Source organism: Lissotriton helveticus, chromosome 4_1, assembly GCF_964261635.1.
Source record: "Lissotriton helveticus chromosome 4_1, aLisHel1.1, whole genome shotgun sequence".
Classification (NCBI taxonomy): domain Eukaryota; kingdom Metazoa; phylum Chordata; class Amphibia; order Caudata; family Salamandridae; genus Lissotriton; species Lissotriton helveticus.
In genome coordinates this window covers 73,067,392-73,139,480 of record NC_136063.1, presented here as the reverse complement: position 1 = coordinate 73,139,480, position 72,089 = coordinate 73,067,392, and the positions used below count along the sequence as shown (strand labels likewise).

Genomic DNA, 72,089 nt, shown 5'->3' with positions numbered 1-72,089 from the left:
GTGCCAACTGTTGAGTCTGAGCCCACCACACCTTCACACTTCATCCAGGCCTTTTCCAATGTCAAAGAGGACTTCTGTGCTGCATCTGCCATCTTAGCAGCCATGGTGTATCAAAGAACACTGCCTTCATTTGCCACCTTACTAAGTAGTCCCCCAACCAAGGCAAGTGAACGCTGAGCACTGCGAGGACGCCGCCAATTCCCTGTAAGGGAGCCTGCTCCTGCCGCCACGCTAAACCCTTGTAAGGGAGCCTGCTCCTGCCGCCACGCCTCGCCGGACCCGCTTCGCGGGTCCCGCAGCGCGGCTTGAAGCGGACTCAGGAAATTGACAAGGGGGCTAACTCTACTGACCGGCAGGGCTGCGAGCAATTGCGGGGACTCCGAGGACCAGGAGACCCTGCGCGCCCCTGGACCAGCTGGGCTGCTCTCCCTGCCGGCCCCGCCCACCCGCCCTCAGCGTCAAATAGAGACTTTACCGGGCACACAGCGGATTCCCTTCTAGAACGCTGAGCACTGCGAGGACGCCGCCAAATCCCTGTAAGGGAGCCTGCTCCTGCCGCCACGCTAAACCCTTGTAAGGGAGCCTGCTCCTGCCGCCACGCCTCGCCGGACCCGCTTCGCGGGTCCCGCAGCGCGGCTTGAAGCGGACTCAGGAAATTGACAAGGGGGCTAACTCTACTGACCGGCAGGGCTGCGAGCACTTGCGGGGACTCCGAGGACCAGGAGTCCCTGCGCGCCCCTGGACCTTCTGGGCTGCTCTCCCTGCCGGCCCCGCCCACCCGCCCTCAGCGTCAAATAGAGACTTTACCGGGCACACAGCGGATTCCCTTCTAGAACGCTGAGCACTGCGAGGACGCCGCCAAATCCCTGTAAGGGAGCCTGCTCCTGCCGCCACGCTAAACCCTTGTAAGGGAGCCTGCTCCTGCCGCCACGCCACGCCGGACCCGCTTCGCGGGTCCCGCAGCGCGGCTTGAAGCGGACTCAGGAAATTGACAAGGGGGCTAACTCTACTGACCGGCAGGGCTGCAAGCAATTGCGGGGACTCCGAGGACCAGGAGTCCCTGCGCGCCCCTGGACCAGCTGGGCTGCTCTCCCTGCCGGCCCCGTCCACCCGCTAGTTAATTAGGCAGCTACATAAAGGAAGTATCGTTCCCGCTGCGCGGGAGAAGCCCGGGACAAGGGCGGGACCGTCTGTTGCCGTCAGGGGCCGAAGGAGGCTGGGCTGGGCCCACTCTCTTCCATCTAATTCTTCCTAACTCCTGTTGAACCGAGGAACTGATTACGGCCATGCCCTCACCGGCACAATGTGAAACTCCATCAAGGGCGGGAGGAAGCAACATAGGGACGCTGGATAATTATTTTAAATCAGCCAAAGGAGATGGGGGTAAAGAAAGCTCCCTGGAGAGGCGCAGGGTAGAGCGCCGTCGGTCAATCGAAACTATGAAAAGTAGACCTCTTACTGAAATAATCCCGTATCCCCTTTTTCAAGAGGAAGGCATCTCCACCGATAGCCAAAATCTACCAACCCAAGAGGATTTTCCCCTACTATTACGGGAAAACTCAACTACCCCTGGTACACTGCCTGAAAAGAACACAGTGACCACTCCATCCTTAATATCCAACATGGCAGTTGACTTGGTTACCCAAACCCCCCCGCTGAATAAAAGTAAGCCACAGCAAAGTGTTGTGGTGGACCTGCATCGGCCTCCACCTAGCAAACGTAGAAGGAAAACAAGGGGGGGGCAGGGGAAATCCAAACTATCCCACTTAGATTTTGGGAAAAAACATAAATCCGTACTCCCCCCTGGCAGGGACAGAGATATTGTGCATACTGTTATCTCCCCTAAGGAGTCAAGCGCTATCACTGCTGCTACCAATAGTGACCCAGTGGCCAATTCGCTTAATATAGTCCCCTCTCTTACATCTTCAGGGAATATAGAATTCCTTCTTCGTTCACTTTTGCAGCCCATTAGTGAAAGCTTGAAAAAAGTCGAGATCAGGCTTACCATTCTAGAGGCATCTCTTACTACCTTGAACACCTTAGTGAGTAAGCAATCTAAAAATGTGGGGCCCAATCCTACTATAGGTATTATACCTAACACAGGAGTCTCGCAGGGTACCATCATAGTACCCCCCCTGGGCGTTCTTACTGCCCCCCTCTGCAGCCACTTATGGCTATCCAAGTTCCGGCCCCTCGAAACACCCCAACCAACATGCCTCCATTGCTAATAGACCCTGCCCCCCATAGTATACAGACAGGGACCAACCCTAGGCTCCCCCAAGCTGTCAGTACCTCCTCTCTCTCCCCGGCCCGGCCCGCCCAAAGACTACGGAGACCAGATCTGCCCCCAGAAGCCAACAGACTAACGGTGGTTTTAGCAGGCGCTCCCCAACTACACAGAGGAGAAAACGAAGATTTCCAATCCCTGAAGAAAAAAGTCATTAAATGGCTGAATTGGAATCGACCCCTACCACCACAATTTAATAACGAGATCAGTATGGTCAGAAGGGTGCCTTGGCTGGGGAAGACGAGAAAAACAATAATAGGGGATTGCATTTTGGTAACTTTTAAAGACTCAGGTACTGTATTACATATTTGTGAAGGGGTGAATCGTTCTTTGGATTCTACCATACAAACCCTGCCAGTCTCCTTTTTCTTTCCTCCTATCCGCATGCATTACGACCTGCCGCATGGAGATTGGACAAGGGTGGAACGAAGACACAGACACAAAGACTATGTCCAACGCCCAAATTTTCAGCTACCCGATACACCCTATTTCCATTATAACCGTTTTAACTGCTTGAACGGTCTGGACGGGGTTGACTGACTACCCACTAACAACCCCTTGACTCTGGACAATGGCTCCTGTAGCCCCCCCCGAGCCATCTGGCCTTATTGTTGGCAATGTTCCTGATGCACCGACTGTCCTAACATCTGAAACCGTCTCGTCCCACTCTTCCGGCACGACAATTGACACCTCTGAACACTTGAGATTAATCTGGTGGAATGTTGCCGGACTAGCTAACAAACTGGACGACCATGACTGGGTAAATTACATTGAGACTGGAGACATTTGTATGTTTCAAGAAACCTGGGCAAGAGAAGACTATGGGCACCAAGGTTACCAGTCATTTTTCATCCCAGCTAGGTGGGAGGGCAAAGGTCGCCCGTCAGGCGGGCTCACAACCTGGGTTGCATCTCACCTAGGCTGTGAGGCAACACGGCTACCGGCCACCTCCGATGATATTCTTGTGGTTTTACTATCCTGGCCAAATCAAGCTAAACTTGTCTTAATTAACATCTATTCTAGGCCAGTTGGAATTGCCAAGGAATCACCTACTATAGATGAACTCACGAACTATCTATCTGAGTTATCAAGTGACTTATCCTATGTGGTGGGAGGGGATTTTAACTCTCACTTCGAGCCATTGCCAGGTCTCCTGGAGGGATTCCCAATGGAAGAAGAGGCTAGATGGTCAGTGCCCCCGGTAGAAGCTCCCCCCCCGAAGGCATGGACTCCCCTTGCATTACAAATCACAGCCCTCACTCTAAAGTTTGGAATTAGAGCCTGTAATGGGCGAATGAGATCTGACATACCCAGCAGAACCACCTATAATAGAGTGGGAAGAGAGTCTCGCTTGGATTATGTCTTGGTCCAAATAGTGAAGTGGCCAACCATCCGGGACTTCAGGCTAACGGAAAGGTTAGATAGTGACCATAATGCACTTGAGCTTGATCTTGTTCATCCTGGTCTCCAGACACCCACGATGTCCTTGGAGGGGAGCAAACCTGAACTTTTCCTGGAAAATAGCAGGAGAAGAATCAGGTGGGAGCACCTGGTCGCAAGCAGGGAGAAACTTCCTAGGCTCTATGAAGGGATAATTCCCGTCTTGGAGACTGTGGGGGACTTGGATACCGGGGTGAATAATAAAGACTCTCAGGCTAAATTATACAAGGCTCATGAGGACCTCATAAAAGCTGTTGCCCCTAACCTCTTTAGTAATACACGGTCTCTAAGTAGGGCGGGGCAATGCAAATCCTCATGGGTTTATATAGCACTAGGAATCGACTCCCGGAGGAGTATCTCCACGCTTCGACCGCTGGGGAACCCGTCCTGGCTCACCCTGAGAGATGGTCCCTGATGGGTATCTCTAAGGTGCGACCAAGCATCCCCGGCGGTCTGGGGGGCCGTTGTGAAGATGAGGCAAGCTGATGCCCAGAGTTGCCGAGTGTGGTTTCTGACTAGAGTAGGCACCGAGGCGAGAATTATCGAGTCCGCTGACCCTGGTCCACGACCCTGCCGCGTCGGGAATCGAACCCTGGTCCCGGGCCGTTCTCTGCTTACGGGTCTGCCGCCTCTAACCAGTGAGCCACACTTCTCCACTCTGCTTACGGGTCTGCCGCCTCTAACCAGTGAATGGTACAATACAGCCTGTAGAAGGGCAAAGGGGGAACTCCTTAGATCTATCAAGGAGGGCCTAGGGGGGGGATAAGCTAAGAGAAAGTAGACGGGCCAATAAAAACCTTGTTGCCCATGCTAAAGCTGAATGGGAGGAAAATCAATGGGAAGAACTTACCAAGGCCTTAGCGATTAAAGACCATCGACTGTTTTGGAGGATAGTGAGTGGGGGGTCGGAAAACCTCAAGTCGGCAATTGAGCCAAACATCGCACCAGGGGTGTGGCAGGCACATTTTCAGTCCCTCTTCAGCTCTGAGCCGGGAGAATCTATCACCGAGACTGGGGTTGGTTGGCCAGACTATGAGGGGGATCCAATAACTCTGGGCGAGGTCACTGCAGCTATAGCAGGACTCACCTCGGGAAAGGCGCCAGGATTGGACGGCCTACCCGGAGACCTGTTTAAACAGGAGCCCATTGTTTGGGCCCCCTACCTTGCCGCTCTGTTTAACGGAGTTCTTGGCGGCATGGAAATCCTAGCACTTGGCTGGGGGCGGAGGTGGTGCCCATATTTAAAAAGGGCTCGCCTCTCCTCCTAGCCAACTACAGACCCATCAGTTTAATTGATGTAGCACAGAAACTGTTTGGAAGGGTATTGCTGAATCGGCTCCAGGACTGGGCGGAAGAGGTGGGTGTCCTCAGTCCCTACCAGGCGGGATTTAGGAAGGGAGTTTCCACAGTGGACCAGGTTTTTAGATTGAACATCATCTATTGGAGGGCAGCATTATTCGAGGGCGGCAGTCTCTACACAATTTTTGTGGATTTACGGGCCGCCTTCGACCTGGTGCCCAGAGGGAAACTCTGGAGCGTCCTGGCAGAGATGGGCGTCCCCCCGGACATCCTGCTAATCTTACAGAGACTACACCACAACAACTATGCTCGAGTGAGGTGCGGGAGGTCCGGGGCACTTACGGATAGATTCCCCGTTGACCGAGGGGTAAGGCAGGGCTGTGTGTTGGCACCAACCCTGTTTTGCCTCTTCGTCAACGGGGTAATCGCCCACCTGAATGCCACCGACTATACGGACGCACCCAAACTGAATGGCACCAGGGTGCCTGCAATTATGTTTGCAGATGACACCCTGCTGCTGTCTAAAACCCCTATGGGGATACAGAGGATCCTTGATTCATTTGTGGCCTTCTGCACTGACAGGGGGTTAGAAATTAACGCGGCTAAAACGAAGTTCATGGTTTTGAACCCAAGCCAAAAATTACGGCCGAATCCGCTATTGGGGGCTCGAGAGAGTCTCCACCTTCGAATACCTCGGTGTGACTCTCAATGAAACCATGTCTTGGGGATCTCACCAGAGCAGGGCGAACCTTAAATTGGTACAAACAACAGGGGGCATCGCACGGATGATGAATGGCTCCTCATACCGTCCGCTGGGGTCGCTTATCCAGATTTACAAGGTGCAGGCCAGGGGTGCAACTATGTATGGGGCGGAACTGTGGGGACACACATCCTGTCGTAGTCTGACTTTAACGGAGAACAATTTCATCAGACAGATAGTGGCACTTCCGCCCAGCACCCCGCTCCTCCCCTTGAGGCTGGATCTGGGTCTACGACCAATAGCTGATGAAATAGGTTTGAGACCCATAGCCTTCTGGCGTAGGCTGTGGAGTAGCAACGATCTTGCAGCCTATAGGGCGGAATTGATGGAGCTATTGACCCACCCGAAAGCGATTCGGATCCCCTGGATTAAATACATCCAAAATACTTGTATGGAAATGGGGTTCTCTGACCTATGGACTGATCCTGCTAATGCCGCACTAAACATTTCTAAGAGATCCCTGGCCAATGCATACCATGAACTAAAATTAGCTAGGGCCCTAGATAGTCAGGGTGAAGGGTCACTTTCCTCTGTATTTGCACAAATTAAGGACTTATATAGGTTTGAGGGGGCTTTAGATGCTATTTTCCCTGTGCTGGCCAGGAAGCTGTTTCTCCAATGGAGATATGGCACATTGCCTCTTCGATCTTTCACCAGCTCCTGGTCATCGCCTCCCACCACCAAGCAGTGTCCGGTCTGTGATGCCGCGGAGGAAACTGATTTACATGTGGTCCTCTTTTGCCCAGCTTACAGGGTCGCGAGGAAATACTGGCTCCTTCCATCGATTAGAAATATGGGCTGTAGGGAGTATGCCCCAATGTATGGGATTTTAAAATCTGATATTACAGGTCCAACTGTGTTCGCACTGGCAAAATTTCTTATTAATGTCTGGCACACCCGTAACCGTATTTTAAAGACGCAGGCTCCCTCTCAATCTCAATTTTAAGATTCATAGTTTTTAGACATTTTAGCAACACGTATTTCCAAGGTTTTATTGCTTAAGTGTGCACTGATTGATTATACTTGTTGATTTACTGTGATTGTATATGTTTTACTGTTTATCTTTTATGGCCAAATGGCCGAAATAAAGATTGGAACACAATGTTTCTTTTTTAGAGGACAACTAGTATATAGTTTCAAGGACCGGTAGATTTACAGCAAAAAAGGAAAAGAATGTTACTTCCCAGTTGTTGGCAAAAATGGCCTCTGGGCTCAGCACCAATTCCTACTCCAGGATTAGCTCGCTCTAGCCATGTACACCATGGCTCATAAAATCATACAAAACGGAACTGCGCACAAGATCTAGCTGCAAAAACTGAAGTGCAAACCTCTAAGGGAGCTGCTGTAACTGGTTCTTAAACCAAGATAGAAGCAGATATTTTGGCAGCAATACAATCCACTTTAAAAGGGGAGATGCCTCCAGACAGCTGTTCTTCTACACCCTCACTCAAGATAACCATCTGATATTTACTAAACCCGGAATAAGAGATAGACATATTCCTAATGAGAGTGCTTGGTTACATTTAGTAAGGGCAGCTCAAGAGGAAAAGAAATATGTGCATCAATGCAACATTTGCCATCATACAAAACACTCTACCAGCGCAGACTCCTCTCACCATCTCCGAAATACCCTATGGGGTAATTTTCATCAACCACAGCAGGCCAATCTGGAGTGTAAACCGATATAAATATACATTGGTTGCTGTGGATTCATGCTCCAGATTCTTATGGATTTGGCAACAAAAGACTGCCACAGCTCAAGTTGTCATAAAAGCCCGGCAGTGGCTCACATCCATTAGAGCAGTTCATACCTTTCATTCAGACAGTGGTCTTGAACTTGCTGCAAAGGTGTCCATGGATGATACATCTGCTCTACGAGCACGACTGCTATATATTTGCATACATTCTGTCCCAAAGCTCATGGAATTGTAAGGCCTGCCAATGGTGCCCTGAAACAAGCCTACACTGTTATGGTATTCGATATAGGATTGAGCTGCCTGCATAATCTGTATAATCCAGAGTACTAAATAATCTATATACATATACATATATTTTGATTGCCCCTAGTACCTCTCTTGATCCATGGAACATAGTGTGGGCATTTATCCCTGTTGACCCATGGAACATATCATCGGCATTTAGTGTAGACCTTTATTGCAGTATTATACTTCTACCGGTGGCCTGTGTATTTTTACCTACACCTAATTACCTACACCCATGTGACATATTATCAGCATTTATATGTATCTTATTGTCTGCATTTACCTGTGCTCTTGTATACCTACTCTGTGCACTCCCCCACACTCGCCTTGACGCCATCCCAACATGGAACACTGCGGCAAGCACACGTATAAAATAATCTACCCACCCGCGCTCACAAAAAAAGCCGCAAAACGCTTTAAACACAACTTCCTGAGGTCCCACCCTGAAACACCCTTTGCCGACACCTACTTCTCTCCGGTAAATGGGTCCTTGAACACCGATATCATCTTCCACACCGCTCGCAGAGCTCAATGGAAAAAAGCGTTCTTTACCCTACTCAACGTCTCCACCACCAGGAAATCCGCTCATGGACTAACTCTCTCCATCGCACCATCTAAACTCTTCCCAGGCAGCACAGCCATTACTATTTACAATAACGGGGTTGTTCTAATCCAATCCACAGACAGAAACCTGGAACTACTTGACAACCTGTTCCCCACTTTCAAAGAGCACCTCCCCAATGGTTGGCCCTCCACACATACCCCAATTCAACTGAACCAGAACTCATCACCTCCAACTAACACCGCAGAACGACCCACCGCCTCTGACCCTCACAACCCGACTCTATGCCATCCCAAATGCCCCCTCAATATCACCACCCCCCCACTCCCTACACTCCTGCCGCACCTAGCTCCCCCTCCAACGATGCCCACTCTCCCCCCACTCCCTGCTCCCCCCCTCCGGGCCCCCACTACTCCCTCAATACCTCCCCCCCCACACTCTGCACTCATACAACTCCTGACATACACCCCTCCATCATCACCTCCCCCCCCACTCCATCCACTCCCGCCACTCCTAGCCTTCACTCCTCCCCCAACAGCGCCCCCCCCTTTTGTGGCACTCAACGCAATCCAGATCAACACCCAACACTTCCCCTCCCACCCCATGCACCCCCGTCACTCCTAGCCTCCACTCGTCCCTCAACAGCTCACTCCCCACCCTTAGCTCCCCCTCCACTCCTGGTCCCCACTCCCCCCTCAACATCTCCCCCCCCCACTCTCCCTCCCCAGTACTACAATTGCCCCCCCGCTTCGACCAATTTCCACACGTCTCGCATTTGCCTCACCCTACCTGTTATTGATTACCCTTCCAATAACTCTAACCCCATACCCAACGGCACGCTGGACGCAATCATGACCACCCTCCTCCAAGTGAAAGAAGATCTCCACACACTCACAGAGTCACTCTTCACGCACACCGAGCGTACACCCCTCTCCTTCACGTCTCAACGAATCATCAACTCCCCCCCACATCCTAGGCACCCCATACGTGGGACCTCTATTCCCTCTCGCAATATCTCCAACAGGCCTAAGCGCACCATCAAGTCACATCCTAATCGCTCCTTACATTGGACCTCCATCCCCGCTCGCAATACCACCAACCGCCCCCAGCGCGCAATCAAGACTCTCTCGGACAGCGATATACACACCCTACTCAGCACTTATGCACCGGCAACCCAAAACAGCTTAGCCACCATGCACATGTCCATCCCTACGATTCTCTCCAACGCTATTAGGCACCCCTCGCATAGCAACAGAGGCTCTGTTCCCGACAACCTCACTAAAGTCCCTCTCACTATGGACCCCTCCACCTCCCCGTGCACCCCCAGACTCAAATGCACACTTCTCAACTGTAGATCGGCCCAAAAACACTCGACTGAGGTCGCTGACCTCATCTTGTCCAGGAACATTGACTTGGCCATACTAACTGAGACATGGTTAACTGAATCCTCCAATCCTATCATGGATATCCTAGTCCCCCCCAACTACTGCATCACTAGACTTGACAGGCCCAACGAGACAGGCGGCGGAATCGCATGCATTTACAAGAGCAACCTCTCTATTAACAAAGTCACCGCCCCTTCTCATACCTCATGTGAATACTTATGCCTGGATGTCATCAGTGAGAACAAACCTGTATGTTCACTACACATCATGTACCACCCCCCGGGGGACCTCCTCTTCTCCCAACAACTCATGGACCCAATATCTATCAACGCTGGACGGCAAAACACACAAATTTACCTTGGTGACTACAATCTCCACTGGAATGATAGCAGTGACGCTGTAATTAATAGCCTCAAAAGTTTCCTCATCGCTTCTAACCTCACGCAAATTTGCAACATTCCAACACATGACAAAGGCTCCATCCTCGACCTGGTCATCTCCAAAGAAGGCACCACTCAACTTGAATCAATCCAACCTTGTGACTGGTCAGACCACCATATTATCACATTCCTCATCAAGGAAAAAGTAAAACTCATTCCGGTGCAATATGCCATGCCCAAAGTTTGGAAAAGAGACATGAAGAAACTCAATGCAAACTCTCTACCCCCTAACAGCTGCAATCTCCTACTCCCCCCTACTGACGTTACTGACGTCCAGGACCTGACTGACCACTATCTCAACTCCATGGCCTCAATAATCAATGAGGCCGCTCCAATGCAACTGAAAAGAGCATCCACTAAGACATCCAACCCCTGGTACAACGGGAGTCTCAATGAAGAGAGACGGGCTATGAGAATGGCAGAGCGCACCTGGAGATCAGTCCCCTCGGCACTGCATCTTAAAACCCTGAGGAAAAAGAGAAATGCATACTTCAGGAAAATAAAACGCTCAAAGTCAGAGTTCTTCAGAGTCCAGCTAGACCAATCAAAAAACCGTCCAAGTAAACTGTTCGAGCTAATCCGATCTCAATCTAAAGAACAACCCCCAGCTATCGACATTATGAGCACTACTCCTTCCTGTGAAGATTTCTCATCCTTCTTTAACGAAAAAACTGACAATATAAGGAGAGACCTCCTCAATGACGCAAGCCTTTACTCAATCCCCAATTGCATAACTCACAATAATCTAAAAAACAATGCAACCTGGTCATCCTTTGACACATACTCGGAAGTAGAAATTGACAGAATACTCAGCACCCTAAAACCATCCAATCACCTCACTGACCCTCTCCCTGCTAACGCCGTAAAAGACTTCATTCCTCTGCTACTCCCACTCTGGACTAAAATTATCAATAGCTCACTACTACAAGGAGCCATCCCGGACTCCCTCAAAGTTGGACAAGTTACACCTTTACTGAAGAAACCAACAGCCGACCCCACTGATCTAAACAACTACCGTCCGATTACCAACATTCCCACTCTCGCCAAACTCTTAGAAAAATGCGTCCAATTACAAATGACAAAGCACATAGAACAGTTTGATCTCCTCAACCCACACCAATCAGGCTTCCGAGCTGGGCACAGCACTGAAACCGCTATGACTCACATAATTGACGATGCCATCCAAATCCTAGATCAAAATAATACCTGCCTCCTCATCCTTCTTGATCTCTCGTCAGCATTTGACACAGTGAAACATGAGAACTTACTCGATCTCCTAAAAACAAGAATGGGCTTCTCTGGGACTGTGCTTCGCTGGTTCACTTCCTTCCTACACAACCGGTCTAAAAAATTCAAGAGCAAAAACCTGATGTCTTCCCCAGTACCGGTGTCGTTAGGTGTCCCTCAAGGATCCTGCCTATCCCCTACTTTGTTCAACCTAGTTATGGAGCCTCTCACCACCCTGCTACAAAAATCAAATGTGCACTTTCACATGTACGCCGATGACACTCAAATATATCTCAAGTTACATTCCCCCAATGACATCCTGAGTCTGAACTCAACGATCAGAAGCACCCAATCCTGGCTGGCCGATAACCACCTCAAACTCAATGCTATGAAGACTGAGTTCCTCCTAATCTCACCTCCCTCGAAAATATCCTCCGCTCAAACATGGCTTAAACACCTAACAGCACTCAATGTCCAACCGACCATCGTGGACTCAGCAAAATCCTTAGGCATAACACTTGACACCAACCTCAACATGCAGCAGCATATCAGCAAGGCTACCAAGGGGGCGAACTTCCAAATAAATACCTTGAGGAAACTGAAACCTTTCCTTCCAGCAAAAGACTTCCAAATAGCAGTACAAGCTCTGGTCATTCCTCGCATAGACTACGGCAGCGTGGCCCTCTGCGGCCTCCCCCTAACGACAACTGCACCCCTCAGAGCGTCACTAAATGCGGCAGCGAGACTCATCACTGGATCAAAAAAACACTCGCATATCTCCCCTGACTTTAAATCCTTGAACTGGCTGCCTCTTGAAGCCAGAATACAGCTGAAAATTGCCTGCATGACGCACAAGGCTATACACCTGAAATTACCCAGCTACCTCTCTCATAAGTTGACAATTTCCGGGGGGTCCAGAACTACCAGGAGCTCAAACAATCTTCTGCTGAAACCGCGAAGATTCCGGAAGGAAAAAACTTACAAACGCTCCTTCTCTGGAATGGCGCCCAGGATCTGGAACGCACTCCCTCCTGAAACGAGGCTCATCTCCTCCTCCCTTCTTTTTAAGAAAGAAGTCAAAAGTATCCTTATGGCTAAATACACTTGAACAATGCGTTTGACTTACACTGCGAACAGTACTCCAGTATTTTATTATGATATAGCCTATATATTCCTCTGCACGTGTGTTTTGACCTAGATTAGTCTGAAATGCTTAGATCCTTTTTTCTCCATCTCTGTATAATCACAGCGTTTTTGTTGTCATACGCTCCTACTATGCCTGGCTACCTCATACATGTACTATACGTAATATTTTTGCTATGTACTGGAACGTGGTGATCTTGATGATGATGATTTTGACCTATATTAGTCTGAAATGCTTAGATCCTTTTTTTTCTCCATCTCTGTATAATCGCAGCGTTTTTGTTGTCATACACTCCTACTATGCCTGGCTTCCTCATACCTGTACTATACGAAATATTTTTGCTATGTCCTGGAACGTGATGATCTTGATGATGATTACACCTGCCTCTGTAAAGCGCTCTGTTATCTGCAAAGATCTTGTTCGCGCTATATAAAACTTTCAAAATAAAAAAATAAAATAAATCTGCCGTTGTTCTCCAGTTTTGTTTTTCTGATTTTTAACAACACTTTTGACAGTAGGTTGTGCAATTTTCATTTTTCTTCTAGTATAGAAATAGACATGAATGTCAACTTGAGAAAATATTAATGTAATCAAATTTACAATAAAAAACAAATTTAAATGACTTTATAGTAAAGTAGCATGTTTCTTTAGCGCTACATTAAAAATATATATTAAAATATTTTACATTAACATTTAAGATAAAAATATTTTTTACAAACTTTTCTCAAGTTTAACATTTTATTTTCACTTTTCCGTATACTCTGCCATAGGATTACTCTTCAGTAGAGGGGGAGATTTCCTTATAGTAAAGTATAGGGGAAAGCTAAATTTTACCATGGAAAGATCGCCACCCTTGTAGTGGAGATATCTGCATGGTAAAGGATAGCAAAAAGTTAAAAAGTGAAGAAAACTTTTAAAAAGTTAAAAAAAATATTTGCGTTGAATATAAATGTAACTAAATTTTATATATTTAATTTAAATGTAGAACTAAAGGAAAAAACTACATCACTATTAACTTAATTTTCCTTTAAACATTAAATTTTAATATATTGAATTAAAATTACTTTTTCAAGTTTAAATTAAAAAATAAATTCAAACCTCATGTAAAAAAAGCAATAATGCAATAATTATTAAAAGCGATCTATGGAATTCATTTAAATAAATGTAACTTTTTGATCATGTGTGACAATTTTTCAATTGCATAAAAGATTAAAATATTTTATAATAACAAATATGTACTATTTGTATTTATTTGATTAACATAAAATTATATTTTAACTATATTTTTATTGTGTTTTATTTCTTTCACTGATACAAAACAAGACAGCAGCACTAAGATCAACAGTGATACAAGTACATCTCTCATCACTTTCTTCACCTCCTGCTTTACAGGTGGGCCCTGCCTCCTCCACCTCCCATTTTAACTACTTTAAATAACAAAATAAAATACAAACCCATAGGACATAATGGTAAATCTCTAACTCCATTATGTTCTATGGGAGGGTGTAGCAGTACCAGTGTTTAGCCATGTGTGGCGCTGGAATTACTACTGTACTTTTTTTTAAAGTAACTTGAACTCGTAAATTTGTCTTCACACCCTTTTTAAGGGGAAGGAGCTGTGCAAGTCTACACTTTTGAGTAACTTTACAGTTGGATTTGGTGAATACCCAAAAGTGGTAAATTTGCCCACAAGTGTAAAAGTAAGATATACGTGTAAATTACTCACAACTGTAAATGTACCTTCGTGAACAGCCCCGCCTGTTGATTGGAGAGGAGCAGGTCCCTGTACACAAGGATGAACAGCAAAGTATAGCTAACGGGCTGCTTGAAAGTCACGTCGAGGGAGTGACTGACCAAGGGTCCACAAGTACCTTGTAGCATAGTTGACCTGAGGTGACCTAAAAAGTTTGTACTTTACGCTGACTGAAGAATTTTAAGTACCAGAAGGGTGTTCAGAAACGCCAATGAGATGCCTCCATGTTAATATAGAGCATGACCTCCCTGCACATTTAAGACTACAGAAAAACTCTCTATGTTTCTGGGACTGGCTAAAAAGGATTATGTTACTTACCCTGTAAGCTTCTTTTCTTGGCATGTAGAGCTGTGGATGCACATGCTTTCCATACTCCTGCCATCTACTGTTGGGGCCGGATGTTTGCAAGTTGTTTTTCTTCTAAGAAGTATTTTCTAGTCACGAGGTAAGGTGACTCCTCCTTTCGGTGATAATGCGCAAGGGTATCGACTCCGTTGTTAGATTATTTTCCCGCAAGAGGGTGAGAATGAGTGAGTAAGTGTACTACAGAGATGTCCAAGTGTATGTAACAGGAATAATAAGAACTGCTTTACATATGTCAGCTATCGGAATGTTACCTAAAAAATGTGAGTACAATGTGCTCTAGGAGGTATAAAGTTATTTTTGCTTTAACATAACAAGTTTGAATACATTTAACAACCCATCTAGAAATACCGGATTTAGAGATATGATTTCCACTGAGGTGGAGCAAATGCAATAAAAAGTTGTTTTGCGAAAATCTTTTGTTATATCAATATAGTACAATAGTGCTCTTTTGACATCATATGTGTGTACAGCCCTTTCTGCTACCGAATCAGGGTGAAGTAAGAACACAGGTAACTCAACTAATTGGTCAATATGAAAAGCAGAAACTACTTTTGGAAGGAATTTTAGAGTTGTACAAAGAACCACTATCTTTGTGAAGTTGAAATAAAGGTTCTTCTAAGGTATAATGCCTGTAGCTCACCAACACACCTTAATGAAGTGACAGCAACGAGAAAGGCAACATCCCATGAAAGAAATTGTAATTCACAATTGTGTAATGGCTCAAAAGGTGGACCCATAAGCCTTGTGAGAACAAAGTTAAGGTTCCATACCAGTGCAGGTGGTATTCTAGGTGGTATTCTTTTAAGGCCTTCCATAAAGGCTTTAATTACTGGAACCTTAAATAAGGATAAATGTCTGTTTTGTGGATATGCAGCTATTGCCAAATAGTGTAGTCGAATAGATGTGTAGGCTAAGCCAATTCACTGTAGATGCAAAAGGTAACAAATAAAATTTTGTATAGATGCATCTAATGGGTCAGTTGTATTATTACAATATAAGATTCATCTTTTTCACTTTGCTGCATAACATGCTCTAGTGGTAGGTTTCCTTGCCTCTTTAAGAATTGTCATACAATCTGGTAGTAGGTTTAGGTATCCAAACTCTATGACTTCAGGAGCCAGATCGCTGGGTTGAGCTACTTGGGGTTTGGATGTCTGATTTCTCCTTGGTTCCGCGTGAGAAGGTTGGAAGTGAGGTGCAGCTTTTGGCGTGGAACCACTGACAGTTCTAGAAGTGTGGTGAACCATGGTTGACAGGCCCATGTCGGAGCTACTAGAATCAGTGTGAGAGATGGCTGCCTGAGTTTCCGAACCAGTAATGGAAGGAGAGGAAGAGGCGGAAAAGCGTAAGCAAATATCCCTCACCAGTTCATCCATAGGACATTGCCTGTGGATAGATGGTATGGGAATCTAGAGGTGAAGTTTGGGCATTTTGAGTTCTCTGCTGTGGCAAAGAGATCTATCTGTGGAAACCCCCATTTTTGGAAGTAGGGAAGGAGAACTTGGGGATGAAGCTCCCATTCATGTACTTGTTGCCGCATCCTGCGGAGATTGGCAAATTGGTTGTTCATGCCTGTAAGGTGTTCTGCCAGTAGATCAATTTTGTGATGTATTGCCCAAAGCCAAATGGTCTGAGATAGGCGTGACAATTGTAGAGTGTGTGTGTCCCCCTGTTTTTGTATGTAGTACATAGCAGTCATATTGTCCTTTCGGACTAAGACAACTTTTATTAACAGGTGAGGCGGAAAAGCTTTTAGTGCTAGGCAAACAGCTAGAAGCTCCAGTAATTGATGTGGTTTTTTTGGTTGGCGTCCCATGTACCCTGAATTGTTAATTGCTGAAGATGGGCACCCCAACCTGTGAGAGATGCATCCGTTAGCATGATTTGTGAAATTGGGTCGATGAATAGGTGGATAGGTTTTGTGGGTTCCACCACTGCAGAGAGCGATGAGTGCGGCTGTCTACTAACACTAGATCTGTTAATTGACCCTGCGATTGATTCCACAAATATGCTATGCATTCTTGTAGGGGGCGCACATGTAATCTTGCACGAGGCTCTAATACAATGCATGATGCCATCATCCCTAACGGTTGCATAAAAGTTTTGAATGTTAGGTATTGATTGTTTTGATGGAACCTTTCATCCCTGGAGCGTGAAGGCCCAGAGGTACAAGCTCTTCCAAAGTTGCAGCCCTCTCCTGCACACCCAACACAGCCGTTCTTTCTTGTAAGCCATCAGCAAGACTGGAAGAAATCCTGAAAACATTGTTATTGATAATGTATCACAATTGAGGGCATGTGTGTGCAAGCTAAACTAGACAACCTTGTCTATGATAAGATCATGAGTGGAATTTACATTCGGAGCCCACTTTTATAGAACACTAGTAAAAAAGTTTTTTTAATCAGCAGTTTAGAAGCGAGTCCTTGAGAAAGATCAGCCCTCTAAGATGTGGTACTAGAATGCATAAGTAGGAAATTAATACATAAGTAAGTTACCCAACTCGTGCTTAGCATCCATACTTTTACTCTGTCCACCAGAGTGCCTGTAGCCAGATGTCATGTCCAATGAGGAGGTGACATCAGGCTGCAGGGAATAGTGGCAACATACTACACCCCAAGTGGCAGCCGCAGCTCAGCCATGCTTCACCTCCATTCCCTAGTGTCTGAGGTCCTTCCCAGGACCTATGGCAGCAGGAAAAGGGGATGGCACTAGCTACCACTGAAATCAAAACCAAATTAAGAGGTTACCAAGTGGCATGCTCCAGAAACGTAACACAACAAGAATATTCAGTAGATTGATAGAGGTAAACCTTTCTTGCTATACCAGCTTCTATGGGGTACACTCTACTGTGAGTTGCACAGTAGTTCATTGCTACTAAAAGAGAGCAGAGGCGCGTGGCTCAACCAACAGCATGACCCAGGCATTATCTTTGGGAGCTGGTAATGCCCTTTTCAACAAAGTGTTGCAGCTTCTTGCAAGATGTCTGGCATACAAACAGCACTTTTCAAGTCCTTCACTCAACGCAGTCTTTATTTAGGGAGAGGGTGCAGGAAGGGTCGATTTCACTGTACAGTAAAGGCGGCGCATAAATCCACTAGAGTTCTGTTCAGTCCTCAAACTAGTCAACACATGTCCTACCCTCAAGCCTCTCAGTAGGATGCCCTCCTCATAGACCATCGGGAAGCAGTCTGGAAGAGGCACGGCAGGAACGGAGGGTCTGGATCGAGCAGCACCGGCGAGTACCACATGCCTTTCAAATTGTCCAGATGGGTCCTAAGGCCGGCAGCCCACGATGGCCCAGAAGGTACGAGGCATGGTATGTACAAAAAGATACCATGGGGAAATGATTTATTACAAAAAATGAACAAATAAAACATTAGTTGACTTCAAAGAAACACTCTTTCCATAATTTATAAAACGGATCTGTGTGAACAGCCCTTCGTAACACTATCAAATATATATATATCCTTGATGAGGCTCTGAGGTCCAAAACGGGTGCGGTCTTCCTCTCATTGCTGCAAGAGACAAGACAAGAGGACATGTTACAGCCACCAAACGCATCTGGTAAAACACACAAACTATAGTCACCAATCTAGGTTGCAAAGGTGCACTTTTGTCGTTAAGACTCTAATGATGTTCAGATAGTTTAGTTAAAAGACTGCTTTTTTAGCAAATTGTAATGTTTTACTTGTCTTCATCACTTTTGGTGCAACACTTCATTACTGAGTGACTGCTTTCAATGCTGAAGACAAGTGACTCACTCTCAGCCCAATGCAGTCAATCCCTGGGTCAGAAGGAAAACTTACTTACTTGTTATTTTAGTTCTTCATCGTAAGTAAAGTTACTGTAATTAATTGGCTAATAAAACCATTACCAGGCTCAGCAAAAGGCTCCCACCGCCAGAGGCAAAGTAGCTACCATACCCTGGACAAGAAATGGGCCTTCGAGATATGTGCAAAGTAGGTGTGTGCATGGAGATCCGCCCACCCTTTCACTAGCGACCAAGACTCTTAGGAACTTGTTTGTTTGATAGTTTTCTATTGTCAGTTGTTGGGCTTCACCACCTTGAACTGCAGGGTTTTGGGATATGCCTGCAGTCCAAATGTCTATGACTATCAACTAGGATTCTACAATTCAGAAGGAACAGTTACTTGCAATCCCCATTTATATCTTAAGTATCTTCACTGAACCTAGAAAAAAGCCTGCAACCTTCATGGATTCAACCTCTGCACCATCCAGACTGTGGCTGGTACAACCTACTACACAAGGGATCCATATGAACCGGTTGAACAAATGCCAGTACAACTCATAACGAGACATGGAAGCTGTGGGCACTGTAATGCACCAACGTCTGGTTTTTCAGGGCTGCTACCTTCTTCCTGCATTTCCCCTAATTTGTTGCAGGTTATTTTTTTCCTTTTTACTGGACCGAAAATTTAGAGTTGATGCTGCATTGTGGTTTTAAATATTGTTTTGATGAGGAAATAGACTGCAAAGAATCTGGAAATTAGCAGCAGGTCCTTTCTTCTCCATGAACGTAGGCAGTGCGACCAAAAAAAAGGGCGACTGATAGATTACAACTTAAAAGCACTTTTGTAAAAGAAATAAAGCTAAGGACATACATGTAAAGTACATGCGGATTACAAGAATTTGCAAACTACCCCATTAAAAGAGTCTGATGTCAAATCCCTGGTATGAGGCAGTCCAATCTTGTACAATACACAATTTGAAGACATTTCCTAAATTGATATTTCAAAAAAGTCAAGAACCAACATCTCTGGGTTTTTTTGCCCAAAAATCAAGGCTGGTGCTAGAGCATTGACACAACCCCTTTGTTCTAACAAAGGAATAAACAAAGTATGTGGCAAACATATACACATTCACTGTAAGAAGACCCTTCGCTATATGAATACTTATATGGCCACCCAACTATCCGGGCTCTTCCCCCAGCTACTAAAGTGGTGCTGACAATAAGGCGACAGTCCCTTTGCCGTATAGGCTGGCAGAAAAAGGGGAGGGAGGGATAAGCGCCATCTGCTGTTCCTGGGTTTTACCCTCGCCAAACATGACCTAACCCGCTCCTGGAAAGCAGAATTCCCACCCTTGCTAGGCGTTAGGAAGAGGGGGCTGGATTTTTGTATGGGCTTGGAGAAGCCAGTGCTTCAGACACTGGGTTGCCCCCAAAAACATGCATGTATATGTCAGCGCAGGGCCGATTACCGCAGTATCGTCCTGACACCATCGACATCAAAAGCTGCAGCATCAGACTTGGAGGTACTGCTTCATGGCTAACATTCAGAACATACTCTCTGCCTATCGACTGGCGACTGAGATTGTTCACCGGGGACGCGACAGAGGGGCACAGACAGCTCTCCCTGATCCTAGTCCTTTTATTTCCATCGCAGCATGTTTATGTTACAAAATACTATATCGTTCAAATGTGCCAATTCTAAATTTATGCTCTTATGTGTATAATATGGCTCAATAAGCACGACGTTGGCCAAAACAAATAAAATAGGATATTAAAAAATCCAAAAAAAACACATACACATTCGTAGCAGAGGGGCAAAAGTCATCCCCACAGGATGCAAATAACCAAAACAAGCATAGAAGTTTGGAAAGTTTAAGACACAGAGCAATGTCATCAAACTATAATTTTAACGGGCCTGCTGACTAAGTTAATAGTGGGATTACACCTAAAGACCCGCTTTTGGGGGAAGAAACCAAGACTTCTAGGGTAGAGGCAGAGGGTTCCCTAGGGTGTTCAGAGATGCACGTCGGCTGTGGTGCAAAAGTGCAAAGCCTTCATTTAGGGCCAATCAAGTGACCCACCGAGTGTACATCGATGAACCGGCCATCTCAGAGGAGATTTAATGCATGACCACAGGGTAGGCTTTGTGCACTCAGCCTACTTTTTAACTGAAATGATCAACCATCTGCCACCCAAGGGTGGCGTTGTGTGCCTGGCAGATAGAGGGTGGTATTCACTATGCCCAGCCTCCTCCATCTCACCCCTTGCAGGCACTACAGATAGCACCTTTACAGGGAAGAGCTGATTATTCTCTTTCATTTCCTAACTGCACAGACTTTGTCTTCATCTGGATGACTGGGTGACTAACAGTGCAGTGAAAGAAAGCCCAGGAACTGACAGAAGCCCATCGCCTGCTTCATCAGAGGGAGACAGTGAAAAATACCAACTTTTTCAGCTTATGACAGTCAGCATGGCATACAGTAGTGAAGCGGACTGCAGATCTGTAAAGTGGCACTAATCAAGGAGGAGGAGGATATGAGAGTGTCAAGAGTCCGCATTGTAGAGAAGTGGATGTTAATGCTCACTTTTGCCTTGTTCTGCACCGGGAGGTAAAGCTTGAATTCTGCGGGGAGTTCATCTTCGGAGTACAGGCGATCTGAGAAATACACCCTTCGAATGCGACAGTTGGCATGGATCTAGAGAGGATAAAAACCAAAAATTAGAGTTCCTTAACCAGGCTGGGTTCATCGCATCTGGAACTATAACTCGTGCAGCCAAGGTACAAGCCTCACCTGTACACGCAGCGTCTCTATGTAGTTGGTGCCATACGCTCGCCGGGTAAAGTCGGACAGGTTGAACTGAATTTGGTTCCAGCCATCATCCAGCCGCATTGGCATTGTACAGATGAACGGTTTTACTCGTGTTGTGCTCTGGTAGTTACTTGCACGGAATCGCCGGCGCACATTCTTATCATCCAAGACCTAGAAGAAGGAGAAGGCAGACAGATCAGTGTACAGTCAGATTAAGGTCAGAGTATAAGCAGAATCATCATCCACCAGCCACAAGAACAATAGCAGACAGGACAGAAGTCACAGTACACACACAGACTTACTGTCAAGGCCTTATGAGGTGAAGGACAGGCAAGAACAAAGAATCACCAAAAATTTAACGGATATACTGCCAGAGACTGTTCAGGCAGGAACAGGGCACAAAGGGGCTACTAGGCCAAGACTGAGGTAGCGGAGATTATTTGCCACTGGTGTCCTGGGGGTCTGTCCTTCTATGGCTCTGCATACAGGGCCAAATACACCCTTTCCACACTTGACTCTCTGGATAGCAAGCAGAGCCATCACAGGCTCAACAGCCAACCAACAGACACACTATTGTCCAGACCTGTGCTAGTCTTTTAAGTAACAGCAACAACTTTAGTCACAGAGCATAGCTAGTTACTACACATTCTGAAGGTGGTTCAACCCCTATGGGATCTAATAACATACAGATATCCCCATGGTGAATGGCTGAAACCTCGAAGATTCCGGAAGGAAAAAACATACAAGCGCTCCTTCTCAGGAATGGCACCTAGGATCTGGAACTCACTCCCTCCCGAAACCAGGCTTATCTCCTCCACTACACTCTTTAAAAAGCTATCCTCATGGCTAAATACACTTGAACTACTATCTCGAACCCTATTAACATCCTGCACCGATCTGTATTACATGTTTGACCCCTTATTTGTATGAGTTGTCTTATCATTCACATGATTGGCTTTGTAGTCACTTAGTTGTACTATTTGTACTGTGATTTATTGATTTACTTGTTTGACCATGTTCCCCCATGCACCCTTCTATGTAAAGCTTGATTTACTTGTTTGACTATGTTCCCTCATGTACCCTTCTATGTAAAGTGCTCTGATATCTGCGAAGATCTTGTTCGCGCTATATAAAACTGTTAAAATAAATAAATAAAATAAATGGTGCCCGCTTTCTCTATCCTTCTTTTGTGCGTCATTCAGGCAAAAATAAGGGTGCAGGTCACTAGGGATTACCAAAATTATTGGCCCGTAGGTCAATCCAATTGTATTTTGGACCAACTAATCCATGTGGTTAGCATTAGCAGCAACAGTTTTCCTCTGCTCCCATTCAAGCACAGTCTCTCAGATTGTGCAGACGCACTACCGTGTAATCTGCATAGTGAACCTAGGGAGTCCCAGGTAGATAAACTGCTCAGTGAGGCTAAGGAATCACAGACGCAGGCGGGCGTTATCAGCGCCTTCACACTCTTTTGCACTAGCACAAGAAATGTCACAGAGCAGTCTTGCTCTCTTCAGGATTACAGGCATTGAGGAATGCACACAGCTTGCTTGCAGGTGGTCGTGGCCTTTGGGCCAACGCAGACCGGCATTCATCATCTGCATTTGTGGCCAGTGCCAGGGGATGCTTGAATTTAGCAGCTGCAGCTTTGGAGTCTCATACAGGCAGCCACTTGTCAGGCGGCCAATGCAGCACCTTAGGTGGCAGGGCGGGACTAAGCCCTCAGGGTTGATGGAGGGAATGTTAGGCAGCACACAGTCAAGTTGGAGAATACAGCTATATGCAGCTCAATGTGGGAGCTGCCAAGGAAGACCAAGAGCACCCAAGACTTTAGATCACTACTGGTTTTGCGCCCTCTCAGCAGTCAGTTGCTTCTGGGCGCCACATACCAACGGAACACGCGCTGTACAGTCTCTGCTCCTGCAAGGCCATGCACTCTCATTCCCTCTCTGAGCAGGCAGGCTTCTTGGAGCTCAGGCACAACTCAGCTTCTCCAGCGGGTTGCAGACTTCAGGCGAGGTGTCTTCATCTCTGGGAGACACCAGCCCGAGTCACACAGTCTTAGCACGCTCTTTCTTGGTCATGAAGAACTTGGAGCTGGTACAAAGGGGATGATTTAGATCCCACTTTTATACACATTTTCCAGACACACTGGAGCAAAAAGCAGAGCAGCTGCGAAAGCACCTCAAGGACTGCACTGCCACAGGGACAAATGGGATCCGGCAGCAGAGGGGAAAAAGTACTTTGGCAAATCTCTGCAAGGCAGATGTTTAACCCAAAGGGTCATAAACTTTTCAATCCGTTCACAGTCTTGGCACAACAACAACGGAAGAAGGGTGAGTTTATATCATGTAAATATTTCCAACCTTATCCCCAACCAAGTGCTTCTCTTTACAACATCTACGGGGAGTTATGACACAGCTCAGTTTAACTGGAGCATTTCCAATCATTGCTTGAAAAAGACAGGCATGTCGCTCAGCATTCAGATTAAGTACACCTGGGATAGTATTAGAGAAAGTGACCTAGGGGCTCAATGGGCATGTGTGCCCATCTTGTGTGCCCAAGGAACACTTTGGTATTCCTGAAGGGGCCGGAGACGCTTGTGCAGCTCCTTCTGTAATACCGATAGCGCTGCTGTACATGTAGCGCCAACTATCTAGCGAGGAAATCTCTTTGCCACTGCACCCGGGCTGTACTACGGAAGTTAGCGCTAAGGGGAAGAAACTGTCGGGAGGAGCACTGAAAGTGTGCAACAATAAAAGGTGGCACACTGTCAGTGCGCCTCCTGATGGCAGACCTCAGGAGGGGGGAAAAGAGTTCCCATGGCCACCCAGACATTCCCTTGCAGGTTGGTGCAGTCACTTACAGCACTCGTCTGCAAAGGGATCTCTAATCCCTCCACAGAGTGCAGGTGGGTTGCCCCTTGCACAGTGAAACACTGAGCGTCTTTGAAGCAGCCACTCCGTATTTCACTTGAACGTGCTGCTCCCAAGTCAGCATGAGTTTGCAGATTCCGAGGGCAGCACATTCTATGTAATAGGGTACATTTTCCTTGCTTGCGCACGGCGCACCTATTTAAAGATGTGCAGTGGCGCAAACAGGAAAAGCGCTGCCTATCTGTAATAAGGGCAGAAATTATCAATCACGGGGCATTAGTCTAATACGCAGCTGTTTTAAGTAAGATAAAGGATAACTGGTTTAGGACGGCTTGCTTCACTGTTCAGAGCAGACATGTCCTTTCAATTTAGGATAGACTGTTCCTACTGGAACCGAAATACGACTAGTTTGAATAAGGTTGGATCCCTGTCTGGAAATGCACAAACAACGGTGGGATGTAATGAAGCCTGAGTAACTACCAGAGGCAAAGACAAATTCAAGCATTCAACCATCACCATTAGGTCGAGACATCACAGCGGTTTGGTTGTGAAAGACATATTGTGGGCTTACCAAGAATATACAGGGGCTTGGAGCCTGCCCATTGTTTACCATTGGTTGGCTGGCTTTCCCATCACTCATTTGCTTGATTTTTATTAGTGTCCCAGCTTGTCAGTCCTGTGTTTGCCTCTCCCACGGAGCATAGCATCTTTACCATCATTCGATTGTTTCGCTTCTGTGCTTCCATTGCTTGCTTTTCAAGAACTACTTTTTTTTTCTCTTGGGCTGATCACTTTATGAGAGTTCATGTGTTTTCCAGCTTCTCTCTCATGCCCTTCTTTCCCCCTGCACTCTGTGTTGCTTTGTCGCCCGTGTCCTTCCCCCAGCCCCTCCAACTTGCGCTCGCTTTTGTGTACTATCCTCTGTTCCTTTCTTGCCCTATTATTTCTCCCCGATTGCCTCACATTTCTTTCATCCCATTGCTTCTCCTCCGCACCCCTTGCCTCATGTCCCTCCCTTAACAGTGCCCTTATCTACTCTCTTGCACTAATCTTCTCCTTCCAACCCTGACCTCCGTGTTGCTTTCCTCTACACCCTTCTTATCGTCTGTTGCTTCTACTCCTTACTCCCACCCTCTGTGTTGCTTACCCCACATATGCCCTTCTTTTCTCCACTCCCACCATCTGTTTCTTCTGTTACCCCCTGCTCTAAAAAAAAAAAGAAAAAAAGAAAAAAAAAAAAGTTTTGTGCTAGTTATTCATTTGATTAATTTACTGATCAATCTCAGTAAATTAAAAAAACAAAAAACCTTCTTGTGTGATTTTGTAGACATGCACATGCGAGGACCTACAAAATTATGTGACAGCTGCAACATAGCATCTTTTTTTCTTCTTTTCTTCAGGCATGCTGCACAGCAGGAGTACAAACCGTTGGCAAAGCAATAGGCCTAAAAGGTTTGTTTTTCACTGACACAGACTTAAGACACTGGCTTTGGACATGGTAAACTAGGAACTTTTCCATTTAAACAAAACCCAGTGGATGCCTTTAATTAGAGTCTAAGCAGGCTGTAATCCACTTCAGAACAGAATAAAGAATACAGAATGTCCTTCGCAAAAAAGAATAACGTTTTACTTACCTTCAAAAACTAGGATAGTATATATATATATTTTTAAAAAATCTTTTTATTGGTATTTACAAGGTACAAACGCATACATACAACATGTACTGGCTGACTTTCGATTAGTATTCGTCGCCGTTTAAAACAGAAAACATAATAACGTAACCCGTCTGGTGGAAGATGGTTAGACAGAGATGAGACCAGTTCATGTTGAGGATCAGAGGACATTTTTTGTTGTAGGTAGGGGTGTGAATATGGTGGTTTGAGGGAGTCCATGTGCATGTCCAGTTTGTTCCACATCGCCCTATTGTGAAATCTGCCTGGCGTGTTTCTGAGGGTGCCTGCACCTCTTAGGAAGGTCACCCAGTTAAGCCAGCCCTTGAAGGTGGCCTTGGAGGTGTCCTTCCAGTTTGTTAGTATTAATTTAGTTGCTGCGGAGAGGAGAAAGCAGTCAGCCGTTTTTCCATCAGTAAGCATGAGATGTGGCTGGACGGAGCAGTTTGTACAGACATGAGACTTGGTGACCTATCTTGTCTATGCTCTCTAATAGTTGGAATATAGAGGGTGTATGTCTGTGTAGTTTTGCTTTCGTTAGGGCTGTTTTAATGGCTAAGAAGTTATAGAGTTCTATGCTTGGTAGGTTGTGTTCTTTCCCCAGGTTGTTGAACGTGTGTGGTGTTCCTTCTAGTTTGAGTTGTATTGGGAATTGAATTCCGCGTCTTTTCCATTCTAACCGCTTGAAATACCTTTAATTATCATGAAAACCCCATGTAACCGAGGAGAAGAGCATTTTATTATGAAGCTATGGCCAATCGTGTGCTCTAGCAGCAAGTGTTACTGAACTACTAAACCAGTGTTAGTATGAGATCAGACTGGTCTGAAAGGCATCACGGTGAACAAGACAGTTTTCAGCTGACACAAGGCCTCACCAACTCCTCCAATCTTGCCAGGTTCAGTGACCTCGAACGGTGTTCGACTAAGTAGGTGCTATGATACAAGAATCACTCCAAGAGAGATGCAACCGAGCCAATAATTCACGTACTCAAATTCAACATAATGCATACTAAGCATACTAAAAGAGAACGGAGAGCGCTACCCTTACCTGCACTTCAAACGTGAAGTATTTCTTGAGGTTCTTGATGATCATCACGAGGAAGGGGAGTTTAATGCCCAGAGTTTTCTTTGGATCGGCCGGACACGTGATGTAGGTGGTACTAAAAAACACAACACAAGAGGGTCATCTTGAGCTGCTCTGCAAGAACGCATCCAGAAAATCAGGGAAATCAACAATCCAGACCTACTACTGCAGTCACACGGCTGAAAGGAACCTTAAAATAAATTCCCAGTAACTCTGTGTGACCCACGAATGAACTATATCTGTAGAGAGAGGAAGTTGGCAATCGAATAACTAAGGTTGAGGGACAAAGTGAAGATTACTGTTCGCACAAAGCAAAGGCTGGTTCAATGTTCGTACTCGTTACAAAGAGTGCAAGGCCAATCACAAGCCATAGTGGATGGTAGCCTAAGAGGACAACCCAAAGACAGTCACAGGCAGCAAGGTATGTACTGTGTATTCCATAAGGTTGACTATAACCTATTTTTGAAGGCTGAACATTACCCGCCTATGGCCCTCATTGCTCCCACCGCAGGTTTGTAATATCAGTCACACCCAATGGGAAAACTGACCATGAACGAGAGCTGCAGTTGTGTGCTGTGGCTACATGGCCACGGATTCTCACCAAGCACAACTGGGTACGCTGTACCTGCAGACTAAAGAGCCTACATGGCTATATGTTTTTATGCAACTCATTCAATACAGAGCTGACTTTTATGGTGCTACACAGATTCTTGCTAGCAAGATACATTAAACTGCTAACATTTCTAATGTGTTGATAATCAGATCATTCCAACAACTGCAAACTCACTGACAACTGTCACTATTTTAGCAATAGACCACAATTACACACCACTCCCAGCTGCTTAAAACAACTGACTATTTCAAGCTCCTTAGTAGCCGCCCTGACATTGTTCTAGGCAATCCACCTGAGCATTCAAATGCTTCCTCAACCGATAAGCACCATGTGTGCTGGTAGTTTCAAACATTCACACACAGAAATAAAAATAAACAAAACTCGTAGTGGTCATGTTACTTCTAACAGCAGAATTCTATAAACTGCACATGCTCCGTCTCTTACTCTTTTCGAACCCCACCCAAGACAGGATAAGAGCACCACACTTGTCAGTCATGCACAGCGCCCAATCACTTCCCATATAAACTGCACTACAAACGCCACATCCTTGCACCCAACTACTCCCCCATGGAGTAGCTTGCTACCTGTCCATAAATGCCTTTCGCCGTCTTGCTGGGGGTATGGAGTATGTAGATTGTGTCTGTCCTCACACAGAACCATGCAGCATCTCTTACCTAACATTGGTTCCTTCCACCTCCAGCACCAGAGATTGGATGTCATTGTCTGTAATTCGTTTTATGTGTCCATTTCTGACCTGTGGGTGAGAAAGTAAGGAGTGAGATAAAACATGCTTCCATTGAGCCAAACACGTCGGCTGGGCTTCCAGCAGAGGTCTGGGCAGAATATAACTGGTTGGCTGTTGGCAAAATACTCGTGGAAAGACTTAGATGTAAAAAAAAAATGGGGCGGTAGAAACGAGAGGAGGTCGCAAGTCCCACTCTTGATGTTCAAGAATTTCTCATCACCACCACTATCAACACTTCTAGATCACTGTCCAGACATATGGATCTTATGGAGCTGTAGTCTGCTTAAGGGGGTATTGGGTTCAAAAGCCAGTCAAGCAATGACAGACAAACCCTTTCTACAGCTGTACGGAAGGGGCAACCCATGACCAGCAAGGACGTGCCACATCTCATGACCAGCCAGGACTACCAAGAACCACCATCCCACACTCCCTTGAGAAGTCATAAAGACACAATCCCCCTATGTTCTCCAATGGTCCAGCCTACCTTAACAGCCAGCACTGCATTCACAGCACTCAGATAGCCAAGAGGGCCCAACACGAGAGCGCTATCACACCCAACCCAGCCAAACCAGGGGACACTGATGGGGGTGTGGGGACATTTTTCATAACAGAAATTGCAGTGGAATATTCCCTAACTAGTTAGAGGCCTATGGACATAATTTCCAATTGGGCAAGAGGACTACCTCACCAGTCCAGCCAAAAAGTATTAGTCAAGTGGAGTCCACAATGCGTATGCATCCGCGCCCACAGAGTCACTACGCGTGAGCTGCCCAAGAAAGCTTTCAGGAGATAAGTAGTTCACAATGCCACCACAGACCCGATCACTAACCAGAGGCAGCAGCAAACTCCAACTACTCGAGACACAGAAATGTCTCAAACATTTTATGCAAGGTTGACAAATCATGTGTTGAACAGCCAGCTTCATGAAAGCTTTCCCATCAATGTACAATAGGTAGGTTCTCTTAGCAGCACGCTTTGAGGAAGGTTAATGTTTACAGGGCGAATCACAGAAGGACACACTAAGATATATATCACCTTACTACTCCGAAAACAGAACGAGTGATTGGAGAGGTGTCCAAATGGCCCTCCAACCGGTGATAACCCTGCCCCCCGAATCCTGCCCATAAGTGGTTGTTTTGGAAAGGGGAGTGTGGGATTGTGAATTTTAGATCGGCCCTGCTAGTGCAGAGTTTACTCTACAGGCACCCATGTCACCAAAAGGGCAAGAGTATTATTACACTGCTACCTTTAAGTTATTTTTTCTATGCGTCCGGCAAGTAACTGGGGCCAGTTAGGGGTTCCCAAGACATCAGCACCTACCCCTCGTAGTTCCATCAGCACAGGTGCTATCGGTTTCCCAGGTATCCTGACATCTAACCACTTTGAAGCCCTGGCAGAAATGGGTGCTTGTTCAGAGAGAGTTCTGACAAGTTGATTTCCTGTAATGTGACAGGGCTACACCCAAAGTTTGTCTGCCCAGAGTGGTGCGCTTATATTAACACCTAATGTGTGTCTTTTCCAAGAAACCTGGTAAATGACACCTTTGTATCGGGTAGGATTAACCACACAATCCCGGGAAGCTGCTACTTCTGGAAAAGGTAGACCATCGGGAGATATCACAATTTGGACTAAAACCACCATATTATGTAGGATCAAGGTAAACAAGTTAGGCTCACAAGACTTGATGGGCGTTAGCACGGGTCTTCCGCATAATAGTGTTTGTAATATCCATAATGTTTACTTTAGATCTGTAGGCAACAAAGCAGAGGTAATTGAGGTGTTGTCCCCGCACCTAGCAGTACTCCTAGTTGAGGTTTTAAAAATCGTGGGAGCAGACCTCAATTGTCAATTTGAACCGCTTGATGCTAGTATGAACCACCACACAACTGAGGGAGATCTCCTATGGTCTACTCCTGAGTTAGCGACCCCCCCTCTTGAAAAAAAAAATGGTCCCCACTGGCTAGACAACTCAACGCATTCATGCTGAACCAGGGCCTGCGATGGCAGATCTAAATCGGATACGGAGAGAACTATATGTTTAATCGCCTGCAGAGCACAAGCCTCATAGATTATTTCTTGGTTGGTGTACGGCTTTGGCCGAAATTAATTGATATGGTCATTATACCCCGGCAAGACAGTGACCACAATGCTCTAGCCCTTGCTATGAGATCATTGGTCCCTGTTGCTCTGGCTACTCATGATGAGCCCTTTTAGAGAATGTTAACAATGACCACCAGTAGGCGCAGGGTCAAATGGTGTGCTTTGTCTCAATCAAAGAAATCAGTTGAAGAACTAAATCGATTTGTTGCCGATAATATGGGGGGGGTTGATGCCACTACTAGAACTTCCATTAGAGAAGGGGGAGGTCCTGACCAACATTAGTACCCTTCAAACCCATTTTTAGGTCGAGCGACCTATCTCAATGCGCATGCGCATTGAGCGGGAGCGAGATATAAAGGGGCTTAAACAGAGGTTTAACTAGCTGGCGAATTGGTGCTGTGCCCGTGCGCTTTTAGGTCAATGCGCAAGCGCATTGACCTAAAATGCGCGGGCACAGCATCAAATCGTCAGCCATCTGTTGCCCAGCTTGGTGCCGCTCCACCCCCTGCGGCATCAAAGGCTTTCACGGCCGGCTGGCCGTGTTTTCAGTTTGCCGCTCCACCCCCCTGCGGCATCAAAGGCTTTCACAGCCGGCCTCCGGCCGTGTAAGATAATTATTTTGTTTAGCGCTTTAACTTTCAAATTATGCCCTATAATTTTGGTTTCAGAGGATTAAACTTACCTTGTCAGTTATAAAAAGTGTGTGCTTTCTCCGAGACTCTGGTTATTGTTTATTTTTTAAACTTTACCATACGTTTTAACATTTTTCTTTTGGCTACCTTGTTGACAACGCTGCTGGTTTATAACGGACTATATCCGCAGAACTTCCTCAGTACTCTTGCTGTTCAGAAATCCAAGGAAAGTAATTCGGTTAGTCAGTGCTTCATCGACCCACATTTTTAACTCTTTTGATCTACTTACTTGGGGCCTTGCTCTTAGAGTAGCATTGGTTTGGAGCACAAACAGGCATGCATGTTTCTTGTACCTCGGCCGACAGATAAGTGGAGAGCACTGCAATCGGTGGCTTATTCATTTATTCTTCAGCTTTGATCGAGAATGCCTTCCACTTCCCTACCCATTCCCTGTACACAACAGGGTTGTAACAATTACTGTTCCTCCTAAAATGTATTCTGAACTGAAGAAGACTCCACTGAATTAAAGTTCAGGACTGAAAAGTCTTTTCTATAATATCCATGCTCCTTTTGCCTAATCTTATCATGGATTAGTTTAATGAGAACATTATTTTTATAACCAAGCTTATCTAAACATACAGTGATGTATTTTTGTCACAAATTGATCCATTTTAATCGTTTCACCTTTTTTGAGTTGCACTGCATCACTTTTAGCCTAGTGTGCCCTTGATCCTTGGGTATCACTGCACCTAGTACAGTTTGAAAGCACTCCTCAACTAAAATCTGAATTTAATGCATAGTTTGCTATAACTTTTCTCTCATTTCTTATCTTCCTCTGATATAGAAGTCCTGCCATTACTCTGCGAAAAATATTTTGAATATCTGAGTAGTATTCACACATGATATTGTTTCATGTAGAATACCCAGCTGTGTATAACGGCCAACTCTGTGACAAAACTTTAATTATTTAAAATCATTACAGTTAAGAAACACTTTGTGGTGAATAACATTAAAAAAATGAGCCGTTGATACAAAAGTTAAAAACTATGATATTACACAATTATATTGAGGCAGGGAATCCCAAAATTAAGTTGACATGATTTTCCAACGACATACATTTTCTGAAAAAGGATGTGTGCTGGGGGGTACAAAAACTTCATTATTGAAAAAGGGCACGGTTCCATTAAAACACTTTGGGAAAAAAAGGCTTCCAAAGCAACTTAGTCAACCCCACTCCCTCCATCCCCCCGTCACTGGCACTGCCACCGCATCCACCACCACCACCGCATCCACCATCACCACATCCACCGCATCCACCACCACCACATCCACCGCATCCACCACCACCACATCCACCACCACCTCCACCATCACCACCACCTCCACCACGACATCCACCACGACATCCACCACCACCACATCCACCACCACCACATCCACCGCATCCACCGCATCCACCACCACATCCACCACCACATCCACCATCACCTCCACATCCACCATGACATCCACTGCCACATCCACCACCACATCCACCACATGCACCACCACCGCATCCACCACCACATCCACCACCACCACATCCACCACCACCACATCCACCACCACCACATCCACCACCACTTCCACCACCACCGCATGCACCACCACCACCGCATGCACCACCACATCCACCACCACCACCACATCCACCACCACCACATCCACCACATCCACCACACCCACCACCATCACATCCACCACCACATCCACCACTTTCACCACATCCACCATCACTACATCCACCACCACCACATCCACCACATCCACCACCTCTACCACATCCACCACCACCTTCACCACATCCACCACATCCACCACCACCACATCCACCACCACCACATCCACCACCACCATATCCCCCAGATCCACCACCACATCTATATGTGTGTGTGGCTCTGTGTGTGTGTAGGTGCAAATGCAATGTTCTTGGATTTTCGTCACAATAAAATACACTGAACATAATCTTCACAAAATTTATTTACAAACGTTTAAGCTATTGCCATTATAAATTACAATAAATTTTATTTAAGTATTAATTATTTACAAAATTAAAAGCCATTGTTATTTGTAATACCAATACATGTAAGTCACGTAAATACAACACACATTACATTACAAATGCTATAGGTGTCACATTTGCAAAAGTTAAAACTATTGACATTGTAACTGACAAAGTTATTAATTTTGCTATTTTCAAAACCAACACAACTAAAAAAAAGTGTCATTTACAATACCAATCGCTCAAACTTTCCTAATGCGAGACCTATTGCATTTCCAATGCTTGTTTTCTATGTGGAAATTACAAGAAATAGTCAATGACACTGCAGCCACTGACTTTTGAAAAAACACTACGTGAATAAGAAAAATCCTGCAATACAGGTTTCTTGCATATCCTAAGCATGTGCAAAATGGGAGGACCCTGGTGCCAAGCTGCATGTGTAATATGTGGGAAATCTGTACCAAGGCTCATGTGTAAGACATGTCTAACCTGTATCAAGGTGCATGTGTGAGATACTCTTTGCCTGATTTGACAACCTTACTCTTTCAGAGCCTAAACAGAGCCTCTACTTACTCAGAGCTGACTGAGGATGTCACACTGTAGTCACATCATACAAGGCTCCCACTTACTAAAGGCTGAACTTAAACATCAAACAGCATGTGCATAAATATTTTAAATTAAGGACACCACCTGTTGTTAACAAGCACTCATTCATTCAAGGAACACATTGAGGCGGTTATCTAGACCGGGGTGGGGGAGCATTTGAGTACCGGCCAGAGTTCCAGGTCTGGGAGAAATATATAAGCAAACCCTAACTTACTAAAGACCAAATTAGAACCTCTCTGAGTACTTCCAGAAATATCTGGAATTATAGCACACACTGAAGCTGTTGTCCAGACAGGAGGATTAGGGTACCAGCAGATTGAAATGAAATGAAATTTGTACTTGTAAAGTGCACTTATACCCCAACTGGGGTGTCCTGGCGCTGTACGCATACCGCTGTGGAACCCTTCCTGGCTTTTCCCTGTGAAATGTCCACTCCTGGGGACCCCCAAGGTGAAGCCAGGCATCCCAGTGCTGTTGGGGCCGTTGTGGAGATTAAGCACAGAGTTGCAGAGTGGGACCCATGATTAGAATAGGCACCAAGGCGAAAACTATCAGGTCTGAATAAATTGAGCCCAAGACCCGCCGAGGCGGGAATTGAACCCTGGTCCCGGGCCAGACCTCTGCATCAGGGTCTGCCGCTCTAACCATTGACAAACAATGGGTCCCCTCTCTTTTATTAGAGGCTCTAACCATTGAGCCACACTTCTCCTAACTAGCTGTTGTTGGCCATATGATCTCCTCTGCCCCTCAGCGCCAAGAAACTATGTGCACTCTACATATACTGTATCACATAACTCACAGAAGGGTGAATGAGAACATCCCTGAGTACTTCCACAATCATCTGGAATTAAAGCATATACTGAAGTGGTTATCTGGATTGGGGTACCATCAGAGTCCCCTAGAGCTGTAGGTCTGGAGTGGTAGATAAAGGGTGGATTTAAAGAATACAAGCAGTGAGGCCAACGTGGGGGATCTAGAGGACGAGGATTAGATTGAGGCCCCGGGGGCACCTAGGTCGGTGGCCTTTGTGGCTAGACTGGGGCTGATCCAGTTTAAATACCTCCACAGGGTCGATTTCACATGCCACCGACTACGGCGGATGGGGGCGATTGCCTCCCTGGCATGTCTTTGATGCAGCGCGGAGGATGGAATATTATTTTTTTATATTCAAAAAGATAATTTATTGTATTTTCTGCCATATAGATGGAACATTCTTACACACGGTATGGCGTTGCACTGCATTCGACCGGGTCTGATGCAGGGTGACATCTTGCCTGGGCAGGGTCATGACCTGGTCAGTTCCAATGTACCCGAAACTTGCTCTCCTCCATATCACTCAGAAACACATTGGGCAGTAACAGATAGAAGCTGTCACTATCTTATCTGGGTCAGATTCTAGCAAAACGAGATATAGGGAGAGAGTGGAAGACCACGCCGCCCTGTCCATGGCAGTGTGGGATAAAAAGGGATGAACCACTGTATGGGCTTGGGGGTGGCGGTGTGCAAGAATCGAGGCTCTCCACAGAAACATAGCAAGATACGGCAGGTGTGGGCGGATTACAGGGGCATCGAGTTAGAAACTGTATGGTCTATGCAACAAATGTTGAATGATGAAATTCGGTTGTTTATGGGATGAGAATGGATTGGGAGGGATGGAACACGTGGTCTAGTTCCTAGAATTGTTGTGCATCCTACTGCTAGAATATGGGTAGAGGCTGGGGTGGGGCTGAACGTACAGGTGTTTGCTCATGTCTTTTTCTTTTTGTATGTCGGCCTTCCAAGACGTGTTTAGAATTCATAATCAAGAAAATTGGTTTAAAAAAAAAATCGCTCTCCCTCTGAATCTGCTGGTGGTACCCTGGGCAGGCTATGATGAATGAACGGCCTTTGAACAGAGGCGGTTACAATACAGGTCAGAGATACAGGATTGTCTTTTGTGATATTAACAGACCCCGGCAGAGGACGAGGAGACGCTACTATCGCCTGGCAATGGAAGATACCAGTGTCTCCCAGTAAACTGGACGGTGTGTCTCACAGAATGTAGGTTGTATGTACAATAAGCCAACAAGGATCCAGGAGAGGTGCTATGTGCCCGTAATGTATGGCAAGCAGAGAGCCCCACGACTGTGATGCTTCGATAGACGCTTAGATACAAGGTCTAGAGAGCGGAGAAGCACCCTACAAGGGTAGCACAGCCACTGGGAGTCATAAGAGAACAAAGTAAAGTGACCAACACAGGCAAAGAAGCTGATCCTGTACTCTTACTCCGCATGTGCAGCACAGCCACTAGGAGGCATGAGGGTCCCACTAGGAGGCATGAGTGACCAATGTAAAGTCACAGACACAGGAACAGCAGGAGATCCCTCACTATTAATCAGTGTGTGTAGCACGGCCACTAGGAGGCACAAGCAAACAAACTAAAGCCACAAAGAAACAGATCCCTCGCCCATACTCTGCATGTGTAGCACGGCCACTAGGAGGCACGAGCGAACAAAGTAAAGTCACAGGCAAAGCAGTAGATCCCTTACTCTTCGAGCCTAGATTAGTGATCTCTTGGTCAGTAACTGGGGCAAGATTGAGCCCAAGGTCACTGGGCCCCATTTAAGGAACTTTAAGTGCTCCTAGCTGTTACACATAGTTTACACACTGCAGCACTGGGGGCATTTTCTAAGTTGTTGAAATGCCTGCTCTTCATGTCACTCCTAGCAACTGCAACAACAACAAGGTGATGGATGGAATGCGTGAACTGATCTCACCCACTGGCAATCGCTGGGCCACATCCCAATCCATTGTTTTTCGCCCACCACGCCACCTCAGTTTGGACACCGCTATAAAAGGGGACGGTCCAGCCCGAACTGCCAGGCCAGGTCCTCCCTGAACCGAAACACAAGCAACCCAGGACTAGCTTTGCCTTTATTATGGGCCCTTCAGTCAGGTACGGCTTCATCCCAGTGGCTGATGAACCCATAACTAGGGTGAAAACGGTCCTGGGTTGCTTGTGTTCTGGTTCAGAGAGGACCTGGCTTGGTAGTTCCTATTGGAGCAGGATCAAGACAGATTTACATATAGCTGGGTCCAAACTGAGGTGACATGGTGTACAAAATAACAATGGATTGGGATGCCGTCCCGAGTGAGTACTAGTGGCTGGGATTAATTCAAGCATGCCAGCCATCAGTTTTTTGTATACTTTAGTTTGTCTCCCTAAGTGGGATGGGTATCCCCAGATGTGGGTCCCGTGCACACTGCGCACTGAAACAAAGCTGTACCCGGCTGCTGAGCCCATAACTAGGGCGAAACAGGTCCTGGCTCGCTTGTGCTCTAGTTCAGAGAGGATCAGGCTTGGCAATTCAGGCTGGACTGTTCCTATTGGAGCAGGATCAAGACTGATTTGCATATGGCTAGGTCCAAACTGTGGTGGCATGGTGTGCAAAATGACGATGTATTGGGATGCGGTTCCCATGGGATTATCAGTGGCTGAAATTAATTCAAGCATTCCATCCAGCATAGTTTTGTGTAGTTACTGTGTCCCCTTAAGTGGGACCGTTATGCCCAGACATGGGAACCGTGCACACTGAGTCACTGGAACCAATCTCTACCTGGCTGATGAGCCCATAACTAGGGTGAAACTGGTCCTGGGTTGCTTGTGTTCCGGTTCAGAGAGGACCTGGCTTGGCAGTTCGGGCTGGACCGTTTCTATTGGAGCAGGGTCAAGACTGATTTTGGATATGGCTGGGCCAAACTGAGGTGGCATGGTGTGCAAAATAACTATGGATTGTGATGCGGTGCCGAGGGATTACCAGTGGCTGAGATTAATCCAAGCATTGCACCCATCACTGTTTTGTGTACTTATTGTGTCACTCTTAGCAACTGGGCATGCTTCTCAAAGGGCACCTACTAGAGAACCAGCTCCCAGTCAAGTAGACTTGCCACACAAGCTGTTGCTAGGATCCTGTCCTTGGGATGTTGCCACGAAGGCATCGTTTGTGTACGAGGAAAGTGTGGGGGGGGGCGGGGGGGAGGTTGAAGCAGAAACTACCTTTACACTCATGAGACGCAGAGCAAGTGTCAGCACTAGGAGAAGACAGCACAAGCCTACATTACATCTGCCTGGGCCTCCAAGTGGCAATACAGAGGACCGAATCTACACCGATAAGTAACTATGCTTTACCAAAAATAAAGACAAACATTATAGACAGCAGGATTTCAGATCTGCTACGTTATTAAATTAGAAACAACAAGATTGTCTTGGACAACAGGGAACAAACAAGCACGGCACACATCAGAAAGATGCAGTTTTACTAAACCTGAAGTGTGTAGCAACATCAAACCCGCAGGACCTCATATGCCTCATTCAGCTGTGTTTTTTGAAAAGGGACAAATGGGTACAAGTCATTCATACTAGGCTTATCTCACAAACACCCAGTGACAGCAGGCAATGACCCAACATGCACAGGGCGGGTTCCCTGAGAGGCTGGCCACCATGGAGCAGCAACACCTTACAATCAGCTGGCTGTAACACCAGTGACGTTCACAGGGGGCTTGGAACAGGTTACTCTGCGAATAGCGCCTGGCGCAGAACCATCTTTCCTCAGGAGCAGACATACAACACTGTTCAGAAACAACGCTTCTGCAGCTATCCTGACTCTAGTCATTTTGTACTTCTCTTTTTTTGGAACAGAACAAGTGCCCTGAAGCTGTCATTAGATGGTACTTGGCACTACACAAACCTTCCTGATGAATTTATCAATGAAAGGTTTCTGAAAAGGCTCAAGTGAGAATTGACTGTGCCACCATCCAGCATTACTAGGAAGATTACGGAGCACGGCTCAGCCAAACAAAGCTAAACAGTAGTCCACGCAAACAGCAACACACACCGTAACTATGTCAGCACCATGGTACCCAGGACACTGGAGTCCTGGACACAGCGGAGGTGGCTAATCTGGGCGAGCGTGACCAGGCAAGCACTGACCTGAGGGCTGAACCGGTAAGTTAGTGGGATTCGAGATCGTTAGATGTGTGTCTGAGCGCACACGGTCCTGGGGTCCGAAATACTGAGGGGCTGGGGTCCGAAAGACTGAGGGACCGGGGTCCCAAAGACCGAGGGACCGGGGTCCCAAAGACCGAGGGACCGGGGTCCCAAAGACCGAGGGACAGGGGTCCCAAAGACCGAGGGACAGGGGTCCCAAAGACCGAGGGACAGGGGTCCCAAAGACCGAGGGACAGGGGTCCCAAAGACTGAGGGACAGGGGTCCCAAAGACTGAGGGACAGGGGTCCCAAAGACTGAGGGACCTAGGTGTGTGTCCAAGCATGCATGGTGCTGATGTCTGAAAGACTGGTCTGAAAGAGTGAGTGACTGGGGTCTGAGGACCTTAAGTGTGTGTGTTCTTGGGCACACACTGACCGGAGGGCTGAACAGGCAAGTAACTGGGCTCTGAAGGCCCTAGGCGTGTGTCTGGGCATGCACAGTCCTGATGTCAGAAAGACTGAGGTCTGAAAGAGTGAGTGACTGGGGTCTGAGGACCTTAAGTGTGTGTGTTCTTGGGAACACACTGACCGGAGGGCTGAACCGGCAAGTAACGGGACTCTGAAGGCCTTAGGTGTGTGACTAGGCATGCACAGTCCTGATGTCAGAAAGACTGAGGTCTGAAAACAGTGAGTGGCTGGGGTTTGAGAACCTTAAGTAAGTGTGTTCCTGGGCACATACTGACACATGGTCTCAACCTGCTGGGCTCTGTAGGCCCCAGTTGTGTGTCTGGGTATGCACGGTCCTGATGTCTGAAAGACTTGAGGGACTGGGGTTTGAAAGAGTGACTGGGGTTGGAGGACCTCAAGTCTGTGTGTGTGTTATGTTTGCTCTCCCTGGGCTCGACGAAGCACTTGGTGAAGTGGTTCTATAGCTCGCTGTCTAAGATGACTCCAACCTTTGTCAAGGCTGCGACGGCAGTGGGAGGAGTATTGGATCGGGAAATCTCGGACTGGAATAGAGTTCTGGCTTACCCCAAGACAGTCTCAAGAAACACGAGATTAAAGTACGCACAGTTCAACTATTTACACATGATCTACATGACACCCCACAAAATCCAGGTTTCCTATGGTTGCGAACTACCCTGTTGCACGTGGTGCGATTATAGTGATGCAGATTTCATACATGTGACCTGGGCATGTATCGTGTTATGCCAGCTTAGGGACGCGGTGCTGTATTGGTGGCAGTGGGTGCCGCATTGGGACGTACACTTGACTCCATTGTTGAGATTTGCCTGCTAGGACTTTTCCCTCGACCACCCAAGCGGAAGATTTGGAATAGGTTTATTGATCTTGCCTTGGTCCTAGCCAGAAGGAGGATAGCAATGGCCTGGATGTCTATTGGTGGGCCCGCGGTGGGAGCCTCGGTGAGAGATATACCTCAGTGGGCTGGGGCAGAGGGACGAGTCCTATTTAGAGAGGAATCACGGGGGATAAGACGTTGCCCCATAGCGGAACAATGGAGGGAGGTCTTTCATACCTGGGAACGCACTGACCGCGATCCACTTGACGATACCCAAAGCCAGGGTGAGATACAAGCAGGTGAGGGCTCACCCCCGTGGATGGGACGACTCGTGGGGAGGGGGGGCTGCTGTGCTGTGATCCCGAGACTGGGTGGGACACTACAGGAGGAGTCTAGCACAACTTTCAATTGGAATGGGATATGGAAGATGCCTGCTCTGTCCCCCCCCCCCATCCCTTGGCCCCCCTCAGCACACAAACATGACCAGACTGGGAAAGATTTCAGAAAGAGTGAGTGACCGGGGTCAGAGGACTTTAAGAGTGTCTTCCTGGGCACACACTGACCTGGGGGCTGACCCGACGAGTGATTGTGCCCTGAGAATAATCGAATTCTCATCAGGCACATGATTCGTCCACTCCGTGCTTACCCTTCATGGGGGTTCACACTTGCATTGGTCTGTATAATTCTCCTGCTCCCCACAGGTTTACCCCCCACTGCCATGTGTCTTTCATTACCGACTCGCATCCCCCGTTCATGCACAATCCACGCTCTGACAGCCATACCTTTCTTCTGCCCCTCCCGCATCTTTATTTCCAGGCCTCGTGTATCCTTAGTTCCATCACCAAGCTTCATTTACTCCTTCACAACTTCAATCAAATTCTGGAGCATCATGAAAGCTGAAACTACCACACCCATGAACGAATTCAAGTCCCGAACGTAACATTTTTTTGCGGTATTTTTTTTTATACCACAGGAATGTGCCCAAGGGCTTTAGAGCACTTTACAAGAGCATCGAATTATAATACACAAGATCGGAGTCACTTTTTTTAAGGCACAGGGAGATTAAGTGATTTGCCCAGGATCACAAGATGTTGAGCCAACACCAGGAGTCTACCTGGTTGCCCCATCGGTTCCCACATCGACAGCGGGGCTGTGTAAGTTCAGGACACGGCACATCTTGTGCTAGCTGTAATTACCTCATTCTCACTAAAGCACTACTGTGTAACACACAAACAAACTTAAAAACCACAGATAACTAACTACATTATCTTCAGAAAACTACTCAGAAGTTGGCTGATCCCGCATAACCACCATACTCAAACATAAATATACAGCATATCTCTCTGTATATAAGCATTTATTTGGACTATAGAGGAGTACCCACATATGGGAATTGCTTTGTATAAACGTGTATAATAATTATGTTTAATTAGAAATAGATATTCGTTAGTTCAGCTTAACAAATGTATATATTACTTATGGTTATATTATTCTGTTTAACATGTATGTCACTACATAAATAAGTATTTTTTTTTAGCAGAACTCTTTATCTATGATTGCTTCACTAATAAATTACAAAACTAATAAATTAAATTACAGCAACACTAGAAAGTCTGAGTTTTATTATATACAACTTAAATCTACATAAATTACTATATCTACACTATATATATATATATATATACACATATATATATATATATATATATATATATATATATATATATACACACATACATACACTTAAAGCTGGACAGGTTACCCCATACCTAAAAAAAACGTGGGCAGATCAAGACGACATTAAGAATTTCTGCCCAATCTCCAACATTTCGACCTTGGCCAAGCTCATTGAGAAATGTGTCCACCTTCAGCTTTGCAATCACATAGAACTCTTCTAACTACTAGACCAATTCCAATTTGGCTTCCGTCACGGTAATGGTACAGAATCCGCCATCATCCACATTGTTGCTGATGCACTCAAAATGCTGGATCAGAACAACGTCTAATCCTCCTCACCCTATCGTCAGCTGTTGACACAGTCAAACATAACTGCTTACTCGACCTAATAGAACATAGGATGGGGTTTTCAGGGCCCTTCCTTAATTGGTTTGCATCTTTTCTCCACAATAGAACTCAAAGATTCAAGGTCAACTAATCTATTTCTAACCCTTTCTCAGTCAATCTCGGGGTTCCGCAAGGGTCATCACTTTCTCCAACTCTCATCAATCTGTTCATGGAGCCTCTAACTGAAATTTTAAAACTATCCAATATCCACTATCATATGTACGCTGACGCTACCCAACTGTACCTGAAAGTCTCCTCCCCATATGATATCAGCACCCTCAACACTACCCTACTGAGAGCCCAAAACTGGTTAACTCTAATTCATCTCAAACTTAATGTTCTGAAAACGGAATTTCTTTTAAGCCCCACCCACACATTCTCCTGTTATCTTTGAATGGATGAATCCGCTAACAGCTCTTAACTGCATACCATGTATCATTGACTCCACAAGTTCCTTGGGCATAATACTCGACAAGAGCCTGAACATTCAAAAGCATATTACGGCCCTCACAAAGGGAGCCAATTTCTAAATGAGCATCCTAAGGAAAACTAAACCTTCCCCCCCCCCCCCCCCCCCCCCCAAGACTTCAAATCAGAGGTGCAATCGCTGGTGATCTCCAAGTTGGACTACAGTAGTGCAACCCTCTGTGAACTCCCAAGATCCAAGATGGGAACACTCAGGGCCTCTCTTGACTCTACTGCTAGACTCATCACCAACTCAAAAAGATACCACCATATTACACCGGAGCTTAAAACCCTAAATTGGCTCCTTTATGAAGCAAGGATACAACTACAAATTGCTTACATGACTCAAAGCATTACACTGCAACAACCCACCATACCTCGTACAAAAACTTGTACTATCGGGTGGCACCAGGACCTCCAGAAGTACCCTTCTACTGAAGCCGCGAAAATTCCGTAAATCAAAAACTTATAATCGAGCCTTCTCAGGTATCACTCCGAGAATTTGGAACTCCCTGCCTCTAGAAATCAGGACGATCCCTTCAACTATTGACTTCAAAAAGGAAGTTGAGGCGCTTCTTATAAACAAATTTTTGCCCTGAATCCCCGTGCCTTATACGCACTCAAAGACTTGGTCTCCTCTCCGGTTTTACAAGTCTTTACTTTTACTGTATTGTCTTGCATCATCTCATACCTCTTTTACTATTCAGATCTCCCAAAGAAGCTTTTCTAAACTCTTCCCTGACTATTTCCCACCCCCTCCCCTCTACTCATCCCCACCCTCCTCCTACTGCTATGAGCTCCAAAAAAAAAAATCCAACAGACCAACATGGCCACCACTTAAATTAATGTCATATTTCCCTATACTAATTCACCACTAATCCTGTTTGGGTTACGGAGTAGCGTGCTACCCGCCAATAAGTGCTTCAACACCCTCATAAGGGGTAGCAAGCACTATATAAATGCAAACCCGTCCCTCTTCTATCTCTCTTCTATCCTTTTTCAATCCAAATAAACTCCCATGTCCAACGCTCAAATTAATTTCATATCTCCCTATACTAATGCACCACTAATCCTTTTTGAGTTCCGGAGTACCATGCTACTCGCCTAAAAGGGCTGTGCAGACCACTGGTGCAGCGGGGTCGTGTATGTCCAGGACACAGCAGACCAATGGCGCTGAAGGGCTCTGTATGTTCAGGACACACACAGCAGACCAGTGGCGCAGTGGAGATGTGTACGTCCAGGACACGGCAGACCTCCGATACAGCCCAGCTGCGCACGTCCAGGACATGGCAGACCTCTGGCGAAGCTGGGCTGTGTACATCCAGGACACGGCAGACCTTTGGCGCAGCTGAGCTGTGTACATTTTTTTTTTGCATATTTATATAGCGCGAACTCGACACAAAGGTTTTGGAGCGCTTTACATGAGCACCGTATTTACATTACACAATTAGGCATGGGGAGACTAAGTGATTTGCCCAGAATCACAGGATGTGGACGCGACCCCGAGGCTTGAACCCTGGTTTCCAGCACCAAAGTCGGCAGTCTAGCCGACGGACCACAACCTCTCCCCAACCAGGACACGGCAGACTGCTGGTGCAGCTGGGCTGTGTGCGTCCAGGACACAGCGGACCGCTGACGCAGCGGGCTGTGTACGTCCAGGACACGGCAGACCGCTGGCGCAGCGGGGCTGTGTACGTCCAGGACACAGCAGACCGCTGGCGCAGCGGGGCTGTGTACGTCCAGGACACGGTACACCACTGGCGCAGCGGGCCGTGTGCGTCCAGGACGTGGCAGACCACTGGTGCAGCGGGCCGTGTGCTCCAAGGATGCGGCAGACTACTGGGGCCGTGGAGCCATGCAGACCGCTTGCATTGCGGGCCGTGTACATCCAGGACACAGCAGACCACTGGCACAGCGGGGCTATGTATGTTCAGGACACAACACACCACTGGCGCAGCGGGGCTATGTATGTTCAGGATATGGCAGACCAAGGGCGCAGCAGAGCAAATGTACGTCCACGACACAGCAGACCACAGGTGCTGTGGGCTGTGTTGTCCATACATATACTAGTGAGATACACCGCTCCCGCTTTTGTTACAGGGGGCTGATATTGCAGCACAGCTGCAAAACCAGCCCCCAGTAACAAAACCCGCCCCCACCCATCCAGCCCACCAGGGAAACGCCCAGGGCCACTACGGCCAGTCTGGCCGAGACCACTGGTGCAGCGGGCCGTGAACGTCCAGGATACAATAGGCCCCTGGAGCAGCGGGCCTTGTACGTCTAGTACATGGCAGACCACTAGCGCATCGGGCCATTGTACGTCCAGGACACAGCAACCAGTGGGGCCATTTGCGTCCAGGACACAGCAGACCACGGGCGCAGCGGGCCGTGTATCTCCAGGGCATGGCAGACCACTGGTGCAGTGGGGTCATGCGCATCCAGGGCACGCCAGACCACTGGTGCAGCGGGGCTGTGCACGTTCAGGACATGACAGACCGCTGACAGAGCACTGGCGCAGCAGGCACAGAGTACGTCAATCATTTAATTAAGCTGGGGTCATGCATTCACCTCCATACACACACTACATCAACACATGGAAAGCTCCCATGCCTTCTGACAGCTACTGGACTATTTTCAGTATTTCATAGTACTTTGTGCCTCACTGAATTAAAAAAAAAAATTTTTTTAAAACATTCTACAAATCTAAAAAGACTAATTGGAAGGTTAGTGATCAGCTAAAAACATTTCTATATCTTCATTTTCTTGTTGAAGCAGATTGCCTGTGTTAATTTTAGGAAGATCAGAAAGTGCTAGAAGGCCCAGAATTATTGTCATCGTTTCCCTTCGGAATCAGGGCTCCTCGTTGACCAGAGTAAAATGGCCAGTGGATTGGGATGTTACTCGTATTGTTTAGAGGCGGGTTCTACTGGCCGGCAGGTCGGAAGTAGATTAATGAGCAGTGACTGGCAAGGAGTTACGGTTCTGTGCATGAGGACCCTGCTGTGTGTTCGGGTCTGCTGTCTAATTCTTCAGTGCTCAGCTTCAAGCGCTTGTCATGTTTGGAGGCACCTGTCCTAATTATGACACCCTGTTGCCATTCTACAAACCACTGTGTGGATGTAGGTGAACGGATGTACCACAGAGGTGGCAAAGGCTTAGCCACCCCGACAGAGGAGACGTGTTATGCACAAAGAACATGCCTAAATGGGAGTTTACTGTGGGAGGCTGTTAAAGTGTGGTGTGCTGTTGGGATCCCATTCCAGCCATGTAAGGCACATCTGGGCTGTGTGGGTGCCTTTGTTATGCTGTGTGTAGTAAGCGTATGGTTGGGTTCACCCAACAGGTGGAATGTCCTCCATACAGTTACAATAAGTTCTGGTCTTACTCTCTGTCGCTCAAGGGCATATTATCATAGAAATACAGTGAATAGAGGACCCTAACAACCTACACTCCTAGGCACGACTCCATGCAGATCTGCTAAAACAGGATCAAGACAGTTTCATATCACCGAACAAGCCACTGCTTCAAGCACTGATCCATTCGAGACCGACCACCATCCAAGTGTGAGTGATAGCCACATAGACGAGCCCTAAACGTCCGTAACATACTGACACCCACGTACAATCATAGGTCAACTTGATGTTACGTGTCGATCTTTCCTGCCCATCTCAAAAAACAATTTCAAAAAGTGGCATTTCCTCTCTCAACATCGAGAGTATCTCATTTATAAGTCCAGCGATTATCCCTTAGCCCCCTCTTTGGAAATGTTGGTATGGGACTGAGCCAAGCAAATTTCCCTTCTAGCAAGAAGCAACAGATAAAACAGGAGGGACCACTGTGCTACGTCTAACTTATAGCAGGTTTGCAATGTCTCTCCCAAATAAGACCAGTATGGAATTGATCGCAATAGCAGCTCGGAAAATCCCGGCAAGGACCATGCTCGCATCTTCCCAGAACATCATAAGCGAAGGACAGAAAAAGAACATATGTTCATCGTTTTCCTCGAGGTGACCACATCTTCTACACCCCGAAACTTGTTTTTTTGTGAATCTCACCACCTTGAGACCAGAAAACCCTATTAAGTGTAAATTTTAAAAAAAATTAAATTTGCTGGTCTAACAACTTGACATAGGAGCCTGAGAGATGATTGCCACAAATGTTGTAAATCCATCCCTGGCATCCTACCTATCCCTAGCCAGACACTTACTATCCTTGGCATCCTACAACATCCAATAGAACATGGATATCTCCTCCTTTTTAGAATGTGTGTCCTGTAGCCTACTTTTGACCTCCCGGAGGCCTCCAATTTCTTGCTTCTCGCCATATACCAAGAAAGTAGCTGCACATATTTGAACCTTGAAAGCCGGCCCATGGTCTCGCTAAACACTACCTCCCAAGGCACCAGGCCCTGCACCAGGCCCTGCACAGTGAAGATATCCCGCCCACAGTACTATTCCGGGGTCCCGCAAAGGAAGACTCCAGCTTTCTTGCAGACATTCAGGCGTGCACGGGTAGTCCTAGATAGGGGAGAAATCCGAGTAGTATTTTATGCCCAGGGCCTTCCTGATTGTATACCAAAGCCTGATGGCTGCATTTACACCCTTTAGCCTGACTTTTTTTTATATTTTGGGTCACCAAACTTGTAAAGCAGACCACAAGTCCCCAGACTCCACAGGTCTTTGTCATAGCCGTTAGCAACCGACCTCAAGTAGTAGAATCTGGGGTCACCCAAATAACATTCTATAGTTCTTGATCTGAAAAGCATAACATGCTTTTCTGATTAGGATTAAGACAGTTTGTCCTACCTGGAGCTGTAAGTACACACCATGCCTTCTTATGAGGATTTGTGAAGAGCTTTCAGGCATTATTATGGCACACAGAGGCTCTGGTAATCGGAGCACCCTTATGTGTGACTGGTGTTTAGGGGGTTACAGAGATGGGTCAATGCTAAATGGTAGCCGGTGGCCACCCATTTTTGGGGAGAGGCCTATTATGTATGGCTCCATGACTCATTTACCCACCTCTGCCCCCCAATAGCTGCTGCACAGGAGAAGCATAGGAGTTACGCAGGTAGAGTAGGAGTTTCCACAACACAAACTGCAGAAGGGGAGGTATGAAGACAGAGACATTTCCACCTTGCAGTTCCAAGTGATATTATAGTCAACCTGAACTTCGCTCGTGCAAGATGTGACTGGGCACCAGTAAGTGGAAAACAACTGTAAATACTTAGTCGTCTACAATTCTTTACTGAACATATTATGGGTGGGTACCAGAGAGGATATACAACAAACAGATTTTTTATTATTCTACATTTTATTGACCTTGGCTTTGAGATTTGCCGCAAATTTAAATGGGATCTCCCTGTGCCTCCCCCACTTACTCCTATCTCTCACTGCGTGGTTACAGTCAATAAGAGCACGTACCCTAAATATGAATGAGTTGATAAGGGCCCCACTTCTAACCAGTGACTCTAAAGTAGCAGAGCTAACACATTCTATTAAGGCTTTTAACTAAAAAATTCTATATTTTCAAAACATTTCCAATTCCTCAACTAAGAAAACATGTTTACACTGCTCAAAATATAGGCGGATCTTATTTGTGTATAAAATGTCTACATTTAAACCTCTACACTCCGATGATCTGGGATTTGAACTGTAGCATGCTTTATTTTCTTCATGGGGAGAAGAATATAAATGTTTGATCAAATAAAAGGATAATTGAATTCAATGATGCTGAACAGTCGAGTGTCAGTGAATGCCAGGCAGCCTATCATGAAGGCATTCAAACTAGCAGGGAATGGCATTTGCTTGTAGAGTTCGGAGTTGTCCGCACATTGGTAGATGAAGACACAAAGGAACGGGCATGCAAGAATGGGTGTGCCGGGATCTGTTTAAGCCGGATGATATGTTGTACAAATATTTCAGTGCTGGGGACAGACTTGATGGAGAGGGCTGAAAGCTGGCACCAAAACGTATGTTATCACGAGGTCAGAGTACAACATTTCCTCCTCCCCAGTCTGTATAAACCCTGTGTCGCTGGTTCCAAAGTCTCTCCCAGGGATGCAACTTATATGCCCCCCATGTGTCACAATAATGACCCCCCCTCTACCACAAATGATTCCTATATCTGCCCTTAGGTGTCACAGTAATGACCTCCCACCCCCAGGAAGGCACCTTATGTCTGCCACCCTAGTGTGACTGTGACGCCATTCCTCTCCCAGGTATGCACCTTATATATGCACCCCCATGTGGCACAGTAATGCCCCCCTCCTCTTCCAGGGGTGCACCTTATATATGCACCCCCAGGTGTCACAGTAATGCCCCTCCTCTGCCTGGGGTGCACCTTATATATGCACCCCCAGGTGTCACAGTTAATGCGTACATATACTAGGAGTCAAGAGGGAAATACAGGACTAGGTCGCCCTCCACTCAGTCAATCAATAATCACAAAAAGACCTGGTCCTAAGGGCAATTTGTCTTATGGAACTGTGAACATCTATGGATTGCCAAAAGATCATTCCATCCACACCTCTAATTCTAGAGATTATTACCGTGTTCCAGTCTATTGCCAAGATAAAAGATAGCCATTCTCTGATAAACAACACAGGACATACATCCACTAGAAGGACAACATTTGAAAAAAATGTGTGAATAGCTATATGACACCTCACGGGCGCACCACCAATGGGACCCCTGGTTGGTACTCACCAGGATGGCCCTGTTCTCATCATCGGTGTCACCTAGCTTAACGCCCCTGCTCTCTCCCAGGGATGCACCTTTTAGCTGCCCCTAGGTGTCACAGTTAATGCCCATGCTCACTCTCAGGGGTGTACTTTATATCTCACCCTAGGTGTCACAGTTAACGCCCCTGCTCGCTCCCATGGATGCACATTATATCTGACCCTAGGTGTCACAGTCAATGCCCCTGCTCTCTCTCATGGGTGCACCTTATATCTGACCCTGGGTGTCACAGTTAATGACCCTGCTCTCTCCCAGGGGTGCACCTTATATCTGACCCTAGGTGTCACAGTTAATGACCCTGCTCTCACCCAGGGGTGCACCTTATATCTGACCCTAGGTGTCACAGTTAATGACCATGCTCACTCTCATGGATGCACATTATATCTGACCCTAGGTGTCACAGTCAATGCCCCTGCTCTCTCTCATGGGTGCACCTTATATCTGACCCTGGGTGTCACAGTTAATGACCCTGCTCTCTCCCAGGGGTGCACCTTATATCTGACCCTAGGTGTCACAGTTAATGACCCTGCTCTCACCCAGGGGTGCACCTTATATCTGACCCTAGGTGTCACAGTTAATGACCATGCTCTCTCTCATGGGTGCACCTTATATCTATCTGCCCCTAGGCGTCACAGTTAATGCCCCTTCTCTCTCCCAGGGGTGCACCTTTTAGCTGCCCCTAGGTGTCACAGTTAATGCCCATGCTCACTCGCAGGGGTGCACTTTATATCTCACCCTAGGTGTCACAGTTAACGACCCTGCTCTCTCCCATGGATGCACATTATATCTGACCCTAGGTGTCACAGTTAACGACCCTGCTCTCTCCCATGGGTGCACCTTACATCTGACCCTAGGTGTCACAGTTAATGTCCCTTCTCTCTCCCAGGGGTGCACCTTATATCTGACCCTAGGTGTCACAGTTAATGCCCATGCTCACTCTCAGGGGTGCACTTTATATCTCACCCTAGGTGTCACAGTTAACGACCCTGCTCTCTCCCATGGATGCACATTATATCTGACCCTAGGTGTCACAGTCAATGCCCCTGCTCTCTCTCATGGGTGCACCTTATATCTGACCCTGGGTGTCACAGTTAATGACCCTGCTCTCTCTCATGGGTGCACCTTATATCTGACCCTGGGTGTCACAGTTAATGACCCTGCTCTCTCCCAGGGGTGCACCTTATATCTGACCCTAGGTGTCACAGTTAATGACCCTGCTCTCACCCAGGGGTGCACCTTATATCTGACCCTAGGTGTCACAGTTAATGTCCCTTCTCTCTCCCAGGGGTGCACCTTATATCTGACCCTAGGTGTCACAGTTAATGCCCATGCTCACTCTCAGGGGTGCACTTTATATCTCACCCTAGGTGTCACAGTTAACGACCCTGCTCTCTCCCATGGATGCACCTTATATCTGACCCTAGGTGTCACAGTCAATGCCCCTGCTCTCTCCCAGGGGTGCACCTTATATCTGACCCTAGGTGTCACAGTTAATGCCCCTGCTCTCTCTCATGGGTGCACCTTATATCTGACCCTGGGTGTCACAGTTAATGACCCTGCTCTCACCCAGGGGTGCACCTTATATCTGACCCTAGGTGTCACAGTTAATGACCATGCTCTCTCTCATGGGTGCACCTTATATCAATCTGCCCCTAGGTGTCACAGTTAATGCCCCTGCTCTCTCCCAGGGGTGCACCTTCTAACCTGCCCTCTGGTGTCACTAGTTGCACGTATGTCCTTCCCCAGGTGTCACGGTACTCCCCCTCCCAGGTATGCACCTTCTATGCACCCTCTGGTATCACAGTAATGCCCCTTGTCTCCCTTTCATCCTATAATCGGCCCCGAAGGTATCACAGCACTGCCCCCTCCAAGGGATGCGCCCCCTGGAGTCACAGTAATGCCCCTTGTCTCCCAGAGGTTCACCTTATATCTGCCCCTGGGTGTCACAGTTAATGCCCCTGCTCTCTCCCAGGGGTGCACCTTCTAACCTGCCCTCTGGTGTTACTAGTTGCGCTTATGACCTGCCCCCAGGTGCCACGGCACAGCCCCCTCCCAGGGATGCGCCCCTTGTATCCCAGTAATGCCCCTTGTCTCCCTTTCCACTTATAATCTGCCCCAAAGGTATCACGCCCCTGCCCTCTCCCAGAGATGCATCTGCACCCCAGGGATCACAGCAATGTCCCTCCACTCCCAAGATTCGCCTTGCCCCTCAGGTGTCAGGGTGATGCCCCTACTCTCCCACAGATCAACCCCCCCCCCTCCTCCCGCCCCCCCGGGGTGTCATGGCATAGCCTGCTCTCCCTGGGTGAACCTTATATCTGCCCCTTTGTGTCACAGAAATGTCCCCGCCCCTCTCCCAGGGATGCATCTTATTTACATCCCCTGGTGTCATGGTGATGCCCCTTCTGTCCCACAGATTCACCTCCTACCCCACCTCACCCCCTCTCATGGTGTCACGATAGTCTCCTCCTGTCCCACAAGTATACAGTATACCCCCCCCCCCTGACAGGGGACCCCTCCCTCGGGCACCCCCAGGTCCCACAGCGCTCCCTGCCCCCGGGGGCCCCCGCCCAGCCCGCCCCCCGGGCCCACCTTCTTGTCCCAGATCTGCAGCGGCTTGCTGCCGATGCTGTAGAGGATGGAGAGGAAGCCGCTCTGGAAGGTGTTCTTGAACATGGCGGCGGCGGGCGGGTGTCTGCGGCTGGCTCGCGCTGGGCTCTCCTGCTCCCCGGATGTAGCCTGCCGCGGCGCGTGCTGCCTCCTCTCGCTGGCCTGCCCCTCGCGCTCTGACTCCGACTGCGCTCGCTCCGCGCCTCGCGCCTCCCCCCAGTTGCTATGGCTCCGGCGCGAGTCCCTGGCTGCGGCCTTGTGTTTACACACACCGGCCTCCCGCGCGCCGTCACCTGGGCGACAGAACGCAGTGGAACCGGAGAGAGGGGGGCGTGGACCACACTGACAAGCGCCTTCAGGAGACACAAAGGAGGGACTATTGCAGATCGACCATAGACATAAAAGAGAGACGTGCGCTCAAACTGCTAGTTGTAGTGCTGTACTTTAGCTCGGTGTCAATCCATTACATTGACACAAAGAAGGGACTAGACCGGCTTAAACACAAAGGACGGACTATTGTAACTATGTTGACTAGGGGTATTCCTAGTTTTTATTGCCCTGAGCTGTGCCTTCAGGGCAACACTCTCTCCGAATTCAAAATTACTACTTTTCAACCCGCCCTAAATAAACTTGGGGCATTTAAACTTTCCCCAAAATATTCCAGGACTGGAGTTACATTAGTAAATAACCCTTCTGGAATATGTGGGGGAAAGTTCAATTTCCCCCAAATAAAACCAAGCACTTAAGACCATGGAAAGCGATAAATATCAGAAATGACAGCCTTTTAACTAATAATAAGCTCCCAAAGGACTAGGAAGCTGCTGCAAAAGCCCTGGGGCAGATTTACAAGCCCCTTACGTCACTTTTACGATGCCGTTGCGTCACGTTGTAAAGCACTGCGCCACATGAAACCTGCGTCAATTTTCATGTGGGCATTCCGTCGCAGTGTGGGCGTTCCGTCGGAGGAAAGCCTCAGAAAAGTGACGCAGTGAAATCTACAAGGTTCCATTCACTCAGTCACTTTTCCGACACCGCTGTGTCAAAACCTTGTGCATACTTGAAGCAGGCGTAAGGCGTGACACAGCATGTTGCAGATCGGCTGGGTTGGAACAGTGCTGGAGTTGCGTCGCGCCCGCGACACGACTCTTGCACTGCGCCAACCTTACGTCGGCAGATAGGTCACACATCTACCTAACCGTGAGCCACAGCACGACGCATTGTAAATGTGGCACATCCATGGTGGCGAACGGGTAGTTTTGCGTGACGCATCTTTCTTGGCGCATCCCTGCTGATTTGCAAAAATGCGCCAGAAGTTGTAAGTCTGCCCCCATGAAATTTAAAATCACTAGCCTACTGTCCCCTCCTAATATTATTGTAACAGGAAGAGGATCTGAGCGGTACCATTTTATTTTTCATGCCAGCAAAAGGCTTGTCTTTTCAAACTGCATAGAAATGGAAATTGCCACCCAGAAGATCATTCATCGTACATACGGCATACTATTTAGAATCATTCAATGTGAACTGTAAGGTTCAAGTGTAATTATTGTTCAGGGACCTTTTCTCCCCTTTCTGTTTTCATACTGCTTTTCTAAAAAGGTTTTTATTTTTGGCATTCATGAAACAGAAGAGTTCTCTGCAAAACAACAATAAACTCATGGGTAATATTAGACTATGATGAGCAGAGTAAGGTGCCTGTGGGGCATACTTAGTCTGCCAAGATCATGGAATCATACTAGTTTATAGTTGCCAACTGTCCCAATTTTGCAGGGACAGTCACGGCAATTTGGAGACTGTCCTGTATAATATTGTTTCAGAAACTGTTCCTCTTTATTACACACAGGTATGCAAACTAGAACTTTCTATCTGCAGCAGCCCTGTGATGCAAGGTGTCCCTTGATTTTGTTTTTCCGAGTTTTGGCAACTATGCTTTTGCACTAGCCACACTGTGTTTTAGAGAAGAACCAGTGCTTTCCTAGGTGTCAATAAAAAGATAACAAGCAGATTACATAGTAATTAACTAAGTCAGTGCTGGACTCACTCACCTGACTGTGTGTCTACAAGTGCATCCCCTAAGAGTGCCTGACACAAGCTGAGTGAAGCAGCAGAGGAGTTTTTGGTACAGCTGATCACTTTAATGTAATAACAAAACTATTGAATGGCGCTACCAAACACATGCATGCTGCATTTGTCAAGAATCTCTGATGGGCGTGCGATATTATAAAATGCACAGGGTCAAGTGTTTTTGAAAAGTCAAGGTTGGAGTTAATATGAATTATACCTGTTACATAGATAATACAGAATGCAGCACAGGATGATAATCCTCCGCAGCTGGAAAAAAGATTCACAGACCCTGCACCCCTGCATGTGAACATTTTGGTCTGTGCACTTGGCATGCAGTGGTTCAGCCTGGCACAGTGACCTCGACATCCTGCTCCCTGGCAGGAGACCCTCCTCTGCAGAAAGGACACTAGTGTGATACGTAAGGAAAGTAATATTTTTTGTGGCCGGGAAGCCGGTGTGTGCCTGCGAAGGAGCCCCGAAGCTGTGCAGGGTGGTGCACAATGCATGGGATGTACAGTTCGGTGCAACTAAGGCATTTCAACACAATGCAAGACTTACCTAAGAATCCTAGAGCCTGCTACCCATCAGCAAAATACTTCATGGGCAGTAAGTGCTAGTGCTATTTTAATTGCCAAGGAATACCATACCTCAGGCACAACATAAAACACTTCCTGCATTGGCATTGCACAGAACACTAAAATCGCAGTGGGCGAAAAACTATCTCCATAATTACAAACAAATAGAAAATGCAGATTGATGTTGACTCCTCGCTGTTGGTGGCTACTGAAGGATAGGTCAATCCTACAGTGCTAGTTGTGGAGAACAGCAAAGCATGTAAACTAACCGCCCACGTTGTGGCCCCGGCTCGAAGAAGATTCGGGTGGTTAACAAGTTGGGAGGTACGAGGTCTGGGCTGTTGGCAGGGATTGACAAGAACTGCTGGCACTTTTGCCTTCAACACCGGATCTCAGGGAGAGGAACTCAGTAGCCCTTGCTCTGTGGATCTTTTTGCCACATGTCTTAATCAGCAGATTTCCCTCTTTTGCAGTTGGAGGCCGGATCCGGAGCCAATATGGACCCATGGTTTCTAACAGGACTGATCTCCCCATCTAGGGTATGCGTTTCCTCCTTTCAACATGATCCCCAGGGACCTGTCTCAGGTGCGTCATCAGAAAGCAAAGATCATTCTGGTTACTCCATTCTGGAGGGTGCAGCCGTGGTTCCCTATGGCACTGGCGTTGTCGTGCGCCACTCCTCTCTCGATTCCAGTTCACTGGAACCTATTGCTGGGCACAGGGGGACAGCAGCATCCATTGATCCTCTCCTGGCAACTACGATTGGTAGCCTGGAGGGTTTCTGGGGCAAATGGCAAGCGCCAGGCATTTCTCCACAAGCTTCCTTCGACATCAAGTCAGGCATGGGCTTCAAGTACCCACATGCGTTATGCTTCGGCATGGCGATGATGGCCTCATTAGTGTGACAAATGGAATTCCGATCCCACTTCGGCAGATGTCAGCATAGTGATTAACTTCCATTCTTCTTTGGTGGCTTCTCACCTGTCTTATAAGTCCATTAACAATTTATAGGTCTGCCATATCTGTGGGGCATCTCCCCATTGCGGGGAAACCTGTTGGAGAACACCTAGTGGTGTGTAAGCTCATGAGAGGCATACGCTTGTGTAATCCACCTGAGGCCAAATACTCTTCGCTTTGGGATGTTAATGTGGTCTTAAATTTTTTGGTGAGGTGGCCGAAGAAGAAATACCTTTCTCTCAAGCAGCTCTCTGCCAAACGTAATATGCTGCGGCTTTGTTTAATATCATATGAGAGAGTATTTGATGTCTGTGCTCTGGATCTCTCTACCAGGGTTTTTCTTTTCCATTTCTAGATAGAGTGTAATACTAGGACAGTCTCTTACCTGGCTTTCCCTAATAACGCAAATTTGTGTGTGTTGCTGTTAGACGGGGACCTGGAGGGTCGGCCGAGCACAGTGATCGCACAGACAGGTAACTTCCCCCCCACAGATGGACACCACACAAAGATTAGGGTAACACCTTTTATAGGCACTTCTGGTAGTAGAGTGGTACGATACAAGGCGGTCAGGACACGATGATCCTCTCAATTCTAGTCTCTAGTAAGGGAAGGGGGTAGCGGGACAGTCTTGGTACCCACGGGTACGGGTGTGTAACGGTGATAGCTCACAATCCTCGAGCTCGGTGTTCGGAGGGGTCAGACCGCGGCAGCGCCGGCAGGTCCCGAAGAGGTCGTAGGTGGCAACGGGCCGCGGCAGCGCCAGCAGGTCCCAACGAGGATGAAGGTTACAACGGGCCGCGGCAGCGCCAGCAGGTCCCACGAGAATGCAGGTTGCAACAGGCCGCGGCAGCGCCAGCAGGTCCCACGAGGATGAAGGTTACAACGGGCCGCGGCAGCGCCAGCAGGTCCCACGAGGATGAAGGTTGCAGAGGGCCGCGGCAGCGCCAGCAGGCCGGACAATAGTTCACAAGGCAGGGCTGTGGCAGCGCCAACAGTCCGTCAAGGATGAGTTCGTCGCGGTGTCTCTCGACTCCAGGATACAACCGCCCTCCTGCCCCGGGGCTGCCCCAGCCATAGGTCTGGCGCCCTTTGATGTCCGGACCCTCGCTCCTGGAGGTCGGGAGGTCTGGGATGAGGGAGTCCAGACACCCAGCAGGGGGGTGGAGCCAGCGCCCGAGGAGGCTGGGGGTGCTCGGCACCCGGCGGGGGAGAGCCATCGACACTTCGTACTCCCATTGACCTGCCAAGTGGGCCGTTCACCCCCTGGGTGGAGGGTGGCGCCGGGATGTCGGGGCCTGGCCAGGCCCAGGGTTGGGGTCGGGCCGAGGCCGCGCGGCCGCGTGGTGCCGTGTCCAAGATGGCGGCCGGGCCGGGCAATGGTGCTGACGGTGGCCCGGGCCCTGTCCTGCGGGGAGGGAGCGAGCCCTTCATGGGGCCTGTCCAACATGCGTCCCCCCCAGCTGAAGGCGGGGAGAGTCACCCATCTTCTTGGGGACTTTCCTCGTCGAGGCGGAAAAAGCGGGACAGGCCATCCGCGTTGGCGTGGTCTTGGCCGGGTCGATGTTCCACAGTGAAGTCCATCCCCTGCAGGGAGATGGACCAACGTAGTAGTTTCGGGTTTTCCCCCCGCATCTGCATGAGCCATTGCAGGGGTCGATGATCGGTCTGGACCCGGAAGTGGGTGCCGAAGAGATAAGGCCGGAGCTTTTTGAGGGCCCACACCACGGCGAAGGCCTCCCTCTCGATGGTGCTCCAGCGTCGTTCTCGGGCCAGGAGCCGTCTGCTGATGAAAGCCACTGGCTGGTCAAGTCCTTCGGGGTTTAGCTGGGAAAGGACTGCCCCAACGCCATGGTCGGAGGCATCTGTTTGGACGATAAATTCCCGACTGTAGTCGGGGGCCTGGAGCACCGGGGCGGAGCACATGGCGGCCTTCAGCTTCTCGAAGGCCGCTTGACAGTCTGGGGTCCAGTTGACCTTCTTTGGTTGGTTTTTGGAGGTGAGTTCCGTGAGGGGCCCTACGATGCTGCCATAGTCCCTCACGAACCGTCGGTAGTAGCCTGTGAGTCCCAAGAAGGCGCGGACCTCGGTCTGGGTGATGGGGGACTGCCACGACTGGATGGCAGCGATCTTGAGTTGCAGAGGGGCCACCAGACCGCTTCCCACCTGGTGCCCGAGATAGGTCACGGACCCCTGGCCAATTTGGCATTTGCTGGCCTTGATCGTGAGGCCAGCTCGTTGGAGGGCCTGTAGCACCTCTCGGAGGTGGTGGAGGTGGTCGGACCAGTGGTGGCTGTACACAGCGATATCGTCCAGGTAGGCGGCGCTGAATCCTTCGAGTCCTGTCAGGACCTGGTTTACTAGCCGCTGAAATGTTGCTGGGGCATTCTTCATGCCGAATGGCATGACCTTGAAGTGATAGTGGCCATCAGGGGTAGAGAATGCAGATCGTTCTTGGGCCCGGGGTGTGAGACCGATCTGCCAGTAGCCCGCTGTCAGGTCGAAGATGCTGAGGTAGCGGGCAGCTCCCATGCGGTCGATTAGTTCATCTGCTCGGGGGATGGGGTGTGCGTCTGTTCTGGTGACCGCATTCAAGCCCCGGTAGTCGACGCAGAACCGGAGCTCCGGCGTGGCGCCGGGGGCGGCCGCTTTGGGGACCAGTACCACTGGGCTGGCCCAGGGGCTGTCTGAGGGCTCGATGATCCCGAGTGTGAGCATCTTGGCCACCTCCTCTTGGATGCAGGCCCGTACCCGGTCTGGTACGCGGTAGGCCCGATGGCGGATAGGGGGACTGTCTCCAGTGTCCACGTCGTGTAAGCACCAGGGGGTGACCCCTGGGGTGAGGGAGAACAGGGTGGAGAACTGTAGCAGGAGGACTCGGCAGCCTTGGCGCTGTTCCAGGGTGAGGGCCTCCGAGAGTCGGACCCCGTCCACGGAGCCGTCCTTCTCCCGTGACCGTAGGAGGTCAGGGAGGGGTTCGGAGTCCTCCTCGGTTCCATTGTCGGTTGCCATCAGGAGGCTGAGTTCGGAGCGTACAAAGTGGGGTTTCAGTCTATTAGCGTGGAGGACCCGGAGAGGGTTTCGGGAAGATTCCATATCGATGAGATAGGTGACAGGGCTCTTGCGCTCGATTACTTTGAAGGGCCCCGTCCATTTGTCTTGCAGGGCGCATGGTTCGGTGGGAGACATTACCCACACTTGTTGGCCGGGTTCAAATTCGATGGAGGATGCATTTTGATCGTACCACCTTTTCATGTCCTCCTGACTGGCCTCCAGGTTTGCTTTTGCCATCTCTCTGAACCTTCTGGTCTGGTTGCGGAGGGTTAGGAGGTACTTGAAAACATCTGGAGGGTTCTTTAGAGGGGGCATTTCCCAGCCTTCTTTGACTAGGCTGAGCGGGCCTCGCACCGGGTGTCCATACAAGAGTTCGAAAGGGCTGAAGCCGAGGGACTTCTGGGGGACTTCTCGGTAGGCAAAGAGAAGGCACGGTAGTAGCACATCCCACTGGCGACGGAGGGGCTCTTCCAACCCCCCAATCATCCCTTTGAGCGTGCGGTTGAACCGCTCAACCAGTCCGTTCCCTTGAGGGTGATAGGGGGTCGTGAATCGGTAGGTGACCCCACACTGTTGCCAGAGGGACTTCATGTATTTTGAGATAAAGTTCGTACCCCTGTCGCTGACGACTTCCCGGGGGAAGCCCACTCGAGAGAAGATCCCCATCAAGGCTCGACCCACTACTGGGGCTGTTATCGTACGAAGGGGGACCGCCTCAGGATAGCGGGTAGCGTGATCCACCAGGACCAGGATGAAGCGATGTCCCTGTGCTGTTCGGGGGTCCAGGGGCCCCACAATGTCTATTCCCACCCTTTCAAACGGGGTGGTCACCACGGGGAATGGTTGTAGGGGTGCCTTGAGTTTGCGGCCGCTCTTCCCACTGGCCTGGCAGGTCGGGCAGGACCGGCAATGGTTGGATACGTCATTCCTCATTTTGGGCCAAAAAAAGTGAGTCACCAGGCGGTGGTAGGTCTTGTCTTGGCCCAGGTGCCCGGCCAGGGGGACATCATGGGCTAGGTTCAACAGGAAGTCTCTGAAGTGGAGAGGCACCACCAGCACTCGCCCGGCCCCCAGTTCTGCGATTTTCTGTTCGCTGTACAAGAGATCATTGTCCCAATAAACCCAGTGGGCCCCGGTGGTGTCTCCTTGGCTCTGGGCGAGCGCTTGCTGTCGCAATCCCTCGAGGGAGGGGCAGGTCTTTTGCTCCTGCCGGAATTGTTCCTGGGTGGGCCCCCCTTCTTGACGCCACTGAGCCAGGTCGGGAAGCTCGGGGGGCTGTGTGGACACCTCTGGGGTGGGGTCCGGGTGGTCGGTCTGGAGGAAGTCTTCTTCTGGAGTGATCGAGGGCGGAGGTGTTGCCCATTCTGGTTCTTCTGGTCTAGGGATGGTGCGGGTGGCCATGGACCGGGTGGTTACGCATGCCCAGTCCGGGAGACCCAACATCCCCAGATGCTCTCTTCTTTCCACAGCGGCCCACGGGGAGCTCTCGAGATCGTTCCCCAGGAGGCAGTCTACGGGGGCATCGTCACGGACAGTTACTTTCAGCATGCCGGACACTCCTCCCCATTCGAAGGGGACGCAGGCCATCCGACACAGGCTCTCCGAGTTATCTGCCGATCGGACGGGGCAAAGTACGTTTGGTAGGATTTGTTCTGGGGTCACCAGGTGACAGCGGACGGCTGTCACACTGGCCCCGGTGTCACGCAGGGCCTCGGCCTTGCGCCCATTGATGCTCACCCATTGGCTGTACTTCCGAGTGTTGGCGGGCAGGGGAGTCCGCGGGACCATGTCTCTTCCTCCCAGGCATGCCAGGGTCATGGCGGCGGGTTCCCACTCGAACTGCTCCGACTCATAGGTTTCCGTGTCTTCGGAGACTTGTTCTTCTCCCAGGGCGGCGGCCGCCATCTGGCGGGGCCCGGGGGCCTGGTTCTTCGGGCAGGTCGGGTCACTGGCATAGTGGCCGACTCGCTGGCATCGATGACACGTCACGTTAGCTCGGAACCCCGGGCGCATCGGGGGGGTTTCCCCGGCCTGCTGGGGCCGGGGTGGCGTTAGTGGGTGCGGCCGGGGCGGCGTCTCTGCCCCGGCCCGGGCCTCCTCCTCCTCCTCGGGGACGATGGTGACCTTGGTTGGTTCTGTTCTGCTCATTCGGCCCACTCCGGGCCACTCGGGTGCTCTCCCACCGGTCAGCCTCGGTGGCGAGCTGCCGGGGTTCAGTCAATTTACTGTCGAGGAGGTGCTGCCTGAGCTCGACAAAGCAGTTGTTGGAGAGGTGCTCCCACACAATGAGATTGAAGAGTTGTTCGTAAGTGGTTACGTTGTTACCCTTGATCCACCCCTCGCAGGCTCGGCTGAAATAGTTCACGTATTCCACCCACGTCGTACCTGGGATCCGGGTGCAGTTGCGGAACCTCTGGCGGTACATTTCGGGTGTAAGTCCATATCGACTGAGGAGGGCGGCCTTCATGTGGTCATAGGACGTCATTTGATGGTCCGGAAGCTGCAGCAGGGCATCACGACCCTCGTTGACGAATCTCCCCCATAGACCGGCTCCCCAGTCACTTCGAGCGACCCGGTGGGCGGTCATGGCAATCTCATAGGCCTTGAACCACTGCTGTATGTCGTCGTTCCGGTGATATTCTCGGACCACATCCTTGGGGATGTGGACCTTCTGCTCGGTAGGACCCGGGGAGTGCGGTTGCTCGGGCACCCCTGGGTTTTTGTTCAGTTTGCGTATTTCTATCTCCGCTAGTTTGCACTCGTGCTCGTATGCCAGTCTTTTTTCTTCGAGGTCTCTCTGTCTCTGTTTTTCCTCTCGCTCTTCTCTGAGCCGTAAGTGTTCTAAGTTTATTTTTTGTTCCGCCAGTTTCAATTCTCCGTCTAATCTGAGTCGTGCCAAGTCTAACTCGTGTAATCTATTTTTTTCCCGCTCCTGGATCTCTTCATGGGAGGGGCCTATTCTCCGTTCCTCCGTCCGGGTGGTGTTGACTTCCGGGGCTGCGGGGTCCCGGGGGGTTGCGGTATTTGTCTCTGTCCAGGCCTCTAGGGCGTTTTTGAAGTCTTCTTTTGTGCTTAGCCCGGTGGTAGCAATGCCTAAGTCCATGCAAAATTGTTTGAGCTCTCGGTGGTTGTATTCTTCCAGCTTTTCCATCTGGAACTTCTCCGCCGATCCGCTCTCTTTGGTCGTCATTGTGGTTTTAGTCGTAGGGTGAGTTACTGTCTGTACGGTACGCGTTGGTTCGGATCGCGCCGCTAGCCACCAATGTTAGACGGGGACCTGGAGGGTCGGCCGAGCACAGTGATCGCACAGACAGGTAACTTCCCCCCCACAGATGGACACCACACAAAGATTAGGGTAACACCTTTTATAGGCACTTCTGGTAGTAGAGTGGTACGATACAAGGCGGTCAGGACACGATGATCCTCTCAATTCTAGTCTCTAGTATGGGAAGGGGGTAGCGGGACAGTCTTGGTACCCACGGGTACGGGTGTGTAACGGTGATAGCTCACAATCCTCGAGCTCGGTGTTCGGAGGGGTCAGACCGCGGCAGCGCCGGCAGGTCCCGAAGAGGTCGTAGGTGGCAACGGGCCGCGGCAGCGCCAGCAGGTCCCAACGAGGATGAAGGTTACAACGGGCCGCGGCAGCGCCAGCAGGTCCCACGAGAATGCAGGTTGCAACGGGCCGCGGCAGCGCCAGCAGGTCCCACGAGGATGAAGGTTACAACGGGCCGCGGCAGCGCCAGCAGGTCCCACGAGGATGAAGGTTGCAGAGGGCCGCGGCAGCGCCAGCAGGCCGGACAATAGTTTACAAGGCAGGGCTGTGGCAGCGCCAACAGTCCGTCAAGGATGAGTTCGTCGCGGTGTCTCTCGACTCCAGGATACAACCGCCCTCCTGCCCCGGGGCTGCCCCAGCCATAGGTCTGGCGCCCTTTGATGTCCGGACCCTCGCTCCTGGAGGTCGGGAGGTCTGGGATGAGGGAGTCCAGACACCCAGCAGGGGGGTGGAGCCAGCGCCCGAGGAGGCTGGGGGTGCTCGGCACCCGGCGGGGGAGAGCCATCGACACTTCGTACTCCCATTGACCTGCCAAGTGGGCCGTTCACCCCCTGGGTGGAGGGTGGCGCCGGGATGTCGGGGCCTGGCCAGGCCCAGGGTTGGGGTCGGGCCGAGGCCGCGCGGCCGCGTGGTGCCGTGTCCAAGATGGCGGCCGGGCCGGGCAATGGTGCTGACGGTGGCCCGGGCCCTGTCCTGCGGGGAGGGAGCGAGCCCTTCATGGGGCCTGTCCAACAGTTGCAATGTCTGAAAGCTTACGAGGCTGCTACCAGTGAGTTTCGGCTCACCACCTTTGAGTTTCGGGTAGATCCTGAGGGGCAAGTGCTCATTGCTTTGCAGAAAACTTTCAAGTCCATGGCAGCTGCTATGTTGGCAAAGGGGATACGTTGGTTATTTTCCGAGGCTGATATTGAGGTTTCCGTTTTTGGCATGCACTCAGCCAAGGAGCTATGGTCTCTAAGTTCTTTGCTTTGGTTTCACGTTTAGAAGATATATTGAAGGGAGCGGATTGCTCCTCTAAGTCAACCTTCAAGTCTTTTTATTATAAGCTGATTGTGGATGTTGCTTCAGTGGTGGTGGCACAGCTTCGAACAAGCATAAACGGAGCCTCTATTCTTGCCATAAAAACATTTCTAGCTTACGTGATAAGAATTTTCAATTCTATTAAGGACATGGAGGGGAGGATTATCCCACCCTGAGATTTTGTGTATTGCGCATATACCTAAGGTCTAAGTATATTTTGTCTGTTATAATGCTGTAATTTGTGTGATTATTTCTGGGTTTCCCGCCCCCTATGTGATGTTTATACTTATGTGCTTTCTGCTGTTTTTCTATGCCTGTAATTTTCTTCCTTGGTATAGATATTATGGCTTCATTTTTCTGGCTTCACAGGAAATGACCAGAAACAAACCTGAGGCAGACAGCTGCACACAAGACATAGCTTGTTCAGGAGGTCTGGCTATTGTACAGTACTTCATTCCTCATCGCAAGTTACAATCAATCAATCAAGTGGCTTGTAAAATGCAACTACTCACCTGTAAGGGTCTCAAGGCACTGGGGAGGGGAGGGCTTGCAAATCTGTCGCAAGGCACTGTGGTTCAGTCGAAGAGCCAGGTCCTGAGGTCCTTCTTGAATTGGGGCAGTGATGGTGATTGCCTTAGGGGGAGAGGCAGGGGGTCCCAGGTCGTTGCTGCGAGGTAGAAGGATCTTTCCACAGAAGTGGTTTTGCGGATACGTGAGACAGCGGCCATGGCCAGTTGGGCAGAGCAGAGGTCTCTGGTGGGTGTGTGGAACAAGAGGCAGTGGTTGAGGTATGCAGGTCCCGTGTCGTGTAGGGCTTTTTAGGCATGTGTGAGGCGCTTGAAGGTGTGAGGAGGAAGTTTCAGGGACCGCCTTGAAGGTGGTGTTGTTTTGTCTGCCTCTTTGGTTGAGAGGGTTGGAGGGTCTTCCTCCTGGTTTGGGCATGGTTTCGGTTTCAGGATGTTTGTTTTGGTTTGCAAAGAAAGAGAATTCTAAAATGGAGTTGCCTGCTCCTAAAGGACTGCGTTAGCGGGAATTGTAGCATGTGATTACTTTAGACTAGAGGTTTATGAGACATGTTTTTTTTCATTTGTATTGTTTTAATTGGCTGCTGTAATTGTATGCAGTAAAGAGAGAGAAGCATAATCCTCACCTCTGTGTACTTTATAGAATTGAAGATTCTTATCGCATAAGGTTGAATTTTTTTTATTCAGCGCAATTAACACAACATCAGTGCTCTAGGACACAGTAAAACATTTTCTCATTATGAGATCAAGAATTCTCAATTCTATTACGGACAGGGAGGCAAGGAGGAGGTGTTGCGCAGTAGCTAGAGCGGCTGAGTCCAGAGCGCTGGGTTAACGGTTCTATCCCCTGCGATCCTCCGCGATCCCCAAGTCAGCGGCATCTCAGCTTTGCACCATGTGACTCAGGGCAACAACTCACTTAATCTCCCAATGGCCCCCAAAGTCTTGAGACACTTGGGGGTGATTACTTATCTAGAAAGGGTTTTTAAATGATCAGGGAAATTCCTAGGCGCTCAGCAAAAGTGGACGCAATAGTTAAAAAAGGAAAAATGTCGCTATATGTAGCGTGAGGGGATATAGGTGAGGGGATACGCCCTGTAACTCCCCAATTGAGTGTGGGAAATAACCCTCACAATAAAACATTCGAGCATAGACCTAGGCACACATAAATTAGATGGAACAGTTTGTTAGTGTAGACATATATAGTACAATCGGAGGACCCGTATCGAAATGTATAGAAAACGCTCGTATGCGCTTCGATTTCTGAAAGGAACCCAAAGGTATCAACTGGAAATGGCATTAGTATGGCCAAAGCAGTATATGACAGTTGGTTTCAGTGGACGCCGTGGGGGAGAATAACCAAGAGGAACGGATAACTCCTCGAGCCTCAGTGATCTTAGAGTATGTGTGCCTCGGTGTCGGGCCCACGGGCCACTGTGTTCCTAGTTATTTCAGAAATCGGAGCGCATACGAACGTTTTCTATACATTTCGATACGGGTCCTCCAAATCCTTTGTTTAAATATTTAAGCTGACCAGTTTGTCTTGGGCCTGGCCGGCTTGGAATTATCACCGGCTGAGCGACAACCCATTGATTTAATATCTTCGGATACAGCCCTGAGGAAGTCGCGGAAAGATTGTTCCACATGCGGCGAAACACATGTCGGCTGGTTTTTCTTGAAAATTAAAGACTGATCAAATTCGAAACTCATCAAGAGATCATCTCCGTATTTGTTGGCTTGCATAATGTACTATATATGTCTACACTAACAAACTGTTACATCTAATGTATGTGTGCCTAGGTCTATGCTTAAACTTGGGGGTGATTAGTTCGCGCTTTACAAACGCACATTTTTTCTTCGTCTTTACAGCCAAATTTACAGCAGGCAATGAAAACAGTTAAAATAGTTAAACAAAACCACTGCATTTTCCATGAAACCTTCCAACCAATCAGAACCAGCTTAAACCCTATATATTTAGCCCTGTCAAGTTACCCAGGTTCATTCACGTGATGTGCTGCTCCAGTCCCCGATTTTACTTTGAATTGTGGGACTTGTAGTCTTGTTTATTCCATAACAAAATACGACTACAAATCTCAGAATTAAAAGAAAAAAATACCTGGACTGGAGTACATCATGCATGGATCTGGGAAACTCGACCTCTACATATCTCTTAGAGATACCATGATGCCTCCTCTTTCTTTGCCATTTTCAAACAATAAAGGGAAGTAATTGAGTAAAAAAAACTTGTCCAAACTCCAACAACACTAAAGTTAGAGCAATGTGGAAAAGTAAATTTTGCCATGTTATATGTGCCTACGTGTTCCCCATCTTATGCTATATGTGCATGATCGATATGCATGTATTCCCCTCTGATCGATTAAAGACGCAATTACAGTTGTGTCCATCTCTAGTATGCCAGTTTCCAGTCATCATGAAAACAACGAATATCAGGCCTATGTAAACCTACGTTGCCATATTTCACAGTGTGCACGTTAATTCATTGAATTGTCCCCGTTTCTAGGCCTCAAAAGGGCCCGGATTCAGATTCAGCTCCAGTCTTCTGAACCCTCTCCGAGGAGCGATACAGCCCCCACCTGCATCCCTGACCCTTAGCTTACTTCATGCCTCGCAGTGCCCGGCCCGGCCTGGCTCTGCCTCCCAGTCTGCCAAGAGTATGTTATGCTTCCAGTTATCAGTCCAGCCCTCCTTCTCTGCATTCCTAAGCTACTGAATCGCATCAATAGTTTCCGTCATGGTCTAGCCTTTCTGTCTCCATGTAAGAGAAATACTGTATTAATATTCATAGAATATTCCTCGCACACACAATACATGTAGAATTATGCACGCATCAGTCCTAATGTCTAGTAGCCTTTGCCCTGATAACTTTTGGATTCTATCAATATGTACTCTAAACACCAGATACCAGATATGCCTTGGGTACATGTCGCTCTGACACTCCAGACTTTAGTCTCCTCTTCTAGCGCAGAAGTCATAGCCCCCAGTTCTCCCTGGTAACACGTCATTGCCCGTTTGCGCGCACCACTAGGTTAGAGGTCCCAGCTGCTCAGGTAGCCCCCTCCATGGTTCCGCCTCATTTATGACACTTCTGTTACGTTTACATCACATGTCTATGTCTACGCCCTGTACACGCCTTCTTGTTACATCATTTTGCCCTTATCTTTCGCGACTGCTACGAGTCACGCCTACTGTATTGAATGTAATGCAATTGTTTTGATATATATACTGTTAACTGTTACAAAACCCCCCCATTATACCCAGTTTCCCTTGTCCCTTCCCGTGCAGCTGCCGTCCCGTGCTTCCAGGCTGTTCTGTCCTTTTCTCTTATGCCCGATTAAAGCCTGAAGACTCAAGATACCTCGAATCCTGACTCTTATTTATTGAGCTACCTGTTTTATTGCTTATACTGAAAAATAGTACCGGTAATTAATTATTTATTTACCACATAATGGCGCCCGAATAGGGACTTGCCCTTTCCCCACGCGCCGGAGAAGCCACGCAGGCCCCCTGATCCTCTGCAGCCGTGACGGAACCATACCGTGCACGTGCAGATATTTCTGCTTCAAGTATCCCTCAGGCCCACGGAGGAGACGGAGGTTGCGGTCCAGCATCCAGACGAGGCGGTGAGGAACGCGGCGAGTCCCGACCAGAGCCCAAGCCGAGAGTCCAAGGTCCGAGGTATCCGGAGGCCCACCTGTAACGGAAGTCCGAAGTTCGTAGTCCGTCGTCGTAGCAGTCCAGTCCAGTCCGAGGCCTTCCGTTCTTGCTGCCCGGTGAGTACCGTTGCTGGGGTAGTATCTAGACAGGGTCAATTAATTTGTCTCTGGTCCGTGGGTTTGGGTACACAGATCCAACACGAAGTGTCCACCTAGGTGGATGCGGGTCCTGACGTGTCTCTTTATGGGACCGGTAAGTTCGTGCTGTTTTAGCAGTGCATCTAGTCATTCCAGTAAGTTCTGTTCTCAAGAAATTCAAGTGTTCTGTCCGAACCGTTATTTTAAATGTTATTTCATGTGTCTTCAATGTCGTGGTATGAGTGATTTGTTTTTCCAGTTATTATTGTGTTTACCGTGCATTGTATTGTGTCCAGACTTCAGCCTAAACTATGCCTCTATTCTCGAAGTTACGTCAGTTAAAAACCAGAAAGGGATTGTTAGAGGAAGCAGTTCCTGTCCCGCCGAGGGACAGTCCAGGTCATTTTATGTATCATAAGCATGGCTTAAGTGCCATATTATATCTAGACTTATGGGTGGAGTACACCAAGGAATTAGAAGAGAAATATAGATGGCCTGTATCAGGTACGTGGGATGCCGAGTGCATCATGCGAGTAGAAGAAGCATATGGAAAAAGAAATCCAGACAGTCCCAGAAAGATGCCATCGAGTTATGGCGCAAAGAATCTCACAGAAGAACGGAAAAAGAAATCAGAAAGACAGAATTAAGTAGGGAATCCTCCGAAAGAGCCCAAGAAAGGGAATTAATCGAAGTAGGTGAACGAGTTAAAGCCGAACAGTCAGACAGACAGAGAAATGCCCTTATTAAGGGTATGTATCCTCTTCTTGCCGAGGGCTTGCCGAAAGCAACCCCGGAAGCACCATGTAATTTTCCGCCGCCATTAGTTCCGATTAAGTTACGTCACAAACCAACCGCAGCTGATATTTTTCTCTCGTCCTATTTGGACGACACAGTCCCAGAATATGCAAATCCTGTTCCGCCAGCTCCCGTAAATAATGTAATTCCTGTTCCTCCAGCCACCGGGGCACCGGTTACAGCACCTGTTACGGCACCCCCGGTCCAGCCTACAGTACATGTACCCGCTACATCAGTCACTCTCCCAGCACGTACAGTACCCGTTGACGATTCTAGTCTAGGGGCCACGGGGGGGAAGTCCTCCTGGAACCCCGCCTCAACCCAGACGTATCACGCTACTCGAGCTACATGCACGAGCGTTACAGCGTTCGCCCAAACTTCAGTCAGTCGCCGATATCAAGCGAGCCCTTACCGAATGCCGTTATGATCCAGTCCCAGGCGATGATGATATGGTCCTGTATTCATTGCGTGTAAGACGGGTGACCGAATATTTGGACACCCTACCGAATATGAAAGGTTATCTAGACAGAATATATCGTTTCATCCGTACAGGAGCAGATCCAGGAAGTATTGGCGAGGCCATGGCTCAAAGAAAAGTTGAGATTCAGCTCATGCTTTTAAAATTTCTAATTAATTGTTTAATAAGAGAACAAGATTATCCGGATAAAGATCCGGAAGAAATGAAAGTCCTGACCAGGTGGAGTGACCATATAGCCGAGAGAAGACACAAGACACAGAACTGTATAGAGAGTATGTACAAGAAAATCCGTAGGGAAATAATAAAGATACACGAGAAACGAGAAGCAAAACGAATAACCGAGAAAGAGAATGACTCTTCTACTGAAGAGATAGACGACGAGAATCCCTCCAGGATAGCGTATGTAGGTAGTACTAGACTTCCCGACCGACATTCACGCCTAGATCACAAGAAAGTTTTCCCTCCTCCAGTACCAGAACAGTGTTCTCTTGAGCAAGTATTTCAAGCTACCGATCACATTCTGAAATCACGAATCGGTTATAGTGAACTGAGTACAATGCATGAACAAGAACTAGCTCGATCAGCAGTCCGATGGACTACTGATTCTACCACTTCTCCAGACGAAATAGTGGCACAAATGTTTCTGAAACTGCCCCCAGCCGAGCAGCGACTGGTGGGTATGTATATGATCCAGCACCTCATTACATTGTATGAGGGACAGCATTCTGATCCAGGTCCGTTACATGATGTTCTGAACGAGTTACTCCAGTATAGATGGAGAGGTCTAGGTACCAATTTAATTAGTATCATTCTAGAACAGCGCCACAAATATCGAACGTTTCTGAATCCGCATTTTGTTCATGTCTCACCTCCAGAAAGTAAATCATTTTACATAGATAGACAACATCCGTTACGAGAAGTACACCCAGTTAGGACAACGGGTGGTGATCTAGAACGAGTATTTGTTTACACCCCTATCACAAAGATGGAACTCTTAGAGATGAAAAAGTTAATTCCCTGTCACGACAAAGATCCAGCAGGGTTCCACCGAGAATTAAAAGACATGCTCCGTATGGGAGAATACACGTATCCTGATATTATTAAAATGTTAAAGGTCCTGTTGCCCGCAGGGGTATATGAAACACTCAAGGAAAAAGAATGGGAGGTGGGAGAGAAAAAGATAGATTGGACAGCTCTAGAAGCTGAAGATACTTCACGAGTACCAGGTACCGGTCTTGGGGGTAAAGTTAAAGAATTGCCCGAGTTATTGATCCAGGTTTTGCCAAGATTACTAGCCACGAAAAAGGAAGATTGGGATGCAATCTCAGCTTGTAAACAGAAACAGGAGGAAGACACTAGTGATTTTTATTCTAGATTTGAAAAATGTTTTATTATTAATAGTGGTCTGAAAACGAGTAGTGAATCGTACCCTCATCTTTTTGTTACCAAACTAGTCGAGAATTCAAGTCCACAAGTTAAAAATCGAGTTTTGAAAGTCGAAAGTAGTTGGCAAGCTAATACTCCGTCACAAATGCTCCAGATGCTCCAGTATCACCAGAATAGAATCAGGGAAGAGCAAGAACACGAAAGGAGACGTATGAAAGACACGAAAATAAAAGTATTAGTTGCACAATCTGTTCCACAAGACAGTCAGAAGAGGGGTCCGAATCAAGCCAGTCATCCTGCAGCTCCCGTTAAAGGGACCTGCAATTACTGTAAACAGCCAGGTCATTTTATAAACGAGTGTGCAGTTCTGAAACACAACATAGCTACTGGTAAGACTAAAGAAAGACCACGTCCGCCTAGACAAGAACAAGTTTCACAGACTTCTCAGTCACCCCAGAATGCACAACAGACAGTTCCAGCATCGCAGCCTATCGCTGCAACACAGCATGTTACACAGCAGATGTACCAGTATGCACAGACAGAATATCCAGATTATCAGCCATATTCATGAAACAGCCTAGAGAGGGAGGTAGGCTTGCCTCTCATCGAGATACCTGTAGATCAAGAGGGTCCCTATGTACACAGTCAAGTATTAGGGAAAGACAGAAAGTTTTTGATTGATACAGGGGCAAGTAGGACTACTATCAGTCATGACGAGGTTCCAGGGGCTCCGCTCTCAGGCTCTAAAAATGTTTCCCTTGGATTTTCAGGAAAGCCGATTGTTAATAAAATTTCGAAACCAGTTTCTCTAGAAGTTGGTCCATTGTCCCGAACTACTGATTTGTTACTCACGAAATCATGTCCAGAAAATTTGTTAGGCATTAAGACATTAAAAGAATTAGGTGCAGTAATTTGTTGCTCCCCAGAAGGGGTCCGATTGTTCCTGAGAGACTTTAAAGGTCATTATGTATTACGTGATTTTGATCCAAGATTATTGAATGTACCACAGCATTTATGGGCGCAAGGTCCAACTGATGTAGGTTGTATACATATCACACCCCATCGTGTGACTCTCAAGCAAGGTATAGTTTTGCCACGAATCAGACAGTACAGATTGCCACCTGAGGCTGTAGCAGCCTTATCCAAAATTATTGACGAGCTCATTGCTCAAGGAGGGGTTGTAGAAACTGACTCCAATGTATGTAATTCTCCTATCATTCCGGTCTTGAAACGTACTGATCCAAATGCACCTCTTGTATATCGATTAGTGATTGACCTTCGAGAGCTTAATAAATGTATCATACCTCAGTATCCAGTAGTCCCAGATATTTCTTCCCTATTGACATCCATTGATTCTGAAGCTACATTTTTCACAGTTATCGATCTCAAGAATGCATTTTTCAGTGTCCCCATTCATCCAGACAGCCAGTACCTTTTCGGTTTTTGTTTAAATGGAAGGAGCTATAAATTCACACGAGCTCCTCAAGGTTTCACAGAAAGTCCCAGTATTTACAGTCAAGCACTTAAGAGACAACTAGACAATATTCACATGCCATCTGACACTGCCCTGCTCCAGTATGTCGATGATCTACTGATCACGGCCCGTTCTGAACGTGACTGCGAGCGAGCGTCACTTACAGTTCTATATTTTCTGGCCGAGCAGGGGCACAAGGTGTCCCCTTCCAAATTACAATTCTGTGTCCAGCAAGTGGTATACTTAGGACACTTACTGTCCAAGTGGGGTAGGCAGTTGACACCAGACCGTATCCAGTTAATAGCGAGTCTTCCACAGCCCAAGACACAGAAGGAGGTACGAGCTTTTATCGGCCTCACTTCTTACTGCAGACAATGGATTCCTCAGTATGCATTTCTAGCCAAGCCACTGATACAGTTAACGACACAGGAGGCAGCCGTATCGACTGTCCTCCCTTGGACCCAGGAACATACACTTGTATTCAATGAATTAAAGAAAGCCTTATGTCAAGCACCTGTTCTAGCGACACCCAACTACAGTAAGCCTTTTACACTTTTTGTTACAGAACGTGATGGTACTGCATTATCTGTTCTCACACAAGATCAAGCAGGACAGTACAAGCCCTGTGCTTATTTCTCGAGCACATTAGATCCAGTAGCCCAGGCTCTGCCTGCGTGCCTCAAGT

General features: G+C 48.0%; 1 protein-coding gene across 1 annotated transcript; it reads right to left on the bottom strand.

Annotated features, from left to right (window-relative positions):
* Nucleotides 1-17,657: 17,657 nt before the first annotated feature.
* Nucleotides 17,658-52,063, bottom strand: LOC144828334 (cilia- and flagella-associated protein 20). Its single transcript, XM_078686450.1, has 6 exons — nucleotides 51,701-52,063; nucleotides 28,124-28,203; nucleotides 26,801-26,912; nucleotides 21,189-21,377; nucleotides 20,982-21,092; nucleotides 17,658-18,160 (listed from the first exon to the last, which is right to left on the bottom strand). The coding sequence occupies exons 1-6, from the start codon at nucleotides 51,782-51,784 to the stop codon at nucleotides 18,155-18,157; spliced, it is 582 nt and encodes a 193-aa protein (XP_078542576.1). The 5' UTR covers nucleotides 51,785-52,063; the 3' UTR covers nucleotides 17,658-18,154.
* Nucleotides 52,064-72,089: the final 20,026 nt, after the last annotated feature.

Bases quoted from the DNA above. Each gene is read 5' to 3' on its own strand.
- LOC144828334 (XM_078686450.1), bottom strand. From the start codon at position 51,784: ATGTTCAAGAACACCTTCCAGAGCGGCTTCCTCTCCATCCTCTACAGC. The intron at 26,913-28,123 runs GTAAGAGATGCT...TGTGTTTTTTAG, and splicing joins GTGGAAGGAACCAATGTTAG to TACCACCTACATCACGTGTC. The intron at 21,093-21,188 runs GTGAGGCTTGTA...TATCCTCTCTAG, and splicing joins TAGAGACGCTGCGTGTACAG to ATCCATGCCAACTGTCGCAT.